The sequence below is a fragment of the Megascapheus bottae genome, chromosome 14 (genome assembly GCF_031878675.1).
Source record: "Megascapheus bottae isolate mThoBot1 chromosome 14, mThoBot2.hap1, whole genome shotgun sequence".
Taxonomy (NCBI): Eukaryota; Metazoa; Chordata; class Mammalia; order Rodentia; family Geomyidae; genus Megascapheus; species Megascapheus bottae.
The window spans coordinates 57,622,199-57,694,287 of NC_143522.1; the positions used below are offsets into that span (position 1 = coordinate 57,622,199).

At 39.7% G+C, this 72,089-nt stretch overlaps 1 protein-coding gene and 1 long non-coding RNA gene across 2 annotated transcripts; both read left to right on the forward strand.

The window, feature by feature from the left end:
- The first annotated feature begins 7,856 nt into the window (after nucleotides 1–7,856).
- Foxg1 (forkhead box G1) lies at nucleotides 7,857–10,580 on the forward strand. The gene has a single exon (XM_090345328.1). The coding sequence runs from the start codon at nucleotides 7,890–7,892 to the stop codon at nucleotides 9,447–9,449; it is 1,560 nt and encodes a 519-aa protein (XP_090201454.1). The 5' UTR covers nucleotides 7,857–7,889; the 3' UTR covers nucleotides 9,450–10,580.
- Nucleotides 10,581–13,267: 2,687 nt separating this feature from the next.
- On the forward strand, nucleotides 13,268–32,024 carry LOC150055377 (uncharacterized). Its single transcript, XR_016537696.1, has 3 exons — nucleotides 13,268–13,625; nucleotides 14,094–14,165; nucleotides 31,786–32,024. It is a non-coding gene; the product is annotated as an uncharacterized LOC150055377 (long non-coding RNA).
- Nucleotides 32,025–72,089: the final 40,065 nt, after the last annotated feature.

Genomic DNA, 72,089 nt, shown 5'->3' on the forward strand with positions numbered 1-72,089 from the left:
GGAGAAAGAGAAAGAGAAGGAGAAGGAGAAGGAGAAGAAGAAGAAGAAGAAGAAGAAGAAGAAGAAGAAGAAGAAGAAGAAGAGGAGGAGGAGGAGGAGGAGGAGGAGGAGGAGGAGGAGGAGCAGCAGCAGCAGCAGCAGCAGCAGCAGAAGGAAGAGAAGAGGAGGAGGAGGAGCAGGAGAAGGAGGAGGAGAAGGAGAAGAAGAGGAGGAGGAGGAAGAGGAAGAAGAAGAAGAAGAAATACTGGAAACTTCAAAAGTGCAAAGTTGCATGGTTGGGAGGGGAAAGCAGAGTGTGTGGAGAGGAAAGCTGGAAAGAAGGCCTGTCTCTGGCTTGCTTGCACTTGGCTGGCTTGGATGACAAAGCGTGCAGGGCAAGTCAGCCAGCCGAGGAGGCGCAGGCTAAAGCAGGCTCTTGGAAATAGGCCTCTGCTTTCTCCTCCACCTGGGTGTACAGGGAACCAAAACCAATAACAGCCTGAAAACAGCGGATAGGGAGAGAGAAGGTCAAGATATTTTGAAGAATGTTGTCCCAAATGATTTTTTTTCATGGCTTTTGGATTGGGTGAGAGGTAGGAAAAGAGGCAAGTGGGTATGAATTCTGTGTAAAACATTTTTTAATGGGCCCATTGGTTTGTCCAGGCACGACTTTTAGAAAAGAACACAGGAGTGCTTGATTAGGAAATAGTATACTTTTCTCAGGCATGGGAAGACTGGGAGAGAAGGGTATCAGAGTATGGTGTTTCTGCTTGATCAAGCCCACACTCTCAGTATTCACTTCCTATTATCCTCTATAGGCAAGCAGTCTTCTTCTAGGTCATATTTACCAATCTCATAAGTGGATCTGGGTGGTTCAGTGCTTTTGGTGGACATTTGACTACTGAGAGGTGAGTGACTGTTCTGCGCTGACTACTGAGCAATTACAACTGAGCTCCACTTTCCAGCTTTCCTGACAACTGAAGGTGGCTGGAGTATCTGGAAAGAAAATTCAAAGCAGGTGACTTAACATTCCTAATCCCTGAAGGATCCCACAGGGCTATTCAAAGTATAAGATTCAGGCTCCTTCTGGACATCACATTAAAGTTCCAAATAATTCCATAGAGTAGCAGGCAGTTAGGTGTTCTGACTCTTAGGAAGTGAGCCTTTGAGGCCTATGAACTTTTGTGTCATCCTAAGAGAGATGTATGTATTTGTTTTTCTTTTTCTCCTTTTTGATGGAAAAGCCAAGACAGCCAAGATAGTAGTTGTATGTGCTGGATTTTGTCTCACCTCTTTCCTTCTCAGAAAGCTTCGTCTAACGAACTCTAGTCCAATGGTTCTGAACCTTATCTTCCATTTCTAGTTCAGGATCATACTTAAAATTCTTTGTCTTGCCAGGACCAGTGGCAAGTAATCCAAGCTACTCAGGAGGCCAAGATCTGAGGATAGTAGTTCAAATCCAGCCCAAGCTGAAAAGTATTTGAGACTCTTAGCTCCAATTCACTACTCAAAAACCGGAAGTGGAGCTGTGGTCAAAGTGGTAGAATTGCTAGCCTTGAACAAAACAGCTCAGGGCCAGGGGCCATGCACAATGTATAAATAATAATAATAATAATAATAATAATAGTAATTTACTTGCTCTGTGTCTTATTAAAGATGGACCGCACTATTTCTTGAGGCAAGTAAAGTAAAACAGAAATTGGCCTGTCAGGATAAAATGGTCCAAGGTAAGGGATCTTCCAACCGGATCTGATCTACAATTGGAAGAAGATCCATCTTCATGCTATCAGGAATGTCACTCCAGATCTCATGGAAATCATTGTCTTCTGTAGTCTCAAGTTACTGGCAAATAAAAAGTGATGTGCAAAGTATTTTTCTGAGAAGTTTTGCAGAGAAGCCAAAGGGCTCTCAGGTGGTAATATTTCAGAAGGGAGCTTTCCCTGCCCGGTGCTTTCCATGTAGGGGTTGGGTGGGGAATGGAGTCCCCCCATATTTTGCTCAAGATCTCTAACCCCTCCCCTTTGAATCCATTTACATTAAATTTCAAGGCCGTTACCCCCCTCACACACACACACACACACACACACACACACACACACACACACACACACACCTCCCTCCCAGCCTGGCTGGCTGGGAAAAAATCCAAGGGTTTCTGTGCAGTTCGTCCTCCTCCTCCTTTGGACTTTCTGCCTTCTAGAGTGGTTCCCCTAGTGAAACATTTCCACTATCAAACAGGAAGGCTCTCCCATAGATTTTTTTTCCTTGAGGTTCTCAAGCAAAATTGCCGGTGCCATAATGTTATGATGGAATGATGCTGAGATGACAGGCCTAGTAGATGCTTGTCTTAATCATAGGCTTCTTAATTTAGTTTTAGTGCTTTGGGTGTGTGGTGTGTGAGTGTATGTGTGTGTGTGAAAGAAACAGAGAGAGAGATAGAGAGAGAGAGAGAGAGAGAGAGAGAGAGAGAGAGAGAGAGAGAGAGAGAGAGAGAGAGAGAGAGACGCCGAGTGGGGCTTCGGGCACTAGTGCGCGCGCACGCGCGCCCCTGGGGACAGTAAGGGTGTGTGCAAGGCCCGCACAGAGTGCAGCACTGACGACCTGCAGCTCCCTAATGAGTGGTGAGGCAGGGCTGCTGTGGAAAAGTAACACTTCCCTGGTGTGAAGACCTCTTACTGGGAAGTTTAGTTCACTACTGTTCTTGCCAACCTAATCGTATAACCTGTAACCAAAACCCACAGAACAAGGATACAAGGATACAAGACACGCTAAAGAGTAACTTCTAATCACTAAATGTTAGCACCATTACCTGCTGTTAAGAAGAGATTACACACAAGTTGGCTCTGGGAGGGCACACTTGCTCTTCTCGGCGAATACCAGAACGTCTCCGCCTCGGGATAAACTGACTCCCTCCCCTCTCCCTCCCCCCCCTCCCCCCCCCCCCTCCCCCCCCCCCGCCACGTCACAGGGTCAGAACAGCTTGTGCACCTGCAGGGAGGGAGCTTTAGCTAGATTCTGGTGCAGCAGCCGGGAGTTCAGCTCAGAGGACCTCCTAGCCAGGGATGGAGAGACCAGTGGATATTAGGTAAATATGGCCCACTTTCTTTGCCTGCAGGTATTGGGAACACGGAAATGGGAGAACCACAGCAGAACACTGGCCTAAAGACTGGCAGTGTAACACAGTCAAAAGGAGAAATGAAATGTGCTGCTTTTCCCTTACGCTAAGTATGCTGTAGTCTTGATTATTAATTAAAGTTCGAGAAGGAATAATCTGATTCACCCCACCCCCAAGCAATTCTTGCAGTCAAACTGCTCACTCTACAAGTCTTGTACTCTATTTTGCGGGGAGATGGAGAGGACGAAGGGTAGTGGACTAAAGGAGTGAGAAATGTATTACTCTATCAAAAAACAACTCTGACTTTGAAATTAATTTAAGAGTGAACATTTGTAGAGGTCTCTGTTGAATTGATGATAAGCACAAAATTAGAATGGTGGAGAATGTGTTTCCAGTCTGAGACAACTACTTAGCCTCCCTCTTCTGAAGGTAACCCAGAGAGTGAGGTTGTTGTACATGCTGAGAGAAGAGGCCTGGTGGCCAGAGGCGTGCCTTCCAGCTCCATCTGCATTCACATTGGCCTATAGAATATACAAAGCTCCATCCAGGCACTTTCAACTTGCACAGTGCTCTGACTAGAAACCGCCCCCCCCCAATCTATTTTGGCTAGTAGCAATGTTTAAAAGAAGTCATTGGGAGATGCAACCTCAGACCACTGAGTAAAGAGAGTGTGTTTGTGTACCACGCCTAGTGGAGATGAGCATACTCTAATATACATATCCCAACCACATCATAATGTGCAATTAAAATTACTAAAGGGAGTCGAAGTCACTTCCTGGAAATTACAGATAATCTGTGCATTATGAGAATCTATGTCTAAAATTATTAGGTTGAACTATGTCCTGTTGATTCTTATAAAGATATCCTATTTGGAGAGACTTGTACGCATTCAGTCCTTAAAATACTATCACAGTTCTTCGTTTGTATGCAAAACATTTTCCCAGGTCGGTGTGAGCTTCTGGCATATAAAATCAGATTACTGCAGCACTCATTTGGGAAGCCCAGCTTTTGCTATCTGAAAGTAAACAGAAAAGAAACTTATTTTGCCTGCTAAAAATTGTATGCAGCATCACAAAACAATGCATACTCAGCTTTGACCTAAGAAACACCTTAAAACATTAAAAATTCATCAGTCAGAGCTGGTGTTGTATTCAAGGAATGGCTCCTCCAGTTTGCTGCTGAGCTCAGATTTGAATAAAATGTCCAATGTTAACAAACAATACCCACGTTTGGCACTTTGTGTATTAAATTGATCAAACAGATTTTAGGAGACACAATGCACAATTTGTACAGACCTGATTGAGTTAATATAATATCAGCAAATTTTACATCGAAATGATTCTGTTTCTTTTCTTTGTGTTTAAAACCAGCACAGATTACAAATTTTAATGATCTGAAAATGTTTGGTATACAAAATCATGCTTATTTCAGTATTAGCAAAAACACAAGAAATTTTTCAACACAAACACCCAGCTGTGTCTATTTTAAAAGCAGTTCAATGACAGCTTGCACTTATGAGCATGCAATCAGCTAATTTCGCTTTTTTTTCTTCTGTGTTAATCAACACTTTCCTTCCTGCATATCAGAGTACAAATAGTATAGTTACTCCACATCAGTAAATGTTTACGTAACCTGTCCTTTCCCAAGAATCCGGTTACACCGAATCATTTCACGCTAGACCGACTACGAAAACGTACCGGGCCGTCCACCTCAGAGGGAACCCTGTTTGCCATTATATGTGATGGTGAAAAGAGGGGGGCTGTGGGGTGGGGGGGAGTGGGGAGGAGTAGGTGGAGGAATGGAGGGTGGGGGGAGGGATGGGAGAGTGAGCGGGGAAGGAGGCAGAAAGAGGGGGAGGCGGGAGGAAAGAGAGTTAGTGGAAAAGTAGCAAAGCAGGCCTGCGCTGGAGAAATCGGTGGCTGGGCGCGAACTGCGATAGCCCACAGATCTCTCCAGCCCGGTGACCAAAAGCCCATCAGCTCACTGGGCTTTGTGGAAAAAAAAAAATCCGTAGCTTAGAAATCAATCATCCTTGGGGTGGACTAGCAGCTCTGATTTCTGGAAATCTGGGAATTTTCTACGTGAATCTACGGTTTGTTTCGATCCCATGAGATGTGTAGACAGAGGAGATCCAGACAGACAGTGGAAGGATATTTGAGTTTACTGCAATAGTCAAAGCGCTTTTAAAGGTATTCCTAACGGCAGCTATTTGTAATTACCTATCGTTAACGCCTAAGATGTTCACATATACATTCGTCTTTCTTCTCGCTCTTTCTTCAGGTGGGTGGAGGGAGTAGAATAACCCCTTACGAGTCTTCCGAGGATTCTATTGGTTTTTTTTTTTTTTATGGTTAGAACTTCACTTTGAACTCCCAAGGACCACTCTTCTACAGAACAAATCGGTCCAGATAACCGAACTGAGGAGTTGGTCTCACTGGAGAGGTGCTCTGTCTCTCCCACCCCTGCCTCCCCTCGGGTCCGGGTCCGGGTCCGGGTCCGGATCCGGGTGGGATGAACCGGGGTGCCATCACTGCCTCTCTCCGCTCCGAATCCCAACCCCTGGGAAACGCTGGGGCCTTAGCCCTGCCCCCGGCCAATGGGATCCTTTGAAAGCCTCCGGGATCGCGATCTGCAGCACTCATTCCAGCATCCTTCCTCGGAACCTTTCCCATCCCCAAACCCGTGGGAGCTGGGATCACCGCGGACCGCCCCCCCCCCGCCGTCCTCCTCCTCCTCCTCCTCTTCCTCCCCACGCCCCCATTCCTAAGGCTCCTTCCACACAGCACCCAGGGGCAGGGCAGGACGAGCTGGTGGCGGCGGCGGCGGCGGCGGCACACTGGTATTTCAGGGTTGAAATCGTGACCACGTTAACACGGTTTGAGACACGGAGGGAGCAAAAAAAAAAAAAGGAAACGGGGACGATCTAAAAGAACAAACAAATCAAACCGGAAAGAAATAGACGCCCACCTCCCTTCCCTTTCCATGTCAACAAACCCCAACGGGGGAAAAATTATATATATATATATGTATATATATATGGCATTATTTCTAGGGGTGATCGGTCGCGGCTTCCAATGGTGATCAGAAGCTGAGGAGACGCCGGAGCCGGCGAGCAGCAGAGAACGAACCCTAGTGCGAGGGAGCCGAGGTCGGCCGGGACCCGGGCGAGGGCCGGCCGGACGCCGGAGGAAGACACGCCCGGACCGCCGGCATGGGTTACCTGGTTCAATTCCAGACTGTCGGGAACCCCGCGTCCTCCGGGCAGCGCTCGTTCCGCCAGGCCCTCGGAGGCGCCCACCCCTGAGCCGCCCGGAGCCCGCCCCGGAGCCCGAGCCCGGCTCTCCGGGCGCCGAGGGAGGAGGTCGCCGCCACCCAGTAAGTAACCCCGACCTGGCGGCGCTCAGCCGGGCCGGCGTGCCCCGGTCCCCCCACGCCGGCCTTCCCCAGGGCCCAGGACCCCGCCGCGCCCGCGCGTCGGGCGCACGCCCCCCGCCCCCGGGCGCCCCCGCCACCCCCGCCACCGCTGAGACTCTCCTCCCCCTACCCAGAGCACCATTTTATTCTCCCCCCATTACGGGCTCAGAAAACACCCGACCCGGGCCTGCCGGGCCGACCAAGGGGGGAAAAGTAGTGCCAGGTTCCTTCCTCCACCATTTCCTGCCCTCCCACTCTTTTCCCGTGGCCACCCCCCCCCACACACCACCTCCGCTTTTCAAAAATAAGACGGGATACAAACTTTAATCAATAAGGATAAATATTGACGCTCAAACGAAAGAGACCCGTTACGAGGAGCCGGAGGCCGGGAGGTGGGGGGGGGTATCTGCCCTGGGAGGGGGGTGCACGCGCGTGCGCGCACACGAGGTGGCGGGGTGGGGGGGCGGGGGCGCCGAGCCGGGCCGCGGCGCTGCGTGCTCCCGCCGGCGTATCCCTGCGCGCGGCGCGGCCGCGAGGTCCGAGGCCCGCGGAGAGGAGGGAAGGTGTGGGGGGGGGCGGGGCGGGGCGGGGCGGGGTGTGTGTGTGTGTGCTGGGGGGCGGGCACGGGGGTGGGTCCGGCTCCGGCGATTGGCCCGTGGGTAGAGACACGCTCGGGCACGCCGTCGGCTCTGATTGGCTCAGCGGTAGGAAAGGTTAAACCAAAAAATTTTTTTTTTTTTTTTTTTTTTTACAGCCCTAGTGTGCGCCTGTAGCTCGGGAAATTAATTGTGGCTATAGCCGCCTCGATCGCTGTCTCCCCGAGCCTCGCCGCGGCCGCTCCGGGACGCGCCCGCCCGCCCGGTCTCCCCCCCGTGGGCTGCTGCTGCTGCTGTGACTGCTGCTGCGAAAGGAGGAGGAGGAGGAGGAGGAGGAGGAGAGGAGGAGGAGGAGGAAGCAGCCGAAGGGGGGGGTCGGGGGGGGGTGGGGGGAAACCAAGAAGTAAGAGTTGGGAGCTCGGGAGCTTCACCCCCGGGGTGGTGGTTGTTTCTTTTCTTTCTTTTTTTTTTCTTTTTTCCCCCTCTTTCTTTTTCCCCCTCTCTTTCCCCCTCTTCCTCTTCTCCTTTTTCTTTTCTTTTTTTTTTCCCTCCTAATTCCTGAGGGGTTGGCTGCTGCTGCTTTTGCTACATGACTTGCCAGCGCCCGAGCCTGCGGTCCAACTGCACTGCTGCCGGGGCGCTCCACGCCGCCGCCGCCCGCGCCCCCCGCGCTCCGCCCGGCGCCCACCGGTCACCATCGCCGCCCGCCACGCCGCCGCCGCCGCAGCCCGGCTCCCTCCCCGCCGCCGCCGCCGCCGCCGCCGGTTCCCCTCGACGACTGGGTGATGTTGGACATGGGAGATAGGAAAGAGGTGAAAATGATCCCCAAGTCTTCGTTCAGCATCAACAGCCTGGTCCCCGAAGCGGTCCAGAACGACAATCACCACGCCAGCCACGGCCACCACAACAGCCACCACCCCCCTCACCACCACCACCACCACCACCACCACCATCACCACCACCCGCCGCCGCCCGCCCCGCAACCGCCGCCGCCGCAGCCGCCGCAGCCCCAGCAGCAGCCGCCGCCGCCGCCCCCGCCGCCGCCGCCGCCCCCGGCCCCGCAGCCCCCGCAGGCGCGAGGCGGCCCGGCCGCCCCGGACGACGACAAGGGTCCCCAGCAGCTGCTGCTCCCGCCGCCGCCGCCACAGCCGCCTCAGCCGCCCGCCGCCCTGGACGGCACCAAGGCGGACGGGCTGGTGGTGGTGGTGGGCAAGGGCGACCCGGGCGCGGCGCCCGGAGAGCTGGCGACCGTCGGACCGGACGAGAAGGAGAAGGGGACCGGCGGCGGCGGCGGCGGTGGCGGCGGCGGCGGCGGTGGCGGCGCCGGGGGGGAGGAGAAGAAGGGGGCGGGCGAGGGCGCCGGCAAGGACGGGGAGGGGGGCAAGGAGGGCGAGAAGAAGAACGGCAAGTACGAGAAGCCGCCGTTCAGCTACAACGCGTTGATCATGATGGCCATCCGCCAGAGCCCGGAGAAGCGGTTGACGCTGAACGGCATCTACGAGTTCATCATGAAGAACTTCCCGTACTACCGGGAGAACAAGCAGGGCTGGCAGAACTCCATCCGCCACAACCTGTCCCTCAACAAGTGCTTCGTGAAGGTGCCGCGTCACTACGACGACCCGGGCAAGGGCAACTACTGGATGCTGGACCCGTCGAGCGACGACGTGTTCATCGGCGGCACGACGGGCAAGCTGCGCCGCCGCTCCACCACGTCCCGGGCCAAGCTGGCCTTCAAGCGCGGCGCGCGCCTCACCTCCACCGGCCTCACCTTCATGGACCGCGCCGGCTCCCTCTACTGGCCCATGTCGCCCTTCCTCTCGCTGCACCACCCGCGCGCCAGCAGCACCCTGAGCTACAACGGCACCACGTCGGCCTACCCCAGCCACCCGATGCCCTACAGCTCCGTGTTGACTCAGAACTCGCTGGGCAACAACCACTCCTTCTCCACGGCCAACGGGCTGAGCGTGGATCGCCTCGTCAACGGGGAGATCCCCTACGCCACCCACCACCTGACGGCCGCCGCCCTGGCCGCCTCGGTGCCCTGCGGCCTGTCGGTGCCCTGCTCGGGGACCTACTCGCTCAACCCCTGTTCCGTCAACCTGCTGGCGGGGCAGACCAGTTACTTTTTCCCCCACGTCCCTCACCCCTCAATGACTTCGCAGAGCAGCACCTCCATGAGCGCCCGGGCCGCCTCCTCCTCCACCTCGCCGCAGGCCCCTTCCACCCTGCCCTGCGACTCGTTAAGACCCTCTTTGCCAAGTTTTACCACGGGACTGTCCGGGGGACTGTCTGATTATTTCACGCATCAGAATCAGGGGTCTTCTTCTAACCCTTTAATCCATTAACGTTCCCTGGGACCCAGACTGTAAGTGAACTTTTACATACATACACACTCACACACACACCCATACACTACACGCACACACACATCACACACATGCACACACGTACACACATGCCTACACAACATTTGCATTGTAAATGATAATTAAAAAATAAGTCCAGGTATTTTTTATTAAGCCCACCCCCACCTCCCTCCCTCCCTCCTTCTCCTCCCTCTCTCCCTCTCTCTCCCGTCCCCCCCCCACACCCCACCCCACCCCTCACCCCCCATTTCTGTACGTTTGTTCAGTCTTTAGGGTTGTTTATTCTTCTAACAAGGTGTGGAGTGTCAGCGAGGTGCAATGTGGGGAGAATACATTGTAGAATATAAGATTTGGAAGTCAAAAAAAATGATAGTAGGACGTGTATCTAAATAGTGACTGCTTTACCATTTCATTCAAACCTGACAAGTCTTATCTCGAAGAGCCTCCAGGAGTCCATGTGTGCAGTATTATAAGTTACCGTGGACTTGTTCTGGTGGACGCAGACCTTGAGAACAACCTAAATTATGGGGAGAGTTTTTTTTTTTAATGTTAAACTGAAATTTGTATTTAAAAAAAAAAGCATTCGTAGTAAAGGTGCCCAAGAAATTATTTTGGCCATTTATTGTTTTGTCCTTTTCTTTAAAGAACTGTTTTTTTTTCCTTTTGTTTACTTTTAGACCAAAGATTGGATTCTAGCAAATGCACTTGGTATACTAAGTATTAAAACAAGCAAGTGAAACAAGATATTGAAAAAAAAACACAAAAAAGGAAAGTTGTTTTAGTTGGCAACACTGCCCATTTAATTGAATCGGAAGGGGACAAAATTAATGATTGCCTTCAGTTTGTGTTGTGTATATTTCGATGTATGTGGTCACTAACAGGTCACTTTTATTTTTTTCTAAATGTAGTGAAATGTTAATGCCTATTGTACTTATAGGTAAACCTTGCAAATATGTAACCTGTGTTGCGCAAATGCCGCATAAATTTGAGTGATTGTTAATGTTGTCTTAAAAATTTCTTGATTGTGATACTGTGGTCATATGCCCGTGTTTGTCACTTACAAAAATGTTTACTATGAACACACAGAAATAAAAAAATAGGCTAAATTCATATATATCTTGATACTTTTGTCTCTTTTGTTAAGTAGAGCTAATTTTAAATAAAAAGACCATTCCATTTATAGGGAATTCAAAGCCAAACTGAGATCTGAACTGCTCCTTTAATTTGAACTGAGACTCTAACAAATGAAAAGAGTAATCCCCCCCTCCACCCTTTGTGGGTCAGTTTTACCAGGAGCAGGCTCTTTAATATAAACACTAGCTTTAAACAAAACTGTAGGCTTTTCAGCTGATATCTTTTAAGTTTTTGTGGATATACAGCAAAAGAAAAAGATATTTAATTTTATGTGCATAGCTGCTTACTCTGTGCTTATTTTAAAACCAGCTAATAGAATGTTTTTTATATATATTTTGTTTCAAGGTATCTTGTTTATAGTACTTGGCAAAGTATAAATAATTCTATGTATATGGTTAGCTAGAAGTAAATAATGAATACATATGTAACTTATATAAATCTGCAGCCCTTCAGTTCAAGGTACAATTTGTGCTATGACCGCTGCACACATTTTTTTTGTTTAAATATTTGTATTTATACTTTCTAAGTCAGCATTTATTTTTGTGGCTGTTTACCCACAATGAAAGAGTTCTAATAAAGATGTGCTGAAGTTGCAATATAGATTTTGCTGAAGTGATCACCTGTTTTAATGACTTGTAGATTGATGTCGATATTTTAAATTATAACCACTTAAAATTCTAAACATTCGCAAGTAATATGCCTCTTTCTCCTTTTTCCTCCCATTTTTATGACACAGAGGTATTTATTTGATTCTCTCTTATATATGTCTGTGCAATCTAACCTACAAGAGTTGTTCCAAACTATAATTTTGTTTGATCTTGTAGTATGCATATGTATACATATATGCATATATATCTGAAAACAGTTTTTTTTGAGTTGTTTCGGCTAGCTTAGTTAGTGGTTGTAATTTCAGAAAATAATTAGAAAACCTTAGTTCAAGGTGGTGGAGGACAACTTGTTGGTTTGTTACAATTGTATAATCTGAAATGTGTTCTACAGTAATGCAGTAAGCTGGCTACTTCTTACAATGGGACAAATGAAAAATAATCTGTCCCTAAGAAGCTATTAGCAAACACTTAAGAGTTGCTTTTTTTGTGGGGGGGGGGTGGAGGAGAGAGAGGAGAAACCTAGAAGAGAAACAGATTGAGTCTATTTGAAGTCTATTTGAAACTGAAAGGCAGAATAGTTAATATTAGAAAAAAAATGAGGATGCTTGTGGAGTGAAGAGAGTCAGAGACGGAGAGACCTGGAAAATTAAAGGAGCTGAAATGATATATTAAAAAAAAATCAACAGGAGGCTACTTTATCTCATCTAAGGAGACTAAACATGATTTCACTTTCTTAGTATGAGAACCAATTCCTTAGCTCTCTTGAAATTTAACAGTTCTTCAAAGAAACATAGAAGAGAAATGGCAACAAATCAGTTTATGAACCAAACTTATTGCTGATAAAAAATGAAATTTGTACAAAGCAATGGGGTTAAGCAAAGGAGAATGCCCATTGCACATTAGTGGAAGACAATATTTCGAAGAAAGGGATGTGTTTAGGCTGAAAAAAGGTGATGGTTTATTGTGTGCTTTTGTCGTGGTTTTTATTTTTTGGAATGACTGTGTTCTTGCCATAGAGGGGAAATACAGTATTTTACATAGGAAAAGTTCGAAAAGAAAGTTGAATTCCTACACGGAAGTAAAGGGATATAGATGTTGATGATGGATTTTCTTCATTGGTATTTTTTTCCTCTGGTCATATCAAATAATTATCTATACTTACTTGTGATTATAAGTGTTGATTTGGATGGTGGAGAATTAGAATTTCAATGGCAAATTTTCTTCAATGAAGTCGATCAGAAAAGTGACTTCTTTGCACTTGCAAAACTAAATATTGGAGGAGTTATGTTTTGGCATATGTCCAAATTATATGTATAGTAAATGTGAATAGAAGTTTATTTATTAGATATATTTAGAGAGAGAGAAATAGACCTTGGTGAAGGCCTCCTGAGGCCCATTGGAACATTTTGTTTATTTTGATTTAACGCTATCATTCTTGAAGCTACCTTGTATGTGGGGGGGGGGGGTTGGAAGCACATGAAAGTCTAGCATGGCATTTAATACATTTTTGCCTCAGATCCATTGTATGGTTATTTTATGTGCTGTCATCAAACTTTGCAAGTTACAAATTAGTTTGTGCCAGGAAAACACCTCAAAACTTTTAAGGAGACTGTTCTTTCAAATTTAGTACTTTAAAAAAATGAAATAGCAGTTGGCCATTATTTTGAAATTCTGGAAATGAAAAAGATAGCAGTTTGACATGTGGAATCCCAAAGTATAGATTATTTATAGATTTAAAATATTTTATTTGGATGTATATGGTATAGAGCTAATAATAATTACTAGACTATAAAAACACTGAAATAATTATGTAAATGAGAGCAGCAAAGGACTCCTTCCAAATGTGTTTCTTCTCTGTAAGACACAATTGGAAGTAGAGGGAACACAAAATAGAGAACTAAGGATATTTAACACAGAGGTTCTTATGGTCATGGTTGCCACGTGGTTTTTATGACTATCAAATCAAGAATAGAGATGCACAAAATGAGCCAGTGTATTGATTTTAATATACATTTCAGTGGGTATATTTTTCATCCCATAGGTAGATATTTAAAACACTACATGATGTGTGGTTTTCAGAGCATGTATCTGCAACATTCTTGCTGAGGAATTTGCATGTGTTGCCATGATGTTACTTTTTGAGAAATCAATTCTATACATAGCTAATGTGGCTGGTAGTATTTGAGACAGAAGGCCGATGGTAGACCTAAGCTAACAAAGGGTGAAAGTGAAGATCACTAGAGGTTTTTGAGCTGGATGTGATGAGGTTGCTGGGGTTGTATAACTGTGCCTAGAGGGCGGGGTTCCTGTACATTCCTACTTCAGATAATCTGCCCCCAACACCACTTAAGCTTCTGCCAGAATATGGAACTCTCCACCAGGAAAATCTGCAGCAGCCTTTCCAACAAGCAGGGTAGGTGAAACTTGAATTCAAATTTCCCTCCTCTTTGTGTTGTGTTTCTCCCAAAGGCCAGATCCTAGAGATGGGAAAAGAATGGGAAAGTCAGGTCATCTAGATTCTCTCTCCTGCACACAGGCCTGTGCTCTTCCTACCTGTAAGAGTTTGAATGAACTAGCACTCTTTCTGGGGATGCTTCATTGTCAATTTCCTTGTATAAGCAAGTTTGTAAGGCATCCTTTACCGCCCCCCCCCCAATTGCCATCCTGACCCCTTCCACCAGCCACAAGCAATTCCAGTAAGCCATCTCTTTTGAGTTTCTCTCCCCAGTACAGGTCCAGTTCCACCTTGTCCTGACATAGGCCAAAGCAAGAGTTTGGAGCTAGAGGAATAGATAAAATATATTGTTAGATGATGTGTTGGTTTTTGTTTTAGTATTACTTTTCTCTCTCCCGATTGCTATCTGTGTTTTTCCTACCCAAGGCCCTGTCTGCGTTTGTGAGAAGAAGACACAAGAGAAAGCTTGAAGAGTGGAGCTTCTGTACCCCGGGATGGGTAAGTGAAAGTGCTTCTCAGAGGGCACGTGTGACTCTGTCTGTCTACAGTGGTTGATCGAACTTTAAACTACCCCTTTGGGTTCTTGGACTTAGGTGTTTTTTTTTTACCCCCTTGGAAATTGTTCCCAGTGAGTGGGACACCAACAGTCTTAGAGGGAAGAATGCACGATTATTATTATTATTATTTTCATTATTTTCTTTAGGGTTGTTAGAAATCATGGTAGACTTCAAAGGAAATATGGTTATGGTATAGCTTTGTCAAAAAGGATGGAGAGTGAGGGGGGATCGGACAGTTTTTCTTTAATTGGATGGAAATGGGAGATTAAAACTAGGCCCTACAATGTGGAAATAGGATTTTTGAGTCTCATAGCTGTTGCAAGGAACTAGGAGAATTTCAAACCCGGGATTCTTTCCTGTGCCTAATCGAAGTAAAGCTCTTTGCTCCACCGACAGCTAAAAATCTCTCCTAAGGAACTTCTCTTCCTCTGCCTCCTTGTCACACTCCTATTTCTCTCCTTCCTTCCTTTCTTCCTTCTCCCCCTGAAAGTTTAGTTAACCCTCTATTTCAAACCATTGCCAATCTCTCCCCTCCCGCCCCCCCCCCCAAAATCTGGCTCTTGAGTCCCCAGCTATTTGGCCTGGCCCTGCGAAGATCCTTTAAGGCTTTACCCGGTTTTGTGGGTGCAGGTTGGAGCCGGTGCCTGCCTGGCAGACGAGCCTTTCTCTTATGTTTCTTCTACAGCGTGGGGGAAAAGAGCACTGTTCTGGGCTCGAACTGGTCCCTCGTGGGAATAGCCCAGTTCCTGGCTTTGGAAATCTCAGGCAAATAATTGATTGTTAATGCACACACTTAGGAGTCGGGCGCGGCGTACGCTGGAGAGCTCGGCTCGTCCCCGGGGCGGCTGCGAGCCAGGGATCGCACGCCCCGACTTAGGTCGGTCACCGCCCCGAAACGAATTTGGGGTTCCTCGAGGGTCTTCCCCGGGGTCTCCGGGACGGCTATGTGCGTCGGGACCCGACCGTGCCGTGTTCTCGGTTTTTTTCTTTCTTGTGGGGTGGGAGAAGAACTGATGCAGAGAAGGGATTCAGGCCGCGGCTCTGGGCCGGCGCAGGCTGCGCGGTGGCGGAGTCCCGGGCCCTGTCAGGCGGCCCCGGGGCCCTCGAGTCCCGCCGGGGATGAGGCGCGCGTGGCGCCGGGCGCAGCAACGCGAGGGCGCTCTTGGCCAGGACAAGGGGCGCCTGGACTGCGCAGGTCTGCAGCCAGGGAACGCGGACTGCCGCACCCCTGGTACCCGGGTACCCGTTTCCTTTCCTTTCCCCAGTCTCCCCCAAGCCACCCTCCCCCCCACTCCCCACCCCAAGTCTCAGAAAGTAGTTTTCTTTGTGTGGACTCGGTGGGTGTAGTTTCAGATCTCAGCCCGGGTCAGCTCGCCGTGCTTTCCGGCTACGGGGACACCTTCCCTCCGTCCCTCTACACGTCGCCTCCCACCCCACTTCTCCCCTCCGTCCCAGCCAGACGCGCCCCAGGCCCAGGGCTAAGAACTGAGCCGAGCCCGGGCGGCCGCGGCCGCGGGCAGAGCCCGGGGAAGAGATTTCTCTGGAGCCTTGGGGGAGTGGGGAAGACAAAAAGCCAGGGGTTCCCGTGAGCTTAGCGTTGCTGGGGGTGTCTCAGCGATCCCGGGGGGGGGTCTGGGAAAGACCCCGAGGAAAGGGCTGTAACGGGGACGCGTCCATCACTACCCATCTCCAAGCTTCATCGACTTCTCCATCCAGACTGCAAATGGGCAGCCATTCTGGAATTGTGATCAGAAAAGGCTTTTTAACATAATAACCAGTAACTCACGAAATTATAAATTATGGGGAGCGATGCCCGTCTTTTGGGGCGGGGGAGGAGGGTTAACCAAAGAAACAGTGTCCTTTGAGGAAAAGCCGCCAAGGCTGCTGGCGAGTTTGGAGATTCACTCGCAGATGAAAGCGCAAGTTCCCTCACCACCCATTTGGAGATTTCCTTTTCTGCTGTAGGTGAATAAATCTTCCTGAACCCGCCGCTAGCACTCGGCGGGTTAGAGTCCCCCCCCCCACTTTTATTTTCCTCCCTGTTTATGTTCTTTGGCATCATTCTTTGGATAGAGCCTTTAAGGTGTGATTATCTCTTCCCTGCACAAAGGTTTTTGGCTTCCCTTGGTTAAGTGGGAACACTAACATCTCTCATGGAGTTAGAGAGATCTGTTTCCAGATTCTTCCATTTTCTCATTGCTTCAAAATTTAATGACCTCATCACTGTTTGAAGTTTAATTATCTGTTAAATTAGTCCTCAGATGATATAATTTTTTTTTCTTTTGGTTTTGGTTACTTCAGAATTCTTGGGTTTGGGTGGGAATGAGAGACATTAGGTATGATAGTTGGTTCTGAACTGCAATAAGGATAATCAAATTCGGTATGGATGTGCAGCGATATTACCAAGTCATTTGATTTCATGAGTAAGGAATTCCATTTTAAAAAGCAGCCTACACTCAAAAACCAATGTAAAGAAGGATCTGAATTGATGCAGGAAATATTTGAACACAATTTTCATTACTCTGCCCAAAGCTAAATTACTAAAACTCACCCCACACCTATGCTTGCTGAGAATCTAAATCCATCCTGCCCTCCAGGGATAAATGAGAGAGAAACAGAGAGGAGAGAGAGAGGAGAGAGAGAGAGGAGAGAGAGAGGAGAGAGAGAGAGAGAGAGAGAGAGAGAGAGAGAGAGAGAGAGAGAGAGAGAGAGAGAGAGAGAGAGAGAGAGGCAGACAGACAGAGAGACAGAGACAGAGAGAGAATATTTTAGCAAAAATCTGAAATAATTTCTATGTAAATTTCCAGAAATCCAAAATAGTATTTCTTTTCAGTCAGACACTTGTCCGTTTTACAATTATTACCAGAGGCAAACTTGAAATAATAAAGATTTCTTCTTGCTTATTTCATAAAGCTTACCTACTGAGGCATAGGTGAAAGAACTTTCATAGCACATTGAGGAAATGACATCTTTTTCATTTATTCTAAGAAAAGGCCCAAAGCATTTCTAAACCCAGTAGTCCTACACAATTTTTAAATGTTAAAAAAACATAATGAGCACTATTATGTGTTTTTCTATTAAAATCTGCTGAATGAATAATTAGAGGCTGGATGAAGGTTGAAAAATTCAGAGCAAGAATAAGGTGGTAATTTTATTATTTGATACTTTGATAATTTCTATAATTAATGATGTAATTTTAAAGGTTGGCAAAGCTTTCTTTGGGGAGGAGGACTCCCCAATATTCTCACCCTGTCAAAAATACTCTAGAAACAATCAAGTAGAATCAGGTATAACTGGCAGCAGGTATTGTTTATTTACTTGGTATTAGTGGAGTTGAAATATGTAGTTCTAAATATATGTTAAAAGCTCTGTTTGCAGACTGGAAAGACGAAAATCGATCTTTCCCGTGTCAATAGTGTTGTCTATTACTGCATTGATTTGTGTTTACTTATGCAGGGGCTTTCAGATATTTGCTTACATATTTCAGCATCTGCCTCTTGATTATTATCACTGGTTGCTTTTAATGAAGGAGTTTATATAGGATGCAAAACACACCTGACAGATCCATTTTAAGTAAACCTGCTTGCGAATTATGGCAACCTCACTTTAGTCACTTTTGCTTTTTAGCAATTAGAAAACTGGTTCTGATTAAAATCCCATGCTGTTTGAAGACTTGCATTCTTGAATTCACACGTGGTATAGGTGTGTTTCAATAAAACAAACAAATTGATTTTTATGGTGGCAGACAGAATGGAAGAGGTGGATGAAATGTCTTTTGCAGTTGGCATGAGGAGGTTACCCTCATGACCATACGCTAGCCATTGGGCTCACTGGTGCTGCTATTGAAATAAAAGAAATCAAGGAGCAGTCATTTGAATATATCTAGATAGCACTGGTTCCAACACAACTGTTAAACATGAATTCTGCCAGGGGTCCTTAGTGCTGGATACGACATTCTGGAATTTCGTAGTCTATATTAAGCACATACTCATATAGTCTAGTATGTGGTGTGTCATGCAAATTATATATGAAGTTGTGCATGTGCAATCGGGATATACCAGAACTCCTCTGAATAAATAGGAAACCTGGAGCCTTTATAAGTACAAGGCAAATCCCTGGGAGAGTCCTTGTATCGCAATTACAAAACACTGAAAGGTTACTTGAAAATTGTAAAGGTCTGTGTCACCCAAGAGAGGACACATCTTAGTCTAAAGTGTAATCCTTTTCTTATAAACTCACCTATCACTTTCCTTTTAAAGAAAGGAAAATAAAGATAAAAGGAACATAAAAATAAAGATGATCAGTGGTTACTGAATTGTTATTCTTTAAGAGTTTTCTTTAAGGATGTAGGCTGTTTCCTTCCCACCTTGATAGTTGACTCATCAAATGTATCTAGCAATCTATTTTTCATTTTTTGCCCCCTATACCCATTACTGGAAAAAAAAGGTATAAAAGAACAAGTTTAATCAAACTCTGTGAGAAGGAAGGACCTGCCGATATGAAAAAGGAATACACTTCCTTATCCTGGAGAGTGTTCCTGAAACTACTTCTCTTTAGTCTGTGGTGAGAAGTGAGGCTGCAGGCATCTGAAGGCTACAGGCAGAAGGTAGGAAGGGGTGGGATTTAAAGTTTTTCAGAAAGTTGAAGGGAGGAGCAAGAAGATCCTTCTTGCTTTTATTTTATTTCTCTGTCCTGTGTCAAACCCTTGAAGTGAGCACAGCAAAATGGTCCGAGTAAGACCAGGCACTCTTGGCATTCCGTACTGATTGAGTCCCCCCCCCGCCCCCCCCCCCGCCATCCTACCCCCTAGAGCCGAGGGTAAGCTAGGTTTGTAGATGGGGCGAGGACGAGAGCGCACAGCGCTCCCGGTGCCTTTCTGAAACCGCACGCACGCTCGGCTGTCCTCACGTGCATCCGAGTAGTGGACAGGGTGGACTTGAATTGCTGTCCCTCGCTCCAAGCCTTTCCTGTGAATGAACCCGAAAACACTCGACAGGTCGTGAATAATCGTTTTAATGAGTGTGCAAAGCGTGCGATGGGGTGCACAGAGCTGTCGGGTTAAACAAACAACTTGTACCCGTACCAAATCCGATTGTTAAAGCGCAAAGTGATGTCAGTACCATTTCCACTGCCTTTCGGAAATCCACAGATCTGACACGCGGGAGTCCAATTTTCCCCATTATAGAAAAATAACAATATTTTTCAGCCGTGTGTGTGATCTTCTTTAATATTAATCTGAGCCAAACAAAACCTTGTTTGAGAATCAGAGAATTAGTAGTGTCTGTCTTTAGAAAAAATGAAAAGAAAGAAACGCAAGAAAAAAAGTCAGAACAGATATGAAAGCTCTTGGGAAATTTTCTCTTTGAAAGATCACACATCTTTGGTGAATATAATATCCTTTAAAATCTTACTTTTATCTATTTGTTTATTGCTTACTAGAGGGAAATAACTAGTTACTTATGTCAAAACGGATGGAACAGTAACTTAGTCCCAACTAAGACTGACTATAAGGATCTACCCTATTGGGAATTTAATGCTTGTATACTAGGTCTGTGAGTCTCAAATTATGCTTTCAAAGGAAAAAAGTTTGAGAGTTGTGAGAAGGAACCTTTGATAGGCCACCAGCTAAAACAATGAAAAAAATGGGTGAATTATTCAAGAATCATACCCTCCCTTCTTTATTGCAGACTTGCAAGGGGGACATAATTTTATTTTTTTCTCCCAAAAGATGTACTTGAAAATCAGTCACATGGACTCCTTTACTTGCTCATCCTTGTATTTTCATTTACAACTGCAAACATTAAAAAGAGAGGAAAGAAAGTAAAACATCAAGGGATTTTTAATATATATGTATGATTTTCTTCAGCACATATCTCTAAAAACTAAAAAAAATGTGAAGAAATGTGAAACAAAAAACAAAACAAAACAAAACAACAAAAAAAGAAATGTGAAACAATTTATTCCTGCCAGCACCTTATCTGTATTCATAAATGGCTATGGTGTTTGGAAATCAATGGATGAGTTGCACATGTCTTGCTTCTTCCTATGAATAATATACATAGGGAGACCAAGGTTGATAGTTTTTGTTGGATTAAATATTACATATATATACATTATTAAACATAGGATGCCCTTACAGGCTGTGAGGTTATTTGTACTCTTAAAAATTTAATCAGTTTGTAGAAATAAAGTGTTAGGAATTTAGTACACTTAAGTATGGAAATTCAGCATCTGCTCAATTAACTCCTATGTGCCCATCTACATATCTGTATGTCTTTCTCGGACCATCTATTTTACATATGAATATGTCTATAAACAACCAATAGTAACTAAGTGAATTTAATCACTCAGAAGCAGAGAGCTGATTTGTTTGATGGCGTAAAAGATTTCTCTTATAAATCACTATAGTTTTGTTATTATGGATGTGAGATTAATTGTTTATGTCTGTGTCCATTTCATTCCAATTGGTTAAAGTAGAAGACAATGGAGTTCTTTTTCCTTTATCAAATATTGGGAAAGACAAGGAAGGGTTTATTGGGACTGTACTTTGGTAGATTTTGATTGTTACCTAGTAAATATATCCAAATATCAGTTCAGAATATCCCTTATTTTCTTGGAAACTTTTATAGAAGATGTATCCACTCAAAAACTAGTGACATGCATTCTTCAATTATTTTAAAATATTCTCAGGCACACAATAGGCTGCAATGATTACCTAAAAACAGATTTCTTCTCTGTGGGCTGACTGAGCTGAAGAATTTTAGGAATCACTGAGAGCTGCATCCATTTTTATTTGCACAAACAGCAAAGCTAGCGGGTGCGCCTGTTTTTGTGTGTATATATGTAGTTAAAGAACTATGCTATCAAAACATTAATTATATTTGAAAGAGAACAGAGAGAGCTTAGAGTAGAGAGAATTACATTTTTGAATTGATATTCCAAGGAATCTGTCTAGGAGGAATGAAATTGGGTACCTGTCTTAGATGCTACACCCTTGTCAGAAGAGCCAGGAGGTGGAGGAGGAAAGCTTGGAGAGGAGTGATGTTGCCAGTACCAGGACATGGCCCTATAGGCACCAACGAAAGAAATCCATGTGAAATAGCATTTAACATAAAGAATTTGCATAAGATCTTTGTTTTCTGCCCTTCCTCCATTTAATTTTTTTCCATCTACCAAATAAATACAGAGAATGTTCTCAGCTGAATTTGAGGGAAGGGAAGTGGCCTAGTGACTAGGGGAAAAAATCAATTATCATATTTTGATTTCCAAATCCTATTTATTTCACAGCTGCCAAATTTTATATCCAAAATTTAGTCTCTTCTTTTCAAATCCTACATTGATATGAATCATCCCTGATCATTTATAGTTTTTGGCTTAATTACAACTTTCAGCTTTAAATTACAAATAAACTAATTAATCTGACTAATCTTCCTAAACTTCTATTGAATAGTATAATAGCTTCAACAACAACAACAAAGAACAGAAACTTCAACAATAATGCAAAAAAATCTGTTAACAGTAATGCTACTTTAATTAAGAATAGCAGAAACAGCCTTAAAATATTTTCTCTAGTTGACAGGAAGAAGATAGAAACCATTTCAATTTCTGATTTCCTGCTTTGCTAGATAACCTGATGATTTCTTTATCCATTTATCATCCAAATTCACATTTCCAAATAGACATTCCCTTAGTGTAATATGGTAGATCTGTCTACTTCTTTATTACTCCCCTTCATTGTTATGGACAAGTTCCCTCAATAAATCAACCTGTAAAGGAAAGGGGAGCAGGCAGACAGGAGAAGGTAAAAGCAGACAGAAGAAAGTAGACTCTAAGGCAGAGTGATGGAGTGACTTCGGGATAGAGGTAAGCTAGCAACATGTCGTATTAGTGTAGAATCATGTTCACTAGACCGGGGAGGTTAAGAAAGGTAGAATAACTGATATTCTTGTGAGTGTGAAGAGACATCCAACAATCTTAACCATGTCTATCTTATAGAACAGGACATGAACATGAATGATCAGACGAGCTCTGAATGAACATTAAAAAAATCTTTTATTATCTGGGAGATATAAGTAGACTAAAGAGAGAAGAGCAGGCTAGAGACTTAGCAAGGAAAGCAAAGCCTGTTGTGAATTGTAAGCCTATCAAGGTTCATTGTTCTAGATGAGAAAACTTCCACTAGCTCTTGGGACTGGAGTGGAAAGAATCTACCATGAGTCTGTATCTTCAGCAATTCAATTCCCTCCTTAGCCAAAGAGTCTGCCTATCTCAGGAACACCCAGCTCCCACCCCCACGAGAAACAAAATAAAATTTAAAAAATGGGTGGAGAGGAAATTAGACTCAATATTTATCAGGCAGATGTTAGGGCTAAAGCAGGTTGTTTGGTAATTACCTTCATTTGTGCAAAGAAACGAACCCTGGTTAGAGGGAGAAAAGACACAGGAGAAGAGAAGAGAGGAGAAGAGAAGGGAGAGGGGAGGGAAAAGGAGGGGAGAGGGAGAGGAGGAGATGAGAGGCCAAGAAAAAATATTCCTTGTCAAACCGTTGGCTTGGGCCAAATGATCCCAACAGAAGACCATTTTTGGATTAATAAAGGTAACCATGGAATATGTTTTGTTCTGACTTCCTGCAGATTCATGTCCTGAAAATTGTTTGAGAAAAGTAGTTCTACACACCTTAAAATTACAAAAAGTGAAGGCATACAATCAACAACAAGTTGTCCTTGTAGAACCACTTTTTGTTAGATGGTGTCTTCTCACCCACATAAATACGCAGCCCATAACATGAAATCAGACTGTAGTTGAATTAAGTAAAGAAGGGTAGAAGGAAAGGACAGCTTCTCTGATTTAGAACAATATTTTTATCTTTATCTTTCCTAGTTGGATTGAATATTCTCCCCCCCCTCAACTTCTCTCTAGTCTTCTCATATTGGAAATTCACTACAGTGATTTTCAGTCTTATCTTGCTTTCTAAGTCTGCTCTGGCTGGCACTGTGTATATTGATTTACTCCTTCCTTCTATCCCAGGTTTTCCCCATGCACTGGGTTTAAAAACACCTACTAAATCCACTAGATTTCTAGCCGAAATATACATCTGCAATGTAAACTTCAAATAGGACTTTCAGTATACAATCTAATTCTAGTTAAATGGTATTTACAGGAAATGATGCACAGTTGTGATTGTTTATTTGTTTGATTTGTCCCTTGGATTTAGAAACAAGCTATTATTTGTTTCCAAAAAGAAATCTAAGGAATCAAGCATTGCCCTTACACGGAACCCTAGATTCTGTTGCAAGCATTCCCCAAGTATAGGTTTTAAGAACTTATTTCTAAAACTTTGGTTCTAATTGCATACAGCTGAGAACTTTTGAGTCAACAGATTTATAACTAAAGGAAGGAAAGTTCAATGCTTTTCTAATGAAGATACAGGACACAAGATGAAAGCAGTCATTTGCACACTCAGGAAAAAGTTTATGAATTCATTTAAAAAAGTTCAGTTGTTTCTATAACTCAGTGTCTGAATAACAAATCCCAGCTATATAAAGGCTTATAATAAAACACTATGGCACATTTAATAATACAAAAAACCGTAAAAGTAAAAAAATTACCATTTCTAAACTTTTAACCATCAAAATTTGATATTTACTTGAACTCTTCAAATACTTAAGAAAATCAGAGAATCACTGTAATCTCTTTAGATTGCACTGGGAAGCAAATACATATTCTTTTTCTGTATGCAATAGGATATATGACAGGAAAAGAATTCAGAGTTGAATGGAATTTGAGCTATATGTCTTTTTTTAAGCCACTATATAGAAATTTCATTCTTTAAACTATTTAAATTCTATTACTAAATAAAGGAAACATATACAGTTTCTAAAACAGGAAAGGTAAACCCAAGTCAAGATATGATATTTCAGAAAAGGAATGGTTTTCAATGGTAGTAATTTATTTTTCCCCCAACAAAGGCTATTTCATGGTAAATACAAGCAGATTTGTTGTAGGAGAGACAAAAGGAATAGTTTAGTAACAATCCATAGAAGGATTTAATGGACTGCTTTTCTGAATATTTGTGAACAGTAATAGTCATCTGAATAAGTTGTGTGATCGGTTATCACTAAAGGGGTGTGTGTTCAGGAATGGCTAGTTCAGGAATGGATAATGTTATGATGGCTAATGGAGACAGTGTATCAGCTGAACTCAGTGGGAAAGGATTCTGAAGTTTAGTGGTGCTACCATGTTTGGTTTCTTTTATGTACACATTAGGGGAAAAATGCTTTAGCCCAACCTCACAGCCAGCAGCCAGCATTGAAGTACGAGTTTAATGTAGTAGTCCTGATCTAAAAAGAAACGGCTGGGCATGGGGGAAAAATATACAAATCTATCAATGAAATGCTCTTTGCCAGACAGAAGGAAAGGAAGAAGCTCAGAAATAGGATAGTGGGAAGATAGAAATAATCTTAAGGTGAGTTTTAGGACGATGTTAAAGTCCAATACAGTCAAGAGATTGGAATTAACCGAGTAGTTTCAATACAAATCTGCCGGAAACCAAGCACTCTGCAAATGAAAATGAAGGGATTTTATGCATATTCTAATTCCCTCCCCCCCTTCGCCTGCTATTTTGGAGGAAGAGATTTCTTTTGCTGATGGTGGGACTTTTTTTGTTAGGCACAGGAAATGTGTAAATGAACACATTTTTTTTTTCCTTTTTCTTTTCCATCTTCTCATTCCCTCCTCCTCTCTCAACAATCTTAAGTTGTTAGGCAGCCCCATATCCCAGGGATTTCTTTACCAGGGCTTGAGGGAGGCTCGTTAGACCTTTTGGAAATGAATGTAAGATTTCTGTCTCCTCTTTGAACTGGTCAAGAGAAGAGACAGTGGGTGAAGAAAACTAACATTTAACATGTTGTCATTTTTTTTTTTCCTGGAGAGCCATTTCCTTTCCCGACCGAATTCTTTGTCCGATTTTAGCACGGATTTTCTAATCCATGTAGATGGGAATGTCTAGAGATCACCTACTCCTAGGCCAGAAAGTTGCCCCTTTCCATGCACTGGGGTCTCACGTTGAGAGGAATGATGCCTTTAGCCATATTAAGAACAGGAAGGAAGGCACTGGTTCTCTTCTGATTCTGTTGGGGTCTCTAACACTGTAAATGCAGTGTCTCTAAGGTCTTTTGGTGTTTGGGGTTGGGGGGCTACCCCCCCCCGGACCACTCTGCTGAGGACAGAGAAGGAGAGGAGATTTGAACGCAGCCATGCCCTTCTGGCCCTTGTTTATTTTTATTTTTTTGCAGAGGGTTGGCCTAAAAGTTCAGGATTCATTCAGGACAGGCAGGGGAGCAGGAGACCATCTCCCTCCCTCGTCTTCTCCTCTGCACCCCGGAGGAGACAGCCTAGGGGACCGTTTCTTCGGGGTGGCGTTCGGGGACTGGCTCCATACGCCGTGGGCTGTGCGTTCTGAGCGCGCGCAGTCGGGCTCGACGCGGGCCGGCGGGCCGAAATCTCCGGGAGCCCAGCGCGGAGGGCGCGGAGATCAGGGCTTCCCAGCACACAGACACACACCCCTTTCCCCTCTTCGTCGTCGTTGTTCCCCCCTCCCCCGCTCTGGAGCCCCTCGAGCCAGGCCGTCCGCTTCCCGAGGTCCGGTGAACCTGTGGAATCCAGCTTCAGTGTCCACCCCAGAGGGCGTTGCTCGCTGGCACCGGGTAGTCCCGCTTTCCTCCTGTTCCCCTCCTTTCTGCCCCATGCTGGGGAGTCGGGGGGGGGGTGGTTCGCGTGTCCTGGGTCAACCCTGTCGCTGTCAGCCCCCCCCCCCCAGTAAGGAAAAAAAAAGATTCCTATTTCGCAGTATGCCTGCAAGCTGTGGCCTCGGTTCTGGTGGGGCCTGGGGTCCATTGTCCTGGCCCAGGTCCTGGTCCACCCCCACCTCCCCACCTCATCTCGATGAGCTTGTACCGAACTTCAGGCCTTCTCCTCAAGACTCTATACCATCCCTGCACCCTACAACCTGTCCCAAGTCTAGAGTCCTGCCCAGGCTGAGTGGGTGGGTGGGTGGGGGGTTAGAGGGGGTAACTTGCTTTCTTTGTCTTTGTTTTCAGTTTAATTTCTTCCTGCCTGAAATTTAGAAATGAAGGTGCTAGAGACAAAAAGAAAAGGCCTCAACCCAAGCTTGCTTTCCCCCTTCCCTACCTCCCTTTTTCTGGATGCTTCTCTGTCTCCCTTGCAGGAATTCAGGGCAGCAACTGAGTCTTGGTTATTTTTTCCCCTGCAGGGACTAGGCCAGTGGCTGCCCTTAGTAAGCCTCTGAATCCTTGAGTGAAACAGCTTCTAGCCACGTGGTGCTTAGGGTTACTGTCTTCCAAGCAGGTGACTTGAATGTCTGACATTAGTTGGTGAGATTGATAAATAAATAAATAAATATATTTACACAGGTGGATATGTAGATACTCCTCCTTCCCAAAGTGGTGGGAGGAGTTTCTAAGCCTTGCTGGAAATATTTTCTTGAACTCATTAAATATATATGAGGCAAAATACTGTGATTTTTTTAGGATTTGGAAGCTAAGAATTACATAAGGATTTCCTTTCCATCTTGCTATCTTTTAAAACAGCTTTGCTTTCTGTGCAGAGGTCAAACCTTATGAAAGGAAGTTAATCTCTTGTACCCAAGTGGAGGCAGAAATTAAGCCATTTCTTGTTTTGCTTTCCTGGTGCTGTGTTATAATTTAACTCTTGACAAGCTTAATTCACTTGTGCATTGTACTCAGCATTATTCGATTTTTTTTCAACTTGATACTTTTATTTTAAAATCCCTTCAGCACTTTTTGTAGCTTTCATAGAAATTATAATACTGAATCCAGCAAATCAGCATATGTGAAATATGTGTTTCTTCTAAGCCAGGGTTGTATAACCCATGGACTAGTCTCTAGAGCATTTTATGTCCCGTTTTCATTGATTGTAAAATAGTGAAATTATATAACCAATGAGCTAATAACCATGAAAGTAATTTGAAAGGTTATAATTGCTAATCAAATGGAAAGCATATTTATTAGCGTCATTATTAAAAGGTGCCTGAGGGATACAGATAAAACCTGTTCCTATCCTCTGGGAACTTACAATCTAGTTGGGCATAAATAATGAAATGTAAATTGATAGAAACAGCTACTAAGCAATGTTCAGTGTCTGCCAGATTGAAGACACTCAGTCAATGATTGCTTCACATTAATTTGCAGTCATGTCACTCTCTTAACAGAAATATAATACTCATAAGTAAAGGAAAGATTAATTAGGAAAACTTTCAAGGAGAAAATGAATTTGTCCTTTCTATGTCACGTATGAAGATTGGAATATGTGTGTGTGGATTGTGTGGGAGGATAAAAAAAGGTGGTGCAAAGTGGAGCATAAAAGATGTTCTGTGAGTTGGTGGTACAGTGTAGAAAACCTTCAAGCTTGTGCAAACCAGATTTTGTGTGACGAAAGCCTATGGTTCTCTATGATATAGTGGCATGCTTAAAACTGAGGTTTATTATTTTTCAGTCATTTGAACTAGTTACTGAGTGCAGGGGAAATTAAGAAAGAGGAGGTAAAAGCAGAGAATTTGCTTCAGTTCTATAATGCGATATTGCTACAGAATGGTTCTAGTTAGAGAGTCATTATTATGTCCATTGTCCAAATTGTCTACCCTGGAAATTCTATTGAAAGAATGAAATCAGGAAGGAGGTTTGAATAGACCAACAGCAGCAATATCAATGGAATTGCACCATCTTCTATTCATCATCGATAATGATAAGGACGATATATATTGACTGGGTGCTGACTAACCTCAAGATATCTTCTCCACCATTTAAGCTCATTATGTTTTTGTTTTTGTTGTTATTTCATTTAGCCCATTCAGCAGCTACAGTAGCTTTAAATGAGGGGTGATTTTGCCCTCCCACCCAATTCTCTGTGAACATTGTGGCAATGTCTGCAGAACTGTTTATGGACCACTACTGGCATGTGGTAGGTGTGGAAGTTAGGGATGTTGTTGAGAACTGTGCAATTGACAGGCTACCCCCCACATAACTTCAAATTATCCTGTCCAAACTGTCAATACTGTTGAGCTTGAAAATCTCCAAACATAAAGCTGGATCTCTAACTCTAGCAAGCTCTGTTCTGGATCCCAGGACCTAAGTTCTTGCTATACTGATAGTTTCAATTGAAATCCTGTTTTGGCTTAGTGGGCCAAATATAACTCTGAGGATTGCAATAGCTCTGCTTGCCAGGAACATACTTGAAACTGGAAAATCAGAAAGGTATCTGTAGATTTTTTTTTACCTTTTATATAATGGATTTAGGACTCATCTTTAGGATTTATCATTTAAATGTTACTTGTTAAATTAATAAAATGTGCCCTTGGAGTTGCTTAGCAACTTATGGAAAGCTTTTCAAAAGTTCGTTTGTTTGTTTAAAACCAGGGTAAGTTGCATATTATTAGTTACATTACATAAATCAACAAAGAAATGTACACTGAAAACTAGAACTTGATGTTTCAACACATTTTCTGCTCTCTGGGTCTGGCAATTAAAACACTAATTGTCTGATAGAATTGAAACAAGTATTTGACAAACATTATTTATGTATGAAACTTCAACATAATATTGAATATGTAAGAGAACCAAAGGGAGAAAATTAAGCAGGTTTGTCATAAAGTATATGTTTACCTTAACCTTTCTTCCTAAAATAGTCTTCTCTACTAAATACTTTTATCAGACACTAATTATACTGTTTCTAAAAGGAATGTTTCCAACGCTCTTTAGTGCTTGTGCCTTTAATCATATCTTATTTCATCTACCTAATCCATACCTTTTTAAAAATGTTGCTAGGGCTCATTAATAGTCCTAAAAGCCAGTTTTGGACATTAACATTCCTGGTAACCAAAATGGAAATAAGGCCAATATGTTTTTTCCTCTAAGTTGGAATGGATCGCTTCAACTCTGTTTGAAAGCCCTTCCTATGAATATTCTCATGAAAATTTAGTTTTCAAAAATGTGTGTTAAGCCCACAAGACTGGTAAGAGGTATTGGAGTGGCTGATGCACTGCTTTCACAGGTGTGCAAGAGTGATTCACATGTGTCCCGTGGAATCAGACAAGTAATATTCAGGAAGCTAGCCTGTTTTGTTCACATTAGAGGACACATTTAAAACTTCAATGAGCCTTCATCTTTGTATAGAAAAATAGACCAATCAATCAAATAATGAACGACAGGTATAATATTTCCCCTAACTTCGATTAATACTTAATTCTTTTGGATACACTGATTTTAGAATCAAAATTGCAGTTTTATGACTAGAATAAACATGTTTTAAAAGCTGAAGTGTAAAGTCTTGTCTCTCAGAATACACCTGCATAGGAATTGTAAGACAGTGTTCTGAGAATGTAACTTCCTCCAGTGTTGTAATCAAATGAGAGATTATTTCTTGAAAAATAAGAATTGTAAGCATCTTAGAAAAAGCGTATTTATTGTGCTGGTTATTGTTAATGATGATTATTAGATTTGGGGCTTGAATTCAGTGCTTGGGCACTGTCCCTGAGCGCCTCTCTTTCTCTCTCTCCCCCCCTCTCTCTCTAGCTCTCTCTCTCTCTCTCTCTCTCTCTCTCTCTCTCTCTCTCTCTCTCTCTCTCTCTCTCTCGCTCTCTCGCTCTCTCGCTCTCTCTCTCTCTCGCTCTCTCGCTCTCTCGCTCTCTCGCTCTCTCGCTCTCTCTGGCTCTCTAGCTCTCTCTGGCTCTCTAGCTCTCTCTTTCTCCTCCCCTCCCTCCCTCCCTCCCTCCCTCCCTCCCTCCCTCCCTCCCTCCCTTTCTCCTCTCTCTCTCTCTCTCTCTCTCTCTCTCTCTCTCTCTCTCTCTCTCTCTCTCTCTCTCTCTCTCTTTCTTTCTGTCTGTCTTTCATTGATTAAGACTAGTGCTCTACTACTTGAGTCATAGCTGCACTTCCAGCATTTTGATGCTCAATTGGAATTAAGTGTCTGATGGACTTTCCTTCCCAGGCTAGCTTCAAGTTCAGAACTCAATCTCCCATATAGCTAGCATTTCAGACACGAGTCACCAGCAAATGCTATTAAGTTGCTGTTTGGGAAACAACAACAAAACAAAAAAAATAAACACTAACCATTATCAGTGTCCAAAAGTAGAGTTTTGGGGCCAGAACCCTGAGTTGTTGCTCAGTAGGACATAATTAAGTTTTCATTCTTTGACATTGACCCATTCATTACTTCTGCCAAACAGTAATGGACACTTATTATAAATGCTTTATTAGATATTTCTCCAGGTTTCTTTCTCCAGAATATACTTTTTTTCTTCTTTTAGAAATGTTATTTCTTCTGACTTTTCCTAGTTAAGTTGATTCAAAACTCATGGTGATTTGTGAGTTTGACGGTATCTTATTTTCTTAGTTGCACAAGTGCTAAAAATGGAAGATCAAGGCAGAGTTTTAGAATATTTTCCTCCAAAGTCACTCTTTGGCACTTTTTCTTTTTTTAGATTTCCTTAATGTCTTTGATCATCAGATTTGAGGGCTGGAGAGTGAATACACAACAATTTGTCTGTATTTGTTTGCATTTTTTCTTAAATAGATTGAATATTCAGATCTTACCAAGTATTTACAGTGATACCAGAAACATTACATGTCTTACAGAATTTTCTTCATTTATTATCAATTAAATTAGTTCTAATAAAAACAAAATGAGATAACCATGTAGAAAAAGAACAATTCAGTATCTCACAAACACAATATTTATATATTTTAATTTACTTTTTTTTTGCCAGTCGTGGGCTTCAGCACTGTCCTTGGATTTTCTCAAGGTTAGAGCTCTTCCACTTGAGCCTCAGCACCATTTCTGGCTTTTTTCTATGTATGTGGTACCGAGGAATCGAACCCAGGTCTTCGTGCATGCTAGGCAAGCACTCTACCACCATGCCAAACTCCCGGCCCTATTTTAACTTACTTTTGCAGTCTTTTGTTTATCTTTTCTTCCCCATCTCCTACACTGAGGAGGCCTAAACTCGGGACTATGTGCTCTCTAGTTTCACATGTTCACAGATGACACTTGACCACTTAAACTGTGCCTCCAGCTTAGCTCTCTGTTTCTTATTTTTGGAGATGAAGTCTTGAGGACTTTTCTGTCAAGGCTGGCTTTAATTCAAGGTTCTCTGAGTGTCAAAGATTTCAGATTTCAGATACAGTGTCCAGTTTCTCTTGTTTATCCCTACTTCTCTCCTTATTCAGAGAGCCATGGGCCAGTGAGCCACACTCCTATAATTAATTCTAACTTCTCAGGATGCTGAGATCTGCGGTTCATGATTCAAAGCCAGCAAGGGGCAGAAATGTCCTTGACATTTTTTCTCCAATTAACTACTAAAAAGCTGGAAGTGGGGCTGTGGCTCACAGTGGTAAAGGACCTGCCTGGTATAAGAAAAAGTGACAGCACCAAGTCCCTGAATTCACACAAAAATTAAAAACGAAGTGTTTTTGCCTTCTCGGTACTGATCTTCGTTTTTCCTTTTGTTTTTATGTTGTCATTTGCAGTGTTCATTCATTGAGCAGGATGATGAAAGCAGGCATGATCACCAAGTCAGAGGACAGCCATTCATCTTCATGCTGGCATCGACTGACGTGTTTCAGCAGAAAGCTACCCAGGAGTGCTCATGATGTGTTGCCAGAAAAGTTGCTTCATTAATCTGTCTCTCTAAAAAAACAGTATGGCAGTATCTTCCAAACCTGAAATGATAAGTCCTAAGCACTTACCCAGAGAGAAGACAAAATAATAAAAGAATAAAAGTTATTTGTTCATGTGTCTCAATCATTGTAGTCTTGAAGCAAGCATCCTGCTCCTCTACCATCCCTGTCTCTAACTTAGTGGGAACTAGTGAACCCTATGGCATCAGATAACAGAAACTCCAGGAGTAGACTGGGGCCCTGGAGCTCACTCATTGTTCTGGGGTAGCATGAAGCTGGAAGCATCACCATCATCAGATGTGACATTGGTGGTATGCAAGTGGCTTATGTAGCACCATTTCTCCCTCATCTGTGTGCCTTTATTTATTCTGGCTACACCTCTTTCCAGAGCAACAGCTGTTGTTTGGTATAGGGTTTGATACCATTGTAAAGACACACAGTGCCTCTTGGGGGAGTTTTGAGAGCCTTACCCCAGCAAACAAGATTCCTGTTAAGATGATTAATGGAAGCCTGTGGCTCTCTGCCTTCATTCAAAGTGAATGGCAATGAAAACAGCTGCTATTATTTATCTTCATCTATTTCTCAAACACCCAAGGTGGTTCAGTGTGAATTATCTCAACCTGGAATTGTGTCTTTATTTCATTCTCATTTGTTATTTTAGATGATAACCAATGAGTTACCAAGATGACATTTGAAAGAAAGAGAACAGAGTTGACAACATTTTGATGATTAAACTTTAAGACTGACATGACATAGATCAGCATGAACATGTACAATGTTGCTTTAAAATAATATTTTAATTTCCTTGCATCAGAAAAAATTACCATAGAAAGTAAAGGGAGGCCACAAGAAATAGAGAGTGTGGTTCAGAAATAAGGGAAGGGATCTCATTTCACTGGACTTCAATCCCAATAACAAGGCCAACGCTGTAGGGAAATGAATTTTAGGAAAGTTAAAGTTGATGCTACTATTTTTACCATAAAGATTTCTTCATTCTAAATCCATGTTTTTCAAAAAATATTTTGGTTATCTGGTTTTTCAAGTACATCTAGTCTCAAAAATACACTAATCCCAGAAATTTCAAATATATTAAATATAATGATAGTTACTTATTTGTGTGTGTTATAAGTGTGTGCATGTGCATGTGCACATGCGTGCATGCATGTTAGTGTGTCAGTTTTGGGGCTTGAACTCAGGGCCTGGGTATTATCTCTGAGCTTCTTTTGGTCAATGTTACCACTCTATTACTTGAGCCACAGCATCTTTCTGGCTCTTTTTTTCTTGGAATTACGAGTCTCATGGATTTTCATGATCCTCAGATCTCAGCCTGAGTAATTAGAATTATAGGTGTAAGCCATAGGCCTCGAGCTAGCTAGGTTATTTTCAAGAAAGGAATTTCTTAGACCTTCAATGAATCAGTGAAGTTTTTTGTTCATTTTTTACAATACTGATATTTTGAACTTAAGTCTTTGCAATTAAGTACTCTACCTAGTCTTTTGAGTCACCTAGTCTTTTTGTTCTTGTTTAATTTTAAGGTATGAGTCATATTTTTGATGGGTCTCTGTCTCCATGATGATGCTTCTACTTCTAGTCCCTGAGTACAGGAATGACAGCTGTGTACTACTGCATCTGATCCTAGTTAAGTTCTCTTTTGTTTGATTAAAGTATCATAAATGATCAATTTTATTTCAAAATCCAACATTTACATCAGTAAAATGATTGATTTTATTTATATTTGACAGGAGGATTTCTTTTTCAAAAAAGTCAGGGTGAAAAATTTCCAGTGTGACAGGTGGATCCAAGATTATATTGAACAGGTTAAGGGTAACTTTTCAGCACTTCCCGTGACATGGGACTTTTATAAACAACTACACGATTCTTATTGTAACAGGAAAGTCATGGCAAAAAATGATCACGGATCATACAGTTAACTTGTTGGGACCAACTATTGCCTACACTGACAGAGTTGAAAAGACCATTTAAATCTTAGACTTACCACTTATTAGATGTGAGATCACCTCAACTACTATAAGATTCAGTTTCTTTCACTAATGAACATGTCAAAAACTCTCCTATAGGAAATCAAGTGAGATACTGAACATAAAATGCTTAGCACTATGTCCAGAGAATGGTTAAAATAGGCAATTCAAAGTCGGATATCATCTCACCTCAATTAGATGGGCTAATATCAGAAGAAGAAACAAAACAGAGCCAGGAGTTTGGTCTAGTGGTTGAGTGCTTGCCCAGCATGCACAACGACCCGGGTTCAATTTCTTGGTACCACATACACAGAAAAAGCCAGAAATGGTGCTGTGGCTCAAATGTAGAGTGCTAGCCTTGAGAAAACTCAAAGACAGTGCTCAGGCCCCTGAGTTCAGGCCCCAGGATTAGCAAAAAAAAAAAGATAAAGAAACAAAAAAAAAGAGTAACAACCAAAATGATGCAACACGATAGAGAAAGGAGAAATTTCATACGCCATTGGTAGAAGTGTAAATCAATACAGAAGGGAATTTCTAAAAATAAATGCATAGAACTGCAGTATGATCCAGACTTGCCATTACTGACATGCATCCAAAGGAAGTGAAATCAGTGCACTGGAGAACTATCTGTATCCACATAGCTGTTAGTCATATTTCCAAGGATCAAGATATGGAGTCAAACAAGGAGTCCATGGATGGCTACCATTCTGTCATTTCCAGCATCTGGAATACAACTGGTGGACATTAGGTAAACTCAGATACATGAAGACAAATGTTATATTTTTCACTTGTAAGTTTATCATAAGGAAGTAGGGAACAAAGTATAGGTTATCATAGGCCTGGAAGGATGTTTGAGAAGGAGCAAGGAAATACGTTTCATACTCTTAGTGGTACAGTGGGATATTTTGCTGCATGATAGGACAACTGTGATTGATGACAACTAATTGTATGTTTGGAGATGGTTTTGAATGTTCCCAACAAAAAGAAATGATAAATTCCAGCTGCTGGAATACACCAGTTACCCTAATCTGATCATCACACCATGAACACATGCATTTAAGTGTTCACAGTGTCCACGGTAAATCTGTACAAATACTATATCAATTAAAATAAGCACTGTTTTAAAAATGAGTGGGAAATGATACCTTAAGCATTCATCTCTATGAACAATGCTGTTATCACAGTAAGATGACATAGATGCGGGATTTGGTTGGGGAAGCAAAATTTCAACAGGCAAGTTGAGATCTTGAGACCCTATAGGCTCCAGCTACTATCCTTACTCTGATATGTAGGTTCAACACAATTGAAACTTTCATTTTTCTCCCAAGCCTAAGATCTTACTTTCATCTCATACATTTTATTATTCACATAATATCAGAGGAATAATGAATGAAAACTAATCCTCTACATTTTTTTTCCAATATTAGTGGCTAAATGCAGGAAGTCAGATGGAGAATAGAAAGAAGAGGGTGTGTTTTGGCCCCACTCAATTTCATTCATGCATTCAAACACAGAAGGGCTCTGTCATACTGGAGTATTTTACTATGTCTGCTCTTCCTCAGGTACTTGAAACAAATCCCTTTAAGTTGCCAACCTGAAGTAAGTCCATTGGCCAATTGAACCTCAGAGAATTTTTGGGAATAGTGTTTAGCTGTGCATTCAGGAGGAAAAGAAGAAATGGATTTGTTGAACACTTGAACACATACCATAATCTCTCTTTTGCTAATCAGTGAAGAACTGCCACTAGGAAAACTTACATCTTAGAATTCTTCTCCAAATTCTCATCAGTTAGTTCAAAGTGGTAAGAAATACTTGGTGATCTAATTGATTTGTTCATCATTTTATATGGGAAGATAGAGGAATTGGAGGCAACCAGAGGTAGACATGCTTTTGCTCCGTAAGAATTCTTTCAGTAGCTTTCACTTCTACTTAAAGCTCATATAAGCTGAAATCCTGAAATGAGCCTTTTCCTTGCTTTTATCATCTTGTGTCATTACTCCAACATTCTTTTGTTAGAGTTGTTATTGAGAGCACACTTTCAGATTTAGCATGGAGATTAACTGTAAAATAAGCAAATTGTTTTGTTGGAATGAAGTATAAAAGTCAATGCTTTTAAGAGTTTTTTTTTTTTTACTTAGCTGCTATTTCTAGGTGTCTACAATATTCAAAAGAAGTGGATTGACACTCTTAGATTGAAGTACTTTTTCCTACAAAGAATTGCTGTGACGGTAAACTTTATACACATTGGAAGCTTTGCTATGATATTCCCAAATATGTTTTTTCATAAAGAAGTTACACTTCACTGATGAAAAAGTTTCCTGCATTTAAACTTACTGAGCACATGGATTCTCAGTGCTTCTCTAAATGATTTTTTAGTTTTTTTTTTTAGTTTTTAGTTTTCCCCTCTTCTCCTTCCCCTTCTTCCCCTTCCCCTTCTTCCCCTTCCCCTTCTTCCCCTTCCCCTTCCCCTTCCCCTTCCCCTTCTTCTTCTTCTTCTTCTTCTTCTTCTTCTTCTTCTTCTTCTTCTTCTTCTTCTTCTTCTTCTTCTTCTTCTTCTTCTTCTTCTTCTTCTTCTTCTTCTTTTCTTCCCCTCCCCCTCCCCTTCCTCCTTCCCCCTTCCCCTCTTCCCCTCCCCTTCCTTCTAATTCTCCTCCTTCTCCTTCTCCTTCTTCTTCTCCTCCTCCTCCTCTTCCTCCTCCTCCTCCTCCTCTTCCTCCACCACCTCCTCCTCCTCCTCCTCCTCCTCCTCCTCCTTCTTTTCTTCTTCTTCCTCTTCTTTTTGTGGGTCATGGGGTTTGAATTCAGCCTGGGCACTCTCCCTGAGCTCTTCAGCTCAAGGCTACCACCCTCCTCTTGAGCCAATCCTCATTTCCCGTTTTCTTGAGGCTAATTGGAGGTAAGAGTCTCAGGTCCTTTTGTGTCCAGGCTGGCTTTGAATCTTGATCCTCAGATCTCATCCTCTTGAGTAGCTAGGATGACAGGTGTGACGCTTTGCACCCAGCCCCTGAGCTTCTATTGTTCAAGGCTGACACTCTACCACTTGAGTCACAGTGCCACTTCTGTCCTTTTCTGTTTATGTAGTACTGAGGGATCCACACTAGGGCTTCATTCATGCTAGGCAAGCACTCTGCCACTAAGCCACATTTCCAGCCCTTTTAAGTGATTAAAAAAATATTTTCATGGTGTTACTGATTATTGTTAAGGAATATGATTCATATGCTTTCCTTATTTTATACTTTACTCAAACTGTATCTGAATTTGTGATCTGGTATATTGCATATATGGTTATTTTTTATTTGAAATAGGAAAGGGAAGGGGGAAAACAAGATGATTGAGAAGGGGTGGGGAGAGGGAAATGGGGACAAAACATGAGAGGGAGTATCAATTTGTGAGAAATAATGCACCCACTTCCTGGTGAAGGTAACTGTAACCTCTCTATACATTACTCTGGCAATAAAAAATTAAAAATTAAAAAATGATAAATATTACTCTATTAAAGCATTTTATTAATACTAATATTCTCTTGGAGATGGGATATATATTTGTATATATATGTAAAATTTTACATATAAATTTATATACTATATATAATTCATATGTATAAATTTGTAACTATATAAATTTATTTATCTACTCATCTAAATGGCCTTTTTCCAGTAAGAGTATTTTCAATGATATGATTCAATTCTGTAATAAATTAATGCTTACATTTTCCTCATAATATGTACACATGATACTATCATCATATCATATTTTGATATTTTTATTAGGAATCAAACCATACTTTTGCATTTTTTATTGAAATATTTGAAAGTGTGTATGAAGGCATAAACTTATGATCCCAGCTCCATGGGGTAAGAAGCAGGAAGATATTTGGACTTAAAGATTATCATGGGAAAATTTAGTGAGGTTCTATGTCACAAAAGGAGCAGAAGTGCAGTGGCATGGCTTAAGTAGAAGAGCATCTGACTAGCAGCCTCAAGGCCAGGGCTTCATTGTCAATCTGAAGGCTGAGTGAGGAAATTCTTGTGTTCTTCAGTATTTGTGATACTCCTTGAGATAAATGACAATTCAGTTATTACATAAATCTAAAGACCAACATTTTAGGTGATTTATCTGCTTGCTTTTGGTGATCAACGTGCTAATGATACTTGGAATAAAAGGTATTGCTTCTACTTTTGATGCACTTAAAATCTATTTCACATTACCTGTTTTTGAATGAAAAGAAGTAATAACATCATAAGTTTACCTTGTTTGCTAGCCTAACACCTGCATTTACTAAGTAAGCGTCCAGAACTAAATGAATACATATTCCTCAGTTCTGTAATTTGAAATGTGTTAAGTAGCTAATACAGCAGTTATGTGTGAGATAAATGATAGTAAAGGTATATGTTATAAAGTAGTATGGTCTATAATCTCTGCACTCCAAAAGCTGAAACAAGAAGATTTAGAATTTGAGGCCAGTGTGTGATAGACAGCGTTTTTGTTGTACCAAACAACAGAATACACACACAAAATCAACAGAAATTAGAATTCTTACTATTTCATCAATACAAATCATTACTAACAATGCAGATACATAAGCACTGTGATGAAGTTATTTTGATATCGTATATCTTACATTATGATCTTCTTTTTTTCTTTATAATAATTGTATTTTATTGTCAGGTGATGTATAGAGCAGGTACAGTTACATTTGTCAGGTAGTGGGTACATGACTTCTGGAATATTGATACCCCTTCCCATGTTTTTCTTTCAATTTCCCTCCCTCCAACCCCTGCCAATCATCTTGTTTTACTCCTTCCTTTCCCAATTTCAAATAAACTTATATATAATATACTAGGTACCAAATCAAATACTGAAGTTATTTCTTTTCTTTCTCTTTTTCATTCTCCTCATGGTTTATCTTCTTTCATTTTTTTTTTCCAGTCCTGGGCTTGAGCTCAGGGCCTGAGCACTGTCCTTGGACTTTCTCAAGGCTAGAGCTCTACCACTTGAGCCTCAGCACCACTTCCGGCTTTTTTTCTATGTATGTGGTACCAAGGAATTGAACCCGGGTCTTCATGAATGCTAGGCAAGCACTTTAACCACTAGGCCAAACTCCTGGCCCATCTTCTTTCATTTTTATATCATATGAACAATCTTCTTGATAGTTGAGAATAGTAATTGATAAGGATGTGGAAACAACTGCCGAGAAAATCGTTTGACTTATTGTAGCCTGTACATCATCTCCTGAGTTTTTCATGTGCTCTTAATAACTGTGAGCCTGTTACAAAAGTTTTAAGTTTTCCATCTATATGGATATACAAACTACTGAGGATTTGGGCAAGCTACGATTACACTGAATAATGTGGGATCAGTGAGAGATTTCATATGATGCACTAAGTTTTAAAAGAGGTTATGTATTCTAGAGACATTTTTTACTGCTTTGCTTTTATATCTGAATTAGTTTTTAAATTCCACAGTTTTACCACTCAACTTTTATATTGTAGAACATAGACAGTTTAGCTTAAGGTTTTATGCATATTTGGCAAAAATAATTTCAGTTCTAAAGTTGTTAAGCAGAAATTATTTTGCATTTGAGCGCAACGTAAATGTTCATTAAAATTCATTGGCAAATCATTTAAGATTTTATGTAAGTTGACTTTAAGACATTTTCTTCTAAAACAGTTGTTATATTTCTCCATATCCTCTCCATGGTGGGTTTTGAATTTAGCATCTGACATGTTTTCTCAACTACTGGTTTATAATGAAAACATGTAGGTACTCCAGGGAATGTTTTAAAAGAAAAACTTCTATGATCCTTGAAAGGTAACTGACAGCACTGAAATTGCCACATCTGGATAAAAATGTTTCATCTGTTTATCTAACTAAACAAACACAAACAGAGATAATGAGGACACTAACAATGCATGTTTTAACAAACAACTTATGCCTCTGATTAGGACCGCTCAAAATTTGTTATTTTCCTTTGTTCTTACAAATTAGTGAAAATTCATTGGCTAGGGAGTGATTACAGCAAATCTATTATTCTGTATTGTGAAGTTACGAGATAATTTTGACATTCAATTGGTCATGTCTATTGAATATTATAATTAAACACATTAAATGTTACAATATGTTTACTTATAAATTGAATTTACCTCATTGTGTTTGTCTGTGTTTGTGTGTGTGTGTGTGTGTGTGTGTATGTGTGTGCTTGTGTGTGTGTGTATGTGTGCATGCCAGTCCTGAGATTTGAACTCAGAGTTTGGACACTAACCCTGAACTGCTTTGTGCAAGGCTAGCACTGAACCACTTGAGGCACAGCTCTATCTTGAGCTTTTTGGTTGTTAACTGGACTTTCCTGAGCAGGCTTGCTTCAAACTGTAGTCCTCAAATCTCAGCCTCCTGAGTAGCTAATATTATAGGCAAAAGCCACTGGCATCCAACACTCAATATATTTTTCTTCTTTTTTTTTTTTGCCAGTCCTGGGCTTGAGCTCAGGGCCTGAGCATTGTCCTTGGACTTTCTCAAGGCTAGAGCTCTACCACTTGAGCCTCAGCACCACTTCTGGCTTTTTTCTATGTATGTGGTACTGAGGAATCGAACCCGGGTCTTCATGCATGCTAGGCAAGCACTTTAACCACTAGGCCAAACTCCCAGCCCCTTTTTCTTCTTTTTATAGTTGAACTCACAGTATTTCAGAACTGCTAACCTGAAACTGTGAAAAATAAGTCACAAGTGAAAAGAATCCCTTAGTGAAATTACCATGATTTATATTTAAAGTAAGTTTTTAAATATTCTAGTAAACTATCCATTAATTTTCATGTTTTGCAAGTAGATGAATGGATTGATAGATTTTTCTCTGAACTAATATTTTTGAATTAATCTTATCTTCAAGGCTTAATAGAAAGTTCTCTTTGGTATCCGGAAGAGAACAGTGTGTGTGTGTGTGTGTGTGTGTGTGTGTGTGTGTGTGTTTGTGTGTTTGAATTTTGGGCCTGGATGCTCAAGGATAGTGTTCTACCATTTGAGTCACAGTATGACTTCTGGTTTTTCTGGTGGTTAATTGGGGAGAAAAGTCTCATGGACTTTCATTTCTTGGGCTGACTTTGAGTTGCAGTCCTCAGATCTCAACCTCCTGAGCAGCTGGGCTTAAAGGTATGAGCCACCAGTGCCCAGCTGAATAGAACAATTTCAAGTGCTTCCTTCACATTCTAATCATATATCTTGATTTTAAGTTAGTGGGATGAATAATACTTTATCACTAAGTTGCAAGTACTTTCTTTAAATTCTACTTATATATTTTACTCTTAAATTAATACAATCATACTTTTGTCCAGTTAGGAATATGTAGTTGTTTAATAAATGTGTCCATTTATTTATAAAATAATCCAGAAATGACCTGTTCAAAAGACAAGAGGATTTATATCAACCATTTCAATCTAGTTATGTCAATATCTTCTACCAGAAATAGATAGGCAGAAACCTGTCACATAGTGAAAATAAATATTCTCATTTACACATACCTAAGGTAGTCACCAGTCTACAAAATATGACCTTTCCACTTAGAGGATTAAGGAAAAAGTTTCTGCATTGGAACAAAGTGCTCAGTCTTGGTTTCTAGTGCTATTTAACAATAAGTTAAATTGTCATTGTTTTATTGCTTATTTCAGACAAGGAAACTTAAACCTAGATGAGCTTTTGTTTGAAAAGTTTAACAAATTGGCACCTATACAGTATTATATGCATATGAAAAAAACTACCAACACAAAATTAGGAGCAGTGATTCTTCTTTGAAAACATGTTCTCTGTTTTATTAGGTGGCCTTTGATGCAATTTTTTCTTTACACAGAGTTTGTGTTTGTGGTAGTTATCATTTTTCTTATGTAAGGGGAAAGTGTTCTCTTAAATTTAAATGAAGCATATCAAGTGAAAAAAATAAAATTATGTGTGTAAACTTTTATATTATAGAACAATAGAGCACATGGAAGTCTACACAATATAAATCAGATGGAACTGAAGATGGCTCTTATAATTGGCTACTTTTGATAGAACTAAAATACAAAACTTTTCTTTAAGAAGTGTTTCTAGTCTTTCTTTTCCCATTGAATTAAAACATTGTCTGCATAAGAAAAGTAAAAGATTATCACAAGTTAGGGTGAGAACTTATCATTTATCAGTACAAAGCAAGTTGATGTGATTGTGTCCTAAAATATGAACTATCAGACCTTCTGTTATTTAGTCAAAGTTCAGCTTTCACAAGCATGTCGGCCACATTTATAAAATGGTTTATAGATTGCATCTATGTGCTGTGAATTATAAGATAGAAGTGAACATTTATTCCTTCAATATCTATCATTTCACTGCACAGCTCTCTGTTAGGTTTTAAAAGTTATTCAGATAGGAACACAAATGTTAATTTATACTATTGAGCGGTTGTTATGTGTCAGACACTTTACATTTATTTACTATTTGGTCAAATGTGCTAATCCTCCTTGTGGACCCTCCAAAACACCCTCGTGTGCACATACACACTTTATTATGTTCACAATATATTTGCATCTCATTGAGTAGATTAAAATCGAAAGAGGAATTAGAAGTGATTCTTTTAAATCAAGTTATTGAAAAGGGACGAGAAAAGTGCGGTAAAAGCAATCTGTCATGACTTTATTTTGGCAGTTATAGTTTTTTCTCCCCTCAGTGAATCACAAAGAGAGAAGATGGGTATGATATTTTTACAGGGGTGAAATAGGTTGTCTGTCAGTTGGGGTTAGGCGACAGTCTGTCTGCAAGCCGTAAGATGATCTGCAGGGCACCAGGGAAAAGTAGGCAGGAATCCTGGCTTGCAAGAATAGATATTGATCTACCTTAGCCACCTAAACAATGCCTCACCTGTTTCCCTTGTCCATACCTTATTTTACGCAGTCTAATGCTTGTTTTGTTTGACTTCTCTTTTATTTCTCTGGATCTGAGCTTTGATACACTTTGGGGAGTACATAAACACAGTGTTGTACTTGAACATCCATATACTTCTGAGTCCTCTGGTGGTTTACGACCATCCCACCCTCTTGAATGGCTCTGTTATTGAAAATTATGAACCAGAGGTAAATTACGAGGCCACATGCAGAAGTGGTTGATCCAGTAGCCTAGGGTCCAATAACACTGAATGTGAGATGCTGCTAATTACTACCCTATGGGTCTCGTTTAAAATTTCTTAAATTTCAACTAGTAAAAGGCTTTATTATTATTAATTCCCCTCCTCCCCCTCCCAGCAGAGGGCTGAAAGATAAGTTACTATACTATTTAGAGACCTATCCAGTTCTTCTGGAGCACAAATATGTTTCTATGTGTTGCTTAAAGCACTAATGAAATACAAAACTACATTCAGCTTCCTGGTAAACTATAATATAAATATTTTCCAGCACTTATTATTAGTTTGCCATTTCCTGCTGACAGCTATTCCAACTTTGCCAGCAGGCACTGGGTCTCACAATTGTATTATGTTTTGAACAAATAGCGACAAACAAAACTTCTCGCAAAATAAATGAACAAGATTTCCTGGGAGGAAAAAAAAAACTCTTCCGATGTTAAATGAATATTTCTTTCAAACTCTGACACATAATATTATTTAATTTGCATATTGCACATTTCACTTTTACTGGAAAACAATTAAGTTAATGAGGAACTAAATAATGTGCACTCAGGGATAATTTAACATTACTGGGTTGTATGATTTTAGTTTAGATTTGTGTTTTTTTTTTAAATAACTTTCCGCTGACTGGAGCAGCCTGTATTACAATACTTCTATTGATATTGGAAGGCTTTGATACTTTGATTTTTCAAGTACAACAACGATTTAAAGAATAGCGAAGAATGCAATTGGTGTCAGGGGAACTTAACGTGAACAGGTTCACCAACAACTTTCTCCTGAAGTGTCAAGCAATACCAGTGGTTGTTTACTTTTTAGATGTTTGCAATTATGGAGGTTTCAAACAGGTGTAGGTTTCAGAAGACATTCTAACTATGATGGCCACATCTGTACAAATGGCATCCACTCCATATGCTCAGCTAAATAAACAGAAGCTTAATGTTAACAGAACTATTCAACTTTCTCCATCCTGACCCTAGGCTCTTGGCTATCATTTGTACTTAACTAAGAATCAAAGAAACGGAAGAGAATTACCATGAACTCCTATCTTGTCGGGTTGAAGTAACTTAAATTTGTGCTGATTTATTTGGATTTTATCACCATACTGTTAGAAAAGGTTAACCTTCTTCTTGTATAGTAGATTCTGTTCTTCTCCCACCTACACGAAATGTGGCTGCTACAATTTGTTCTTGCACTGGGTAGACTTTTGCTCTCCACTAGATGATTGATGTAGAAATAAACATGTTGTTATTGTTTGTGGTTTTTTTTCTTAACACACTTGTTTTTGAATTTGCTTTGCCTTCTGGCTTTCTCTTTTTCCTCATCTCTCATTTTTTTTCTTTTATAAGATTCCTTTAATGATGGTATTTCTGCATGTTTTAAATTTCTCTCCTATTTTCCTTTCTAGATTTTCAGCACAAAACTCAACTAAGATTTTTTTAAAAAATATGTAAGCCATGAACTCCAATTTTCTAAGTCTGGGTGATCAATTCTCAGACCTTGTCTTGAATTCTCATGAATATTTGACACAATTGATCAGTATTGTCTTTTCTGGCCTCCCATATAACAAGCTCATATTGCTGTTACCCTCTCATAATTTATTTGTGCTCCATCTCAGATTTTTCATCTATCTTCTAAAGCTCCCCTCTCTTCCTTCTCATCTCTTTTGCTTTCTCCTTTTCCTTCCCCTTCCCCCTTTTTCTTCTTTCCCTTCCTCCTACTGTTTCCCCTTTCCTTCCTCTGTTTTTCTGTTCCCTTCTTTCCTTCCTTCCTTCCTTCCTTCCTTCCTTCCTTCCTTCCTTCCTTCCTTCCTTCCTTCCTTCCTTCCTCTCTCTCTCTCTCTCTCTCTCTCTCTCTCTCTCTCTCTCTCTCTCTCTCTCTCTCTCTCTCTCTCTCTCTCTCTCTCTCTCTCTTTCTTTTACTTAAAACAATGTGGACTGAAACTTTAGCTGATTTTTAAACTCTGGATCTTCTTGCATCTGCCACCGGAGACCTTTTCATGCACTTTCACCTTGCTTTGGTTTATTTTTCTTCTTTTTCAACTTTTGAATACCTGTCCTTGAAGTTGTACACAGATGGTACTTTCTTGATAAAGTCTTCTCTTAAATGCTTCCATCTCTGCTGACTGGGCAGCAGACATAGTCACCTCTATCAAAACACCACACACGGAGACATAACTGTTTATTGTTCACTCATAAAAAATAGACTTAAAATGAGTAAAGACAGAGTTTTTGTATTACTCTGTTTTAATCACACATCATATTATTCATTCCTAAGACCAATCTGCTCTATCTGTCTATCTATCTATCTATCTATCTATCTATCTATCTATCTATCTATCTATCTACTTATCTATCTTATACTAATAAGGTTAATTAAAAAAAAATTCCAGTGTATCTCCCAGAGCAGGACTTAAACAATTGTACTGAGAGTGCAAAGAATGGAGCCTGGATCATACCTTTGTTCATCGTTGCCTTTAGTGACTATGTGTATTTGATTTATGGCTACAATAAATGAAATTCTATAGGGAAATTAACAATGAGTGCATTCCTCTTTCATTTCATCCTGCTGTCTAAAATGAAGATATTATGAGTGTTTCATGGCTGATCCCATGCTAGCTACCCAGAAGGTTGAGATTTGAAAAGCAAGACTTGAAGCCAGCCTAGGCAAACAAAGTTATGACACCTTTACTTCCAGTTAACAGGCAATAGCTAGAGTGAAGATGTGGCTCAAGAGGTAGAATGCCAATTTTGACTAGAATAGGTAACTTCTACTATAGAAGTTCACTTTGATTGCAATGTCCATTTTTTCTCTGCTCATTTTTTATCATACACCTGTAGACTAATGATCAGAGCAAGAGGAAGACACACATTAGGTAATATAGAGAACTTGATATGCATCCAAAATTCTTTCTCATTAATTCATTGTTTGCAGAATATAAAAACAGACATATCCCCTCAATTGCAGAATGCAGGTTTGCTGTTGTGTTTTTCTCTACTAAATAATTGGTAGGTAAATTATTATTTTCTCTAAACCTATAACACACAAATACAGACAAAACTTATTGCCCATAGCTTCAGTCTAAATAAAGTCATGTGAAAATTACAAATGAGAGAAAATATGTACCTATCTTTCTAATCCTAACTTACCTCACTTAGCATAATGTTTTCTTGGCCCATCCATCTCCCTGCAAATGATATATTATTTTTTTTCTGACAAATGAATAAATTCCATCTCTCTCTCTCTCTCTTTCTCTCTCTCTCTCTCTCTCTCTCTCTCTCTCTCTCTCTCTCTCTCTCTCTCTCTCTCTCTGTCTGTCTCTCTGTCTCTCTCTCTGTTTCTCTGTGTCTCTGTCTCTGTGTCTCTCTGTCTCTGTGTCTCTGTCTCTGTCTCTCTCTCTCTCTCTCTCTCTCTCTCTCTCTCTCTCTCTCTCTCTCTCTCTCTCTCTCTCTCTCTCTCTCTCTCTCTCTCTCTCTCCCTTCCTCACCTATCTTACCACATTTTCTTGATCTGCTCACCCACTGTAGGATATCTGGGCTGTTTCCAAAACTTGGTTTTCTTCATCTCAATTTACAAGAGTGCTTTCTCATTACCACACCACCTAGTGCAGCAGCCTAGACTCTACCTAAGTCTGGTAGTCTGCCCCCACTTCATTTTTGGAAGGGGAACTAATTATGACATAATTAGACATTTTATAGAAAAGGATACAGTTTTTAACTACCTTTAAACCATTTCAAAAGCAACACAGTTAGCTAAGCACTTATGTTTTATTAGTAATAGCAAGCAAATTTAATAAGTAAATTCAACAAAAATGATTATGTGTCAAAGTGTATAGTTTTTGCATTGACATTTCACATAATCTGACTTTGCTTGGAAGAGAAATCACTCGGCTGTTAAAATTACTTTTAAAGAGCTGTCAAAATTGGAAAACCTACTGTCAAAAATATGATGAGAAAAGTTTAAAAATGGTAAAGCATGTTGATTTAGACAAAAAATATTACCCTTATGAAGGAAAACTTGAATATTTATCAGTGTCTTCAAGATGGGGAGATTTCCTTCCTGAAATTGGACATCCTTGTTTTAAAATTTACATTGCAACACAAGCATTTTCATTTTCCCAAGAAAATGAGTAAAATTTTGTATCCCTACCATAATGATAACTTTATATGCATATAAAATTACATATATAATTATATATATCAGGAAATAATAACCTTTCTCCCTTTCTTTTCTTTTTTTTTGTTTCTTTGCCAGTTCTGTATCTTGAACTCTGGGACTGGGTATGTTCCCTGAACTTGGATGCTCAAGATCAGCACTCTATCACTTGAGCTCCACTTCCAGCTTTTTGGTAGTTAACAAAAGATAAAAACCTCATGGAATTTCTACCAAGGCTGGCTTTGAAATATGATCTTCAGATCGCAGCCACTTGAGTAGCTAAGATTACAGGTGTGAGCCACCAGTGTTTAGCAAAAATAATATTTCATATCTATCAGATCCTCCATTCTGCACCATATATATTTTGAGTTCCAAAACAGTTTAAGTTGAGATTGCAAATTAACCTACATCAAACGATCAATCCTCTCTCCATACCATAACATAACTCTAAAAGATAGTTATTTGAAAGCATCAAAACTGGGGGTGGACAGATCAGTAAAGCTAATTTTTCTCTTTCCATTTTATGCAAAACCTACGCTAACAATGTAGATCACAACAAGTTCAGGTTTTCTTTGAAATAGAGAACATATGGAAGGCTCAGTAATATAAGCATCTAATTGTCAATTCTTCATCAAATTGCACAGGTTTCTATCTAGATGAATAAACTCTGAGTAGCAAATAAATACAAGATTTTCCCCAATTACTTTAAATAAGGTAGGGTTTTAAGATTGATGTTGAATGAAGGTTATATTACCAGTTTTGAGGGAAAGTGGAAGAAAAACATGGGAAGGTTACAAATGTTCAAGAAGTAATGTATCCACTACCTGATGAGTGTTACTATAACCCCCCTATACCTCACCCTGACAATAAAATACAATTATAAAAGATTATACCATTGCTTGTGTGTGTGTGTATGTGTGTGTGTGTGTGTGTGTGTGTGTGTGTGTATGTATATGTGTGTGTGATCTTGGATGATACATTTTTTCTAAGTGTAAAATACAAGTAATTATAGTTATCTACTTAGAGCATTCAGAAATTTTTTTACAAATATTAATATTTAAATGATCACAAGGATTTTTGTAAATATAAATGTTTAAATTGTCCTGTTTCACTCTCTTAAGAACCCTCTAATGCAGAAATACAGCTAAATGGGTAGATTATTTAGACTAAAATTATAAGACAAAACTTTTCTTGAAGAAAGTATTGCAGTACACTTTTCCACATTGACTAAAACATAATTTCATTGAATCTACTCCTGTTTTCTTCTGTTTTCCTTGTTGGTGTTGGGACTTGAACTCTGGCTTTGGGCATTGTCCATGAGCTTTTGTAAGATTAGTGTCCAATCATTTGCTCCACTTCTGGCATTTCTGTGGTTATCTGGAGATAAAAGTCTCACAGACTTTTCTTCCTAGGCTGACTTTGACTGGCAGTTCTTAGGTCTCAGCTTCCTGAGTTGCTAGGATTACAGACATGAGTCTCCGGTATCCAGTGTATCTGCTCTTTTATTGCTTAGGTTAAATAATCTAGAGCTGGGTATTATATTTCTTAATATGTATAGAACTTTGTATTTTAACATCACTAGATTTAACGATCTATGTTTGAAAACTAAATTTGACCTATTATATCATATATGCATCTAAAATACATGTGTCTGTTGTTTAAGCTAAAGCAAAAGAAATGTGTACAAACATTCCTACTGAGAAAATAAATACAATTTCATGACAATGATCTGAAATTCCCCCATAATTTCTGGGGATGTCAACACACAGAAAATTAAGTAGGAGAATTACTAATCAACACACATTGGAATATGATCACATACACTTTTATTATTCTCAGAACCACATCGACATGCCCTTATTACATAAATGTATGAGGAACTATAAATTCAGAACACTAGTAATCCAAAGTACAGGATGTATATATTGGAGAAAAGTTTGTGTTGCCATGGGAACTTTGGCTTTTGTTTACATTATATTGCAGACTATATTACCTGCCTTGGTTCACCTTAATAACTACCTTCCTATATTGGTAATTATAATATTTCCCCTCATTCACTCTGATGATTAACTCCTTGAGGTTAATATGGCTCATCTTTATTGAGTTAGCTCATATTTTTTTCTTGAATACAGAAATATAAACTTACATTTCCCTTCATTTGTGAAAATTGCATTACGCATGCCACCATCACCTGTTCATTACATTAAGTAAAAGGAGTTTTAGCTTTTATAAGATTTGCAAAATCACATTTATGAAAATTATAAGTTTGACCTTGTTTGCCTATGGGAATAACATATTGCAGATTACAGAAAATAAAACTTGGGAACACTTTTTGTTTGGATAGCATTATTCACCCACCAGAATTCTTTTACTCTTTCCTCCTTTTTATACCCTGAAATGTTCCAAAAGTACAATCATGTTCCATAGCTCTTTCTGCATACATATTCATAAACTTATGTACATTTTTTAAAAATTAAGCTGAGAATTTATATGTCATAGACACATATCGATCTATATAATATATCATTTATGTCTATGGAGTATATATTCCATCATAGCTTTTTTTTTTTGCCAGTCCTGGGCTTGGGCTCAGGGCCTGAGCACTGTCCCTGGATTTTCTCAAGGCTGGAGCTCTACCACTTGAGCCACAGCACCACTTCTGGCTTTTTTCTATGTATGTAGTACCGAGGAATTGACCCCGGGTCTTCACGCATGCTTGGCAAGCACTCTACCACTAGGCCAAACTCCCGGTCCCTAATGTACATTTTTGTTGAAATCCACATGAAAAAACATTTGACCTTTGTGCCTTTGAACTAGCTTATTTGACTTAACATGATGAATTTCAGCTCCAACCATTTTCCAGCAAATGACATAAGTTCATTCTTCTTTAGGGACAAATAATATTTTATTAATTAATAGTGTGCTAGTCCTGGGCTTGAGCTCAGGGCCTGAGCACTGTCCTTGGATTTCCTCAAGGCTAGAGCTCTACCACTTGAGCCTCAGCACTACTTTTGGCTTTTTTTTCTATGTATATGATACTGATACTGAGGAATTGAACCCGAGTCTTCGTGCATGCTAGGCAAGCACTCATTTCTGGCTTTTTTGGTGTCTATTTGGAGATTAGAGTCTCACATGCTTTCTTCTTCAACCTGAGTAAGTACAATTACAGGTGAGATCCATCTCTGCCAGTCTCCATTTAGAAAAGTATATCTGGAGTGCTTTCATCTCCTCTTACATGGTAGTGGCATATTTTATATATTATTTAAATAATCATATTTTTAAAATTTACACAATTTAACATTAAATAAATTAGTTAACTTTTTATAAACTATGTGCATCAAGGTTTTTCTTTTTAAATCATATAAAATAGTCTTCACCCTTTTATGTAGATACAATTTTCATTAAGTATTTTTTATTGTTTTTGTCTCTTGAAGAATTGATATTTTGTTTTAGCTGGTGCAAGTGTTTGATCCCAGGCCATTTTTTTGCTTTTCAGGTTGTTTGCTCAGATTGCTTACTTGCTTGTCTGGTGTTCTACCATTTGATCCATGTCTCCAGCTAAGCCTTTTTTTCTGGTTATTTTGAAGTCTTATAGACTTTTCTGCCTAGGCCACCTTCAAACTGTTATTGTTCTGAGTCTCAGCTTCTTAAGTCACTAGAACACAGAAGTGAACCAGTGGTATCTGTCAAATTACCATGAAGGTTTAGGGCCAGGAATGTGGCCTAGTGTTAGACCAGAGTTTGATTCATCAGTACCATATACATAGAAAAGGCTGGAAGTGGTGTTGTGGCTCAAATGGTAGAGCAGTAGTCTTGAGAAAGCTCAAGTACAGTTCCCAGACCCTAAGATCAAGCCCCAGGACTGGCAAAAATTGTAGGTTCAAAAAAATGTAGGTTCACTCTTCATTAAAAAAATAGTTTTCCCTTTTACTTTACTGGAACCCTTGTACTGAATATACAGAATTCTAGATAAAATATATTTATTTCTTTCAGCATTGAAATGATTTTCATGATCTTATCACTTGTATAGTTTCTGACAAGATGCCTATATTCATTTTATCTGCTTTTATTGATTTTTCACTATGTCTCTTTCCCTTAATCCACAAGTGCCTGACCCAGTGTTTCTGGCCAGCCTAGGGTTGGCTGTGCAGACTTCCAGAATATTTACTAACACGCCTTCTCCTGTCCTGGTAACCCTTTATACATGCTGTGGACATATCTGTTCCCACGTTACCATAACCACTCAACCCTTTCTATTTTCATGCGACATAGACTGGAAAAAGTTCTTCATGCAAATCACCTTTGATGATAAGATTCACATATTTTTCCTCCCTTTTCATGCTCGCATATTGCCCATTGTAAAATGCATGGAAACATTTTTTCTATATTTATTCCATTTTTTTGTTGACTGGGACGAGAGTACATCTTGTGCCATTTACCTGAAATTGGTATGATCAGTGGCAGTGTTCTCCCTTCTAATTATTTCCCAAATCCTCTAGTTGTCACTTCATTCCTTCTATCATCTTTCCATCTATTCTTTGAGTTATCTATTTCTGTCATATGTTCTTTTTTGTTGTTGTTGGTCAGTGGGACTTCAACTCTGGGCCTGGGTGTTATCCTTGAGCTCTTCAGCTCAAGGCTACCATCCTATCTCTGGAGCAATAGCACCATTTCTGGTTGTCTAGTGGTTAACTGGAGATTAGAGTCTCACAGACATTAGTGCCTGGGCTGACTTTCAATTGTGATCCTCAGATTTTGGCCTCCTGAATAGCTAGGATTACGGGAGTGAGCTACGCCCAGCTCATATTTTCTTAAGGAAAAGAATTCCTTTTAATTATTTTTAAATACTCACTGAAATATGCTTTCACTGTTTTTATTCTTTGATGAATATTTTTCTCTTGGTCATCTTTATATTTTCACCTCCTCCTGTCTGTGTGACTTATAAGTTCTCCTCCTCCTCCTCCTCCTTCTCTTCCTCCAGCTTAAACATAAGCTTAAAACACTTTCCCCTGAGCTTTTATTCTCAAAGCTAATGTTCTAACATTGAGCCATGATTCATTTCTGCTTCTTTTGGTAGTTAATTGGAGACAAGTGTCTCATGGACATTAATGCCAAGCAGGCTTTGAACTGTAATCCTCAGATCTCAGCCTCCAGAAAAGCTAGAATTATAGACACGAGCACACAGTGTCTTGGTAGAATGTTACCTGTTTGTTGTTGGAATCAGATGGAATATGGTGGCTCTCATTGTAGCTCATCTCAAACCATGAACTCATCTCAAAAAGAGGATCATACTACTTGTATTCTAGCTCATGTATGTCTTTCCCTTTGATGGGAAGCAAAGAATTTTTTTGAACATTCTTTTAGTCTTAATACTTCAAGGTTTTCTGTTTCTGTCTTTGTCTTTCTTCCCTTGCTGAGATATATCTTCATTGCTTTTAATTTCTGTGTTGTTTCATATGGGTTTAGTGTCCTGACATACTGTCTTCCAGTCCAGGTGCAGATGGCTCAGGCCTTTAAACCTAGCTACGCAGGAAGCTGAGGCCACTGAGGACCCTGGATCAACGGTGGCCCAAGCACAAACACCTATAAGATTCAATTTCAAAATAATCAGCACAGGGCCAGGAGTTTGGCCTAGTGGTTAAACTGCTTGCCTAGCATGCATGAAGACCCGGGTTCAATTCCTCGGTACCACATATAGAAAAAAGCCGGAAGTGGTGCTGAGGCTCAAGTGGTAGAGCTCTAGCCTTGAGAAAGTCCAAGGACAGTGCTCAGGCCCCGAGCTCAAGCCCAGGACTGGCAAAAAAAAATAATCAGCACAAAACTAGGCTAGACACATGACTCAATCACCATGTGACATATGAATGAGAAAACTGAACATGAGAAAGAAACCCTGAGCTCAAGATTGGGCAATGGTAAAACTCTTTAACACTTGGCCTGAATTGAAATTGTTTTTCTTTTTTAAAAATTTCCTGTATTCTCTAAATTGCTTTTCTTTTACTTTCAAGGAAAAGCCTCCACAGTCCTATATTCAGAATAGAAGAATCAATTTGATGATATCTTAATGGCTTCTGAGGGTCAAGTTTTAGTGTTTTTGTGCAGTAGCAACTTAAAAAAAATCAGATCTGTGGAGCATTTATCTCAAACGAGTGGGCACACACGATGATCACTGGTGTGAGATTAAAATTACGACTGTAAAGATTCCAGATGGTGAATTTGAATGGTTTTCCTAATTGGGGGAGCACACCAACCCAAAGGACAGAATCTCTGTGATGATGACTGAAGGAGGAGCAGAGGTGTCAGGGTTGAGTGACTACTTAGAACCCAATTTATCCAGATGGAGGAATGAATCTAGACCAGTAAGAAGCAATGAGGGTCTGCTAGAGAACTGGGAGAAGGTCCATCTCTTTCTGCCACAAAAAGAACCAGCCACTCTTAACTCCCACCCTGTGTAAAGCTGACATGTAGATACCTCTCCTTAGGACTATCACATTAAGAACTATAAGGTTTTCAAAAAAGTCCATCTATGATTGTGTTTATAACAGGTGAAGCATATAAATTACCTTTTCATATACTTCTTTACATGGTTATTCTGCTGTAACATACCCAGAGTCTGTATTTCTCCTAATATGGTAATTTTAGTTACCATAGGTATCATTTTTAGGACAATATAACTATAGTCAATATTTTTTTTAAATTTAAGAATACTTTATCTGGAGCAAAACTTTTTGCCATAAACTTCTGTAAGATTTTATTAACATAAATAGTACTAGAAATAAATTATTATAATTCATACAACATGAAGAAAAGGATTATAATTTATAATTATAAAAATAATGAAGCAAAAGTCCTTCCTTTGACAGAAAATTTATTAATTTTTTTATTGTTGAGGTAACGTGTAGAGGGGTTACAGTTATACTTACCAGATAGTAGGTGCATTACTTCTCAAACATTGATACTCCTTCTCATGTTTTTGTCCCCATTTTTCTCCCCATCTCCTCCCTTCATCTTGTTTCCTTCCTTCCCTTTCCTATTTCAAATAAACAAATAAACGCATATACAATGTACCAGGCAACAAAGTCAGATACAGTGACCACATAAGATTAACCAAAAGGCAACAAAGGAGAAGAGAAATAACAGTACATTAAGAACACTACCACATATTTGTACACAATGGAATTCTATGCTGCTGTCAGAAAAAACGACATCGACCCATTTGTTAGGAAATGGAAAGACTTAGAAAAAATCATATTAAGTGAAGTAAGCCAGACTCAAAGGAACTTAGGCTAAATGGTTTCCATCATTTGTCATAATCAGTAGAAACCTTGGGCTCTCCTAGCAGAGATCTGCAATAGAGCAAAACCTTGATACATAAGGCCATATAGTATGAAGCTAATTGAAAAGACCTCCAGGATATTGAAACAAAAGCCATATAATGAATGATTGTTGTCCTTAATGTACTATGTTATCCCTCATCTCCTTTGCTGTCCCTTGGGTATCTCATATTGTTACAGTATCTCACTTTATTATCTGATATATTGAATTTATTTGTATTTGGTTATTTGAAATTTGATAGAGAAGGGGGGAAAACCAAGACGGGGGGTGGGTGGTGGGTGGGGGGGAGGGTAATGGGTACCAAGACATGTGAAAGGGTATCAATGTATGTGAATTAATGTACCTTCTATCTGGCAAATATCATGTAACCCTTTTATTAATTACAATAAAAATATATATAAATAAATATATAAAAATATACAAAATAAAGGTCTTGTTTCTATATCTTAGAGAGCCTTTCATTTTGTCTTATCCTATATGACCTTATGTATCTAGGTTTTGCTCTGCTGTAAATCTCTGCTAGGAGAGACCAGGGTTTCTACTGAATATGACAAATGAGGGAAACCACTGAGCCTGTGTTCCTTTGAGTCTGGCTTACTTCACTTAATATGATTTTTCCCCCAGGTCTTTCCATTTCCTTACAAATGGGGCGATGCCGTTCTTTCTGACAGCACCATAGAATTTAATTATGTATACATACCACATTTTCTTGATCCAGTCATCTACTGAGGGGCATCTGGGTTGGTTCCACATCTTTGCTATGGTAAATAGTGCTGCAATGAACATCATTGTGCTAGTGGCTTTAGTATGTCCTTGTTTCTGGATGTTTGGGTTAATGCCAAGGAGAGGGATTGCTGGGTCATAGGGAGCACTATGTTTAGTCTTTTGAGGAATTGCCATACTGCTTTCCATAGTGGTTGAATGAGTTTACAATCCCACTGACAGTGTAGTAGTGGTCCCTCCTGGCCACATCCCTGCCAGCATCTGTTATTATTTAATTTCTTGATCATGGCCATTCTAACAGGAATGAGGTGGAATCTCAAAGTTGTTTTGATTTGCATTTCTTTTATGGCCAGAGATGTTGAGAATTTTTACATGTGTCTATAGGCCATTATTATTTCCTCTTAAGAGAAGTCTTTCTTTAAGTCTTTTTTTTTTTTTTTTTTTTTGCCAGTCCTGGGCTTGAGCTCAGGGCCTGAGCACTGGCCTTGGACTTTCTCAAGGCTAGAGCTCTACCACTTGAACCTCAGCACCACTTCCGGATTTTTTCTATGTATGTGGCACCAGGGAATCGAACCCGGGTCTTCATGCATGCTAGGCAAGCACTTTAACCACTAGGCCAAACTCCCGGCTTTCTTTAAGTCTTTAGCCCACCTTTTAATGGGATGGTTGTGTCTTTGAGGATTTGTTTTGGAGATTTGTTTCAATTTTTTAAGCTGTAGATATATTTTAGATATGAGGCCTTTTGTCTGTTGTATGGCTAGTGAGGATCTCCCACTTTGTGGGCTTTCTATTTAACTTGCTCGCTATGTCTTTTTCCATAAAGAAGCTCTACAGTTTAAAACAGTCCCATTTGTCCAAACTTTCTTTAAGTTGTAGTGTTTCTGGGTTTTTAATAAGAAAGTTTTGACCTGTGCCAAGGAGACCTAGTTTATTTCCTATTCCTTCTTGTAAAGTTTTCAGTGTATCTGCTTTTAGCTCAAGGTCTTTGATCCATTTAGAATTAATCCTGGTGCAGGGTGACATAGAAAACTAGTTTTCTGCAGGTGCTTATCCAGTTCTGCCAGCACCACTTTTTGAAGAGGCTTTCTTACTTCCAGTCTATTTTTTTGCTCCTTTTTCAAAGATTAGATGGTCATAAGTCTACAAGTTGATTTCTGGGTCTTCAGTTCTATTCCACGGGTCCTCAGGCCTGTTCTTGTGCCAGTACCAATCTGTTTTGGTTAGTGTAGCTCTATAATAGAGCCTAAAGTTTGGTATTGATATTCTGCCTGTGCTGTTTTTTTCTGCTAAGAATTGTTTTTGCTGTACGAGGTCTTTTATTATTCCATATGAGATTTTAGATTGTTTCTTCTATTTCCTTAAAGAATGACATTGAGGTATTGATGGATATCGCATTGAATTAGTAGATAGCCCTTGGCAAGATTGCCATTTTCATGATGTGAATTCTTCCAATTCAGGAGCATGAGAGGTTTTCCCACTTCCTCAGTTCTGCTTTAATTTCCTTTTTCAGGTTTTTAATATTTTCATTATAACAGTCCTTTAAATTCTTAGTTAATTCCTAAATACTTTATTTTCTTTGAGGCTATTGCAAAAGGAGTTGTTTTCCTGATTTCTGCCTCACCCTTCCCGTTGTTGACATACAGGAAAGCAGTTGATTTTTGAGAGTTAATTTTATAACCTGTTACCTTGCCAAAGTTTCGAATCAGCTCAAGCAGATTGGGAGTGGAGTCTATAGGATTTTTTAAATACAAAATCATGTCATCTGCAAAGAGGGAAAGTTTCACTTCCTCATTCCCTATATGAATCCCCTTTATGCTTGCTACTTGCCTTATTATTCTGGCTAGGAATTCTAATATTATGTTGAAGAGGAGTGGAGAGAGTGGGAATCCTTGTCTTGTTCCTGATTTTAGAGGAAATGGCTTTAGCTTTTCACCATTAAGTATAATGCTAGCTGTAACCTTTATTATAATGAGGAATGTTCCATGGATTTCTAGTTGACAGAAAATTTCTTAAATAATAAAAAGTCAGGAATGAAAATTTGGTAGAGTACTTGCACGAAGACCTGGGTTTGATTCCTAGGTACCACAAACATAGAAAAAGCGGGACATGGTGCTGAGGCTCAAGTGGTAGAGCTCTAGCTCCAAGGACAGTGCTCAGGCCCTGAGCTCAAGCCCAGGACTGGCAAAAACAGTCATATAAGTTGTACCAATACATGCCTATATACTCATTATTTGAGTAATGATTAGGCATTATAGCCAATGTTTTAATGCACTATTAACCATGAAATCTCAATTAAGAAATTGCTCAGGAAGATTATTTAAGTTTCAAGGAAAGAGCAGCTTGCACAGACCTTGCAAAATATTTTAAAAATCCAAAGGCATAGCAAATTAAGTAAATCAAGTAAAATAAATCTCAACGATATTGTGGAATATGTGTGCCTATAAACAGAGGGGACTACAAACACTTCTGTTTCTCTTTGGTACCACTACTGGAGCTTGAACTCAGGACCTTGTGCAATTACCTAGCATTTTTTTCTTTTGTCTTTCTCTGTCTCTCTGTCTGTCTGTCTCTGTCTTTCTGTCTGTCTGTCTCTGTCTCTCTGTCTCTGTCTCTGTCTCTCTCTTTTGGCTGGTGCTCTAATACTTAAGCCACAATCTCTACTTCTGGCTTTTTTTTTGCTGGTTAATTGGAGAAACGAGTCACACAGACTTTTCTATTTAAGCTGAATTCCAGGCATGATCCTTAAATCTCAGCTTTCGGAGTAGCTAAGATTATAGGTGTAAGTCACTGCTGCCCAGAAGTTAACAAAACCCTTAGAAGCTTCAAAAATATATAATTACAGTGTGATCCTCTAGTATTTTAGAGGGCACACTTACAGCTTCCTTTAGACAATGTGGAAGAAATCCAACATTTAATCTCCCAAGGATTGACACTGAATGGATTGGAATGGAAGAAAGACATTTTACTTTATACTATGCTTATGTATTGCATTTATTTATCTTTAAAGCATTGGTTCCTCTCAAGTAATGTAATGGAAATATAATGTAATAGGTAAGGTGTTCCTTTTTAGAAAAAGGGCAAAGCAGGCTGCTCCATACAAAATAGTAGAGGAAAGAAAACATAACAGCATTAGCCCTTATACTAGGAAATGTGAACAAACAGGAAAGGGAGGAAAGGGAGAGGGAGTCTTAGAGCATTTAATCTTATTTTATGGTAGTATTCATGTACTGAAAAGAACAGCCCCCACACTTCCAGAAATGAGTCAGTTTCATGTCTCAAGTTGATTATAAATGATTCCAGGGTGGCTGCCTCCACAGCTGACTTTTCACTGTGATTAGAATAGAGGATGGTTGTTAGTCTGGGCATGTCATATGTACTCGAAAGCTACAACAGCCTGATCTTCAGGTGAACCTCAAGTTTCTGTGGGGATAATCATTTAGCTTGAAAGTAACCTTTCATACATTTCTTCCCTGCAAGAGATGGCTCTTCAAAAAGGAATCGTCACATAAACTATACTATATACTGCTTGATGTGCAGTATATAGTATAGTTTATGGAAACTTTTATAAACTTCGAAGCTGTTTTTAGTTTGTTTGTTTGTTTTTGAACTTTGGGCCTGGGCACTGTCCCTGAGCTATTGAGCTCAAGGCTAACTCTCTACCACTTGAGCCATAGCACTGCTTCCGGTTTTCTGGTGGTTAATTAGAGATAAGTCTCACAAAGAAACTCTGTCTTAATTTGAAGTAAGTCCTATGATTCTCTACTTTTCCTCCATCACAAGGTAAATTATCTCATTTAATAAACAGAGGTCATATTTCTAGACAATTTATTTCCCAGTCTCTAATGAGACATATATTTTTAAATAAAAAAATCAAGCTACTCATTCTGATTATGATCTAGAAGTTAAAGTCATGTCTTCTTTAATGACAAAATTATGAAGACATGTGATTATAATTTTTTTAGTGTGTGTATATTCATCCTTAGTAACAAAGGAGATGATTTAGATACAAACCTTTAATTCTCCTGAGAAGAATTTTATCTAGAGTACAAAGGAGTCTGCTTTGAAGAACAGAAATTTCATCTACATTTTTCCTGACTAGATACTGAAATTTCAAAACCCCATACATTTTCAAATGATAAGATGCAGTTATAGATCCAATTCTTTTCAAAATCAGTGAGCAGCATTGATTATAGTGAGCGCATCAAAGCCACAGATAATAAGCATATTCTCTGCAGATAGAAAATACATAGAAACAATACATATCCAGTAGCTTTATACTTGGTATATGCTAGTGTGGATAATCTGATAATAAATAGAGTAGATTTAAAACATTTCAGTCTATAATTTAGGGAAAATGTTTTTTCTTCCTAAGGTTGCCATTGGGTTTTAAACGAAATGTAGAACCATTTTCCTGTATAATTTTTGCTGCTTTAGGGAAACAATCAGGTGCTCTTTTATCTGTGTAAAATTGATGGGAAATGTGGAATGTTTAATTCAAAACAAATGGAAACTGATTAAGGCTACTTTAAGAAATAATGTGAAGAGCTTGCAATGGAAGAATTAGAAAGAATAATCTTTTCCCCTCACACTAGCAGATGTGCAAAAGGCCAGATTAAAAGAGTATGTAACCCAGAATTGCACAGTAAGATTCAAAAGAAAATTTAAAAATTGAAGTGGCTCCTGCATGAGAGTTATATGTGCTCCCTTCCCATAATATCTTAAAGCTTTGCTCTGAGGCAAATATATTTTAAAAATGTTGATGGCTCATGCTTAACAGCCAGCTACTCAGGAAGCTGAAAGCTGAGGATTACAGTTTTAAGCTAGCCTGGGAAGAAAGTCTGGACATGAGGCTTTAACCACCAAAAAGCCAGCCAGTCATGGAAGTTGGCTCAGGTGGTAGAGAACCAGCATTGAATAAAAAAACTAGGAGACATCTGTCAGGGCTTGTGTTTAAGCCCCAGTAGCAGCACAAAACACAAGCAAATTAAAAAGAGCAGAAACAATAAGGCAAAATATAGTGATATTGAAAAAAATCCCATCTTTTCTAACCCATACCCCTTGACAACAATGCTGAAGTCTACGCAAACACAAAGTCACGTTTCTAGTTTTTCTTCAGAGGATGTTATGGCAAAAGTAAGTTGTAACTGAATTTTCTATGTAACATTAAAAAAAAAGAATGGTCGCTATTCTACTTCATTTCCTTCCCCAATAAAAACAAACAAAGCACAGGAAAATAATCCAAGATTCTTCTACGTGATACTACACTTTTCTGAAATATCCTCCAAACTAAAGATTTATAATGAGTGAGACAAGAAATTATAATTCACTCTATCAAAAATCTGAAGAGGGAGGGAATATTTTTGCTATGCACAAGCTGAATCAAGTTAATGAGGCATCTAACATTGCAAAAAGAACGTTGTCTATAAATAAATTCAGTCTGATTGGGATGTATTAGTTGTCTGATAATATTCTGTAGCCTACAGATGCTTTGGGTAGAATGTAGATTTCTTAAAAGAGAAAGACCAATGGAATTACTCTGGCAAAGTGCCAGGTCATTTCCTGTAAATGGCATTAAAAGATTTCTTTTTTAAAATATGACTTTGCATTCATGATATTTCTGAAGTAATACAAAATATAGTTGTTGGCTGAAATCCTTATATATCTTAGAATTTGGGGAAGGTATTCCCCACTCATTCACATGTACATTTTTCCATTGACACCTGTCTGCTATGGTACTGTTTGAAGGGCACACATTAATTTCAAGAGACTAAGAAGAGGCTGCAGGAGAATGTATGTCATCATTTGCTTAGGCCAGACCTACATCTTGTAGTGCCCTTTTAATTATTGTTTATGGAAATAGTGCACTTTTATTATTGAGGATACGTGTTTTTTTACTAGCTAACATATATTTTTATAGAAGGATACAGATCTAACTTTTCCAATGTAGTTGGCAGTTTAGAATTCATGGAACGCATTGATTTTGGTTAGTCATGGGGCTTGAATTCGAAGGTGGGTGCTGTCCCTGAACTTTTGCACTCAGGGCTAGTTCTTTGAGTGACAGCTTCACTTCTAGTTTGGGGATGATTAATTTAAGAAAAGACTCAAGGACTTTTCTGTCTGGGCTTGCTTTGAATCACAATCCTCAGATCTTAGCCACCTGAGTACTTAGGTTACATGCACCATCAGTGCCCAGAGAAACTCATTTTTTTTAAAAGTAGAAGTGTGTGTGTGTGTGTGTGTGTGTGTGTGTGTGTGTGTGTGTGTGTGTGTGTGTGTATGTCTGTGGTCCACATTTTCTTGATCTATTCATCTACTGAGGAGCATCTATGCTAATGTCAGAAAGAATGATATTGTCCCATTTATAAGAAATTGAAAGACTTGGAAAAAATCTTATTAAGTGAAGTAAGCAAGAATCAAAGAAACATAGACTCCACAGTTTCCCTCATTTGTATTAATTAGAATGTGTCTAGGATTTTCCTAGCAGAGGATCATATTGGCGCAATTGCTATGGGCATATGATCATGTAAGATGATGCTAAGCAAATGAACTCCAAGTTATGGAAACAAGAGGCTTTTCTTTGTGATTGTTGTTTTTAATGTACTCTGTGAAGTTATTTCTCACCCACCCCCATGGTTTATCCACTGTTGTTACTGTATCTGATTTTGTACCTGGTGTATATGTTTATTTGAATTGGGGAAGGGAAAGGGGAACAACAAAATCATGAGAAAAAGGACAAACAGCAATAATCACAAGACAATATTTTGGAAATGAGCTCTACATCTTGGGGTGGGGGATTGGAGGGGAGAGAAAGTGGGAGAAAAACCTGGGAGGGGGTAACAATGTTCAATAAGAAATATACTTCCCATTTTATGTATATAACTGTAACCCCTCTGTACATCACCTTGACAATAAAATAATATTAAAAAGTGAAAAAATCCCAAGAGAATTTCAAAGAAAAATAAGTAGGAGGATTGGACTATCTGGGAGTAGATTGTACTTTATATTGGCTATTTCTTTGCTTTTTCTTAAGTCATTCCTCCCTTGTTTATTCAAATTTGTAACTACTTTGAAGTAAAACAGCTCTACATCTTTTGAGCCAATATGGAACACAATTACTTCATATAGCTTTGTCATTTTAATTCATTAAAAAACTTTCTTCAAGTTGGGCATGGTGGCTCATGCCTATAATATTAGCTACTCAGGAGGCTGAGATCTGAGGATCTAGGTTCAGAGCCAGCCTGGGCACCAAAGGATTCTTATTTCCAATTAACCTCTAGAAAATGGGAAGTGGGCATATTGGCATAGTATCTCACTTTGTTATCTGATATATTGAATTTATTTGTATTTGGATATTTGAAATTTGATAGGGAAGGGGGGAAAACCAAGACGGGTGGGGGATGTGGGGGGGGGAGGGAAATGGGTACCAAGACGTGTGAAAGGGTATCAATGTATGTGAATTAATGCACCTTCTATCTGGCAAATATCATGTAACCCTTTTACTAATTACAATAAAAAAATTAAAAAAAAAAAGAAAATGGGAAGTGGGGCTTGGCTCAAGGGTAGGGTGGTAGGCTGGAGCTGAGGAGCTCAGGGATAAACCCCAGGTCCAGGGAATGCTTCTGAAGGATGGTAGTAAGCCTTTCCTCTCATTTTATATGTCTAAATATATGTCTAGGTAGTTTTATGAAAATTTCAAGTTCAGTCCATCCATCAAACACTGAAAGTCTTAATGGAAAGTAGATATTATCAGTAAATTGAACTTCAAGGCATAATGTTCATAAATAGATTATGAACATGAAAATTCACATATAATTAAATATCTATATATTTACATACAGTGTCAAGACGTGTGTGTGTGTGTGTGTGTGTGTGTGTGTGTGTGTGTGTGTGTGTGTGTGTGCACATGAATAGTAGTCCGGAGACTTGAATTAAGATCTGGGCTCTGTCCTTGAGCTTTTGTGCACAAGACTAGCACTCTACCACTTGAGCCGCAGCTTAACTTTTGGCTTTTTTTGGTGATTAGTTAGAGATGAACGTGTCAAGGATTTTCCTGTCCCAGCTAGCTTTGAAACATGATCCTCAAACTTCAGGCTCCTGAGTAGCTAGGATTACAGATGTGAGCCACTGGCTGGCACCTAGCATCTAAAACTCTTAATAAACGTTAAATACATTAGTTTGTTAAGTATCTTTGTAGAAAGATTAGCAGTATTTGAGTAGAATGTTGAATTGAGGTAGATAGCTATAGATGTACATATCAAAGTAATAGGAGTATAATTTAGAACTGAAGAGGAATTTGTCTAAGACACGTTGTCCCTTTTGACACATAGACAGATTGTCCAGAACTGCGTTTAGTCCCCGTTTAGCTTCATTCAGTTCAGATCATGTAATCCCAGAGAGAGTTTTACATGTTTAATAAATAGCATCCCATTCAAATGTTATTATTGTGATTAAAGAAGGGTTATATTATATTTATTAGATAGAAGGTGCATAACTTCACAAACATTGATACCCTTTCTCATGACATGGTCCCCATTTCGCTCCCACCCTCCTCCTCGCTTACCTTGATTTCCCCCCTTCCCTATCCAATCAAATAACCAATTAAGCACATATAAAATATATCAGATAATAAGGTGAAAAATTGTAACAATATGAGATAACCAAGGGATGGCAAAGAGATGAGAGATAACATGGTACATTAAGGACAATATATGGCTTTTGTTTCCTTCTCTTGGAGGTCCTTACATTTAGTGTCATACTATTTGGCCTAATGTCTCTAAATTTTGTTCTATTGTAAATCTGTGCTATGAAAGCTTAAGGTTTCTACTGATTATGACAAATGAGGGAAACCATTGAGCCTATGTTCCTTTGAGTCTGGCTTATTTCACTTAATATGATTTTTTCTAAGTCTTTCCATTTCCTTACAAATGTGGCGATGTCATTCTTTCTGCAGCAGCATAGAATTCCATTGTGCATAAATACCACATCTTGTTGATCCACTCATCAACTGAGGGATATCTGGGTTGGTTCCAATCTTTGCTATGGTAAATAGTGCTGCAATGAACATCATTGTGCTAGTGGATTTAGTATGCCCTTGTTTTTGAATGATTGGGTAAATGTCAAGGAGTGGAATTGCTGGGTCATAGGAGAGCTCTATGTTTAGTCTTTTGAGGAACTGCCATACTACATTTCTTTTATGGCCAGAGATGTCACGCATTTCTTCATGTCTATAGGCCATTCTTATTTCTTCTTCATAGAAGACTCTCTTTAAGTCTTTGGCCCATCTTTTTTTTTGCTGCTTTTTAAAAAAGAATTTATTAATGTTGATTTTTACATCATATTTTAAATGACAAGTTTAACAAACAAGTGTTCAAAGAGGGAATCTCTATTTACAATCACTGGGACTTAGTATTTAGAACTTAATCAAAATTAGGCTAAGGGTTTGTATATCATAGAAACATATTAATTTAAGAAATAAAACATTATGTCTATAGAGTCATAGGTTTTTATGTGTATATAGTTATGTTTATAGTTCCATTTTCATAGCTTTGGGTATGCAGTTATTGAGTCCTCCCTCTTGTACTCTTTGGATTTAATAGCCACATATTAAGGATACCATGCGCCTTTTGTTTCTTAGGTCTTGACTTGTCTCACTCAACATGATTCGCTCTAGATTCATACACTTCCCTGTGAATGCCATTATTTTATCTTGTCTGTGGGCTATGTAGAATTCCATTGTGTATATATACCACATTTTCTGTATCCATTCATCTGCGGTAGGGCATCTGGATTGTTTCCATCACCTGACTATTGTGAATAGTGCAGAGATGAACATAGCTGAGCAGGTGTCCTTATAATATCTTGGGTCATGATGTTTAGGATAGATGCCCAGAAGTGGTATGGCGGGATCATAGGGAAGGTCTATTTTCAGTTTTTTAAGAAACCTCCACACTGCTTTCCAGAGTGGCTGAACTAGTCTGCATTCCCACCAGCAGTGTAGTAGGGTTCCTTTTTCTCCACAACCCCGCCAGCAATTGTCATTGTCTGAGTTCAAAATCTTGGCCATTCTTGTTGGGGTAAGGTGGTATCTTAAGGTTGTTTTTATTTGCATTTCCTTTATGACCATAGATGATGAACATTTTCTTATATGCTTTTCTGCCATTTTAATCTCTTCTTCTGATAAGTCTCTCTTTAGTTCCCTTGCCCATTTAGTGAATGGTTTATGGGTTTGGGGGGGATTAGTTTCTTGATTTCCCTGTAGATACTGGATATTAAGCATTTGTCAGATGTATTTTGTTGGTGAATATCTTTTCCCAGTGGGTTGGCTGTCTCTCTACTTTTGCGACTATGTTTTTATCTGTACAGAAACTTTTTATTTTTAGGTAGTCCCATTTATCGAGTCTCTCTCCAATCTGTTGTGACCCTGGGATTCTGTTCAGGAATCTTTTGCCTATGCCTATGAGTTCCAGTGTCTCTCCTACTTTATCATGTAGCAGTTTCACGGTTTCCGGTATGAGGTTGAGGTCTTTGATCCACTTTGAGTTAATGCTTGTGCATGGCAAAAGGCTAGGGTCAATTTTTAATTTTCTGCATGTGGCTGCCCAGTTTTGCCAGCACCAATAATTGAATAGGCTGTGTTTGTTCCACTGTATATCTTTGGCTCCTTTGTCAAATACAAGTTGACTATAGGTATGTGGTTCTATTTCTGGGTCTTCTATTCTGTTCCACTAATCTTCTGGTCTTTTTTTGTGCCAATACCAAGCAGTTTCTATAATAGAGTTTGAAGTCTGGTATTGTAATACCACCTGCATTGCTCTTTTTGCCTAGAATTGTTTTGGCTATTCTAGGTCTTTTCTTGTTCCATATGAACCTTTGGATTATATCTTCTATTTCCGTAAAGAATGTCTTTGGGATTTTGATGGGGATTGCATTGAATTTGTATATCAATTTTGGCAGCATAGCCATTTTCACTATGTTGGTTCTCCCTAGCCATGAGCATGAGATGTCTTTCCATTGCCTAGTGTCCTCTTTAATTTCTTTCATTAGGCTTTTATAGTTTTCACTGAATAATTCCTTTACATCTTTGGTTAAGTATATTCCTAAGTATTTTATTCTCTTGGGGGCTATTGCGAATGGGATCATTTTCTTGATTTGGCCTTCTGTTTGTGTATTGTTGGTGTACAAGAAGGCTACTGACTTCTGAAGGTTAATTTTGTATCCTGCCACTTTGCTAAAGTAGTTTATTAATTCTAGCAGTTTGGGAGTGGAGTTTGTCGTGGCCCATCTTTTAATGGGATGGTTGTTTCTTTGGAGATTAGTTTTGGAGTGATTCAATGTTTTGAGATGTTGATATATTTTAGATATGAGGCCTTTGTTAGTTGTATGGTTAGTGAAGATCTTCTCCTATTTTGTAGGCTTCCTAATTAATTTACTACCTATGTCCTTTGCCATACAGAAGCTCTGCAGTTTAATGCAGTCCCACTTATCCAGCCTTTCTCTGATTTGTTTTGTTTCTTGGTCCTTGTTGAGAAAGTTTTGACCTGTGCCAAGGAGGCCTAGTGTATCTCCTATTGCTTCTTCTGAAGTTTTCATTGTATCTGCTTTTACCTCGAAGTCTTTGATCCATTTGGAGTTAATTCTAGCACAAGGTGACAAAGAAGGATCCAATTTTAGTTTTCTGCAGAATTGCATCCCTTTTTCTTTTCGATGTACATGGCCACCTACAGTACTTAATGTCAGAAGATGGGATGAGTTCACGAGAGCACCTTCCCACATAGGGCTGGAAGACTTGAGCATCGGTGGCATAAGGCACTATAAAGGGCAGGCCACTGCCCTTGTTGTGTGATCTGGTGAACCTGGGATGTCCCTATTTCTTTTCTAAGCCCCAGTTGTTCCCATAGCTCTTCAAGGTTTCTACAGGCTTCAGTCAATTGTTTATTGTTTAGAAAAGACTCTGATTTGTTTTGTGTTCTAATGCTTGATCTCATGCCTTCATTTTCAGCACCATATCTTCTTCCTCAATGCTTCCAAGATTGCCTTCGACTGTCCTGGTGCATCTGGGACCTCCAGTTGCTACAGTGTGAGGGGTGATCTTGAGACTACTCTCTTTATCTTATTCTGTACAGTGTAGTACTAAAAAGCACATGAATTCAGATCACCATCCCCTCTCCTTGTATAGGATTCATCCCCAGATCTCAGTCATGATCAGGGATTCCTATACAGCCAAATCATGGCAATTCAGTCACAATTTTGCTACAGTTTTTGGATCATAGGGTGACTCCCATATGGGCTTTGAGGTTCCATAAATGTTTCTTGAGTTAAATATGTTTGTTTCTACCAATTTCTTAAAGATATGCCCTCCATATTGAACAAGGGAGCTCACGCTAATGATCAGGAGAACGATTATCTCAGACAGGCAGACTTTCTGCTGCCACAGTCTGCATGGAAAGCTCTGCAAATCTTGTAAGATTTAAAAAAAGATGTTGACACATTTTGTTCCCCCACATGATATGGGGAGAGTCACATACCTTGTTCTGGAGAATGACAATGAGGGAATGGATGACTGCTGAAAGGAACAGGATGGTATGATAGTCCCTAACCCACACTACAAAAGACTGGACATATATTAAAGAAAAGAGAATTATTTTGTCATTTGTCACTGGAGGTCCAAGGCTGAAGGTCTTTAATCTATGAGTTCCCTTCTTGCTAGCAAAGTCTTGATGCAGTGCTGGTCATCACATCTTGCCTCTCACCAGAAGTCAACAATGAAGATGCCACCATGAGCAATTTATCTTAACTGGATCACCTCCCAAAGGTCTCATCTTGAAACAATATAATCAAATGTCCACTCTTTCAGAACTAGGAAATGGATTTCAGTCCTAGAAACTTGAACTATTGGCCTGTGTGCTGTCCCCGAACATTTTGTTTAAGGTTAGTATTCTATCACTTGCACCACAGCATCACTTCTGGCTTTCTTTTTTAAGGATATGAGTCTCACAGATTTCCCTGCCTGGGCTGGCTTTGAACCACAATCCTCAGATCTCAGCCTCATGAGTAGCCAGGATTGCAAGTGTGAGCTTCCGTGTCCAGCCCTCTTCTACTTTTTCCTTCTAAAAATGAAGTCAAAGTTTGCTTGACAATTTCCTACCTGAAAAGTTAAATTTACTTCTATAATTTATACTATAAGAATTATAGACTTGAAGAAAGGAAATAAGCAAGTTCCATATTTCCAGAAAAATAAGAACTTCTAATTCTTTCAACAAATAATGTCATATTAAATTCCCCAAGTTATGCTTGCTTCCTTATATTACCATACTTTCCTTTACCATTATACATATAACAATCTCACTTAATATTTTAAAAACTGAAGAACAGTCTATCAACTTTCTGCAAAATATCTTTTTGCATCAAACAAAGCTGCTACTAATATAATTAAACATCTTTGTGTGTGTATGTGTATCTACTGTATCCAATGCAACCCACTGTTGTACTCAAGTAAGTTTTTTTAATAAACATGGCAGATTATCTCTCAAAAATGGACAAATTTGTACTTCAACAACAGCAAGCATGAATAATATGCAGTATTTTGCCATTTCAAAAATAAAAATATTGAACTACATATGGTGGGTACACCATAATAAATTTCAGTTAATATAAAATATTTTGAATAATAGAAAATGCTTCAAAGATTCACAAAAGCAAACCAATCAACATGTTCACTTTAGTATGTTACATTTCTGAAACACTGTTGAAACCTGAGTTTGTTATAGGTTAGCAAATTTACCTAAGGACTGAATTTGTTGGAGTGTTTTGATAAAACAATCTTGTTTGCTTTGATTGTTTTATGGAAAAGATCTTGTGGGATCATGTAGTTTTACTGAATATTTTTGATATGAAGAGAGTAGCAAGGTAAAAGATGGTTTGAGGCTTAGGATGTAGCTCTGTGGAAAAATGATTTGTTAGTTTGCACAAGACAGAGACAGAGATAGAGAGATAGATAGAGAGAGGGGAGAGGTTTTTGATGGTAGCAATAGTTGAGTCAAAAAATCTAGCAATAAACTCTCAGTATATTCTATCTTAATGTATATTAATTCAAAATTAAAAATATTAATGGTGAGAATTGGATTCATCAGGCCAAGACAAAAGTCTTTGCTGTAGTATTTGTGGGTGGGTTTGCATTTTTCCAAACCTTGTAGCATGCATTTACAAGTTCATATTCAGAACAAAGGGAAGTTGAAAGCCACTGTAGCTTTCTAAGAGAGGGAATGATGTTATCCAAACAACACTTATGGAAGATTATTCCAGCAGCTGTGTTGGGCTTCTCTAGTTGCCTTGCAGCTTATTGCCTGATTGCAAGTGGCATTTCAAAATATGGCAGGAGAAACATTTGAGGAGCTGATCTAAGTATCTCATCTGTCAAAAGCCCCAACTTATTGATCAGATATATTATACACTATATATATGCATTCAGATAAAGTTATTATACTCCACTGCTCTTACATAAGAAGGAAATATTTCTATAAGATTCCTTACTTTATTACATGTGTGATTAAAAAAAGTTTTAACCGTGGGGCTGGGAGTTTGGCCTAGTGGTAGAGTGCTTGCGTAGCATGCACGAAAATCTGGGTTCAATTCCTTGGTACCACATACATAGAAAAAAGCTGGAAATGGTGATGAGGCTCGAGTGGTAGAGCTCTAGCATTGAGAAAAGTTCAAGGACAGTGCTCAGGCCCTGAGCTCAAGCCCAGGACTGGCAAAAATTTTAACCTGAGATATATTCATGCATTGATCAGATAAAGCTTATCTTCCTTAATAATTTCTTGAAATGACTTTCAAGGTATTCACTCAATGGAAAAATATCACAAGATTAACTTAGCTTTAAGGGTACCCCTTGGGGAATTCTATGTTGCCATCAGAAAGAATGACATCACCACATTCATAAGGAAATGGAAAGACTTGGAAAAATTTCTATTAAGTGAAATAAGCCAGACCCAAAGGAACATAGGCTCAATGGATTCCCTCATGACTGAGCCATATGGTGATAGCCTATTTAAAAATATATATATGTAAATAAATAGAATTAAGGACAAAAATTATTATGCCAAGCCCATAGTTTGGTAGTTTGGAAGATCTCAAAGGTTCACCAGGCTCATGGATCCAAGCACACTGTATGAGGCAAATATAAGACCTTGTCTAAGAGGTTTGCTCTAAGTCAGCATCTCCATAGTTTGAAGGGTGTTGATCAGCCTGAATGTCTGCTCTGTCATGCTGATTAAGGACTCAGATCTCTGATGTCCCAGAGAAATGGACAGAGCTTACTGTCAATAAAACTTGGATAACTGGGCTTAAAGCACCGGAAAGTCAAACCTCAACCTTTTCCTCAGTGTGAAAGGCATATCTAAGCTCCTGTTGTGACTGACAGCAACAAGTGTTGCACTGCCAGATCACAGATAGCTTGAACTTGCTGGAATACATGCACTCTTCCAGCTACTGACAGTAGGAAGCCAACTCTTCTGCATCTTGACTCCCATCTTGCCTGGCATGGCCAGCAGTGAGCCCAAGAAAATACTTCAATCTTGTGTAGCCAGAGACGGATGCAGTTGGTTGCTATAGAGGAAAGTGCAGGTAGGCAAACCAAATGGGCTGGGCAGAGGCTGGCAGACTCAGCCCTGATAACTGCTAGTAAAACAGCAGGGGATTCATGAGCTTATGCACTCCCTCATCTAACTCTAGCCATATTCACTGCAACCAGTACTGGAAGACCCTTTACCTTGACCAGGTTATCGGAAGCCTGAATATTATACGGCCACTGTGAAAGCTGTTGGGGTAGCCATTCTGTCAGTCTGGCTTTGAATTTGTGATCCTCCTGCATCAATCAGGTCTTGATGTAGCTCTTTCACCTTCTTGCTATTTGTGAGGGTCTGAGCTTTTGATAAAATAATTTTTGAAGTTATATCACTTATCCTATGCGGAATGAGTATAAACATTTTAAAGGAGACAATGCATTTAATAAAAAAATACCACCCCAAAATTACACACTGTCTTCCTTCACAGATTGAGGTAAGAGTACAATTACAAAATGTGGAGCACTTTTTACATTTTTTTTTTGCCAGTCCTGGGCTTGAGTTCAGGGCCTGAGCACGTCCTTGGACTTTCTCAAGGCTAGAGCTCTACCATTTGAGCCTCAGCACCACTTCTGGCTTTTTTTTTCTATATATGTGGTACCTAGGAATTGAAACCGGGTCTTTGTGCATGCTTAGCAAGCACTCTACCACTAGGCAAAACTCCCGGCCCAACTTTTTAAATTTTTTATGTTAATTTTTTTCCATTCCTGAGGCTTGAACTCAGGGCCAGAGCACTGTCCTTGAGCTTTCTCTATCATTGAGCCACACCCCACTTCCACCTTTATTCCGTGCATGTGGTGTCAAGGAATTGAGCCTAAGGCTTCCTGAGTGCTAAGCAAGCACTCTATCACTAAGTCACATTCCCGGCCCATGGGGCACTCTTTTCTTTTCTTTTTAATTAGTTTTATTTTTCTTTTTTTTAACTTTTTCTTTTTTATTTCTATTGTCAGGATAATGTATAGAGGGGTTACAGTTATATTCGTCAGGTAGTAAGTGCATTACATCTCACACATTGATACTCCTTCTCATGCTTTTGTCCCTGTTCCTCTCCCCCTCCACCCTTCCAATCACCTTGTTTTTCTCTCTTTCTTTTCCTATTTCAAATAAACATATATACAATATACCAGGTAACAAAGTCAGATACAGTAACACCTTGAGATTAACCATAAGAGCAAAAAAAAAGAGAAGAGAAATAATATATTAAGAACAACA

Excerpts from the sequence above, each read along its gene's own strand:
- Foxg1 (XM_090345328.1), top strand. The coding sequence starts at position 7,890 with ATGTTGGACATGGGAGATAGGAAAGAGGTGAAAATGATCCCCAAGTCT.